This window comes from Hakea prostrata, chromosome 10 (assembly GCF_041222555.1).
Source record: "Hakea prostrata isolate BN-2017 chromosome 10, UWA_Hpros_2, whole genome shotgun sequence".
NCBI lineage: Eukaryota > Viridiplantae > Streptophyta > Magnoliopsida > Proteales > Proteaceae > Hakea > Hakea prostrata.
This window is the reverse complement of record NC_142609.1, coordinates 4,889,099-4,961,187: the sequence shown is the minus strand read 5'-3', so window position 1 is coordinate 4,961,187 and position 72,089 is coordinate 4,889,099. Positions and strand designations below refer to the sequence as shown.

Sequence of the window (72,089 nt, the reverse complement as noted above, 5' to 3'; positions counted from 1 at the left end):
CCTTTCTTACCGATTATTATCCGTCCAATAAAATTATCCGATTAAGTTTCTTATTTAGATTTATTTTCTTATTTTTATAAATTTTTTACCAGTGATATGTGACTATTTTTCTAGATTTTCTACTAAAATAGCAACAAAAGTTGTTAAATTCTTAAATTTCAAACCTAGCCCTCACAAATAAAATAGTAAAGATGTGAACAAGTAGTTGAAAACTTATATTCGATATGTATTCATGCCCATTTAGAAGAATCTACTTAAAAAAATAACTATCCGATAGTCATCCAAATTCAATGAATCCATCCGAAAGCCGATATGATATTATCCGAGTCTATCCGAATATAATAGGATGCAGATATGGTATTTCCAATATCCGATCCAAATCCGGTCTGTTTACACCCCTAAATAAGAGGGACTAGGCAGCAAACGTGATGAGCCACATCATCTAACTCTTCTTCGTAGAGTTTGCGGTGGTTCTCGGTGAAGGTGGGCTGTTTTTGGTGACGTGTAGATAGAAGATGGGTGAAGGGATTCTCCCTTCACCCACCTAAAGATTGGGTGTGGAAGGATTTAAATGGGGGTAGATTGGTCATTATATCATATGAGGGCAATATGGACATTTCACTCCTAATTTAATAGAATCTCTGATGGAAATGATGAGCGTGCAACTTGTAATTTTGAGAGTGCATAATCTGTAATTTAGGGCACTAAAGAGTGCAACTTAAAGTTTAAGCCTCACTAAAATATACAATCTGTGATTTACTCAAAGATTAATTTGTAAAGGAATTTATTGTCATGGAACAAATTTATGCAAAGGTGTTGTTTTCCATCTACTGTGGAGTTCTCTCAAGGGTTGAGAGGAGTGGGTTTAGACTATTTGACTTGTATCACTATATATTGCTTGTCCTGGGGTTTGATTTTTGCCTTCATTTTTAGTTGTGTAATTTATTTTCAAAATGGACACGATCTACAGGATTCGACTTATTTAGATTGTTTCCCACTTCAGCCAAAGCTTGGTATTATTTTGGAATATTCAACAATTTCACATGCTGTCCAAACTTGTTGAAAGTTGAAACTAGAGAAAACTCCTTGGCTGGTCAAAATTGGTCAAATTTGACATGTGCTACCATGGCGTGCAAAATATATTGAAACTGAGTTGAAATTGGTTGAAACTTGGTATGAACTAGTATTGACTCTAGTGTTTATCATCATTGTTTCTTGCAACATATAGTTTCAACTGAGATTTAGAACCATAATCCCACCCCAAAATTCATGGATCCCTAATTCTCACCTTCTTGTGCCACCCTTCCCTCCCTCACCACCCAAAAATTGCAACATAAATGTTGTGAGTATTAAAATTTCATCCTTGAATGGCTTAATAACTACCATTTAGCGCTTATATTGGTTAAAAATTTGGTGGAAATGTTATCTACATGTCTTTATTGGTTCATATTAGGAATGCATTCGTGCATCTTTAATAATTTTAATTTGCTACTTCCATTAGTCTTGAATTTTATTGACGTGTTGCTCACATCATTGTCTATACATGAAATTTTGAGACTTCAATTCTATCAACTGCTATCTTTATGTGTTACTATTACGCTACTTTGAGGAAGTTCAAAAAACACTTAAGGCGATTTGAGCATAAATTCGGCAAGGAGGGTTGAAAAGCCAAGGGGGAGAACCCATACGTGGTTGACTATAAAATTGAGAGCAATTGCTTATTAAGGAGGACCAAGAGCCATGCAAGAAAGGATTCCTAATATATTAGTGCAGGACAACTTTTGTCTTCCATAATATATCTGCTGCAAGGAATGATACTTGACATTCCCAATAATTTGCCTTTAATTAAAGGATTTCCGTAATGCTCTCAATGTTATGTCTTCTGCCTACTTTAATTTTCAATGTTAATGTATTTTTTTAACGTATCAGAGGGAAAAGATTAATGTCTTGATCCTTTTCAGACTGCTAAATAATTGATAGACAATTTATTACCCATTTAATTGTAAGAACAACTTAGGTTTTGGGCAGTAAATAAGTGAGGATTGGTTGTTCTTGCTCTTCATCCTCTATTTTATCCATATGATTTTTTTTCTAATTTACCAGACCAAGACAAAGTTTTGCCACCCTCCTCCCCCAAAAAATTATGTATTGGCTTCATTTTCATTCAGAATGAACTAGAAGAAAAAAAATGCATGCAGCTAAAGAAGTTATCTTATCCACTTCAGTAATTCAATTCAAATACTAGGTATGGTTTTGTCCAAGTAAAATTTTGCAGTTCCTTTCTTTTGTAGCTTGTTTTCTATCCGGGTGATTTCTTGTTGATTTGAATTGAATAGACATGAAAGTAAGTTAGTAAAGTTACTTGTTGCAGAAGTTTCAAGTAAACTGAGAAAAGATTCCCAGATTGTCTCCAACAACCTAGTTGGAATTCATTCTCATGCTGAAAAACTGATGGGCTTACTTGACATTACTTCTAAAGAGATAAAATTTGTGGGAATCCAGGGATTAGGTGGGATTAGTAAGACAACTATCGCCAAGGTTGTCTACAATCAATCTCGCATCACTTTGAACGATGTAGCTTTCTTGCAAATGTTCGAAAGACTTCTCAATATTATAGGCGACTTGTCAATTTGCAAAATCAACTTGTCTCTGATATATTGAAAGGAGCAAGACTCAACACCACTAATGTAGATAAGGGAATTATGTGATCCGACAAAGATTTTGCAGGAAGAAAGTTCTTATTGTTCTTGATGATGCAGATGAAAATTTTCAATTAGATGCATTAATCAGGGAGTGCAATTGGTTTGGTTTTGGAAGTCGGATTATAATCACAACTAGAATTGGTTATATCCTAGCCAACCATGAGGTGGATGAGATAAATGAGCCCATGAAATGGATGCAAATCAATCTCATCAACTGTTTTCCAGGCATGCCTTAAAAAAGGACCAACCTCCTGAGGACTAATAGAGCTCTCAAAAGACATTGTGAAGAATACCTGAGGGATCCCTTTGGCTCTTGAGGTTATTGGCTCATCTTTGTTTGGTATGACAGACTTTGCATGGCTGGGTTCACTGAAGATGTTGCAAAATGATATTCTTCATGACGAAGTTCAGTTGAAGTTGAAAATAAGTTTTGACTGCTTAAAGGATTTGGAGAAGAGATATTTCTTGACATTGCTTGATTTCTCACTAAAATGGATAAAAATATTGCATGTTTCATATGGCAACACTGTAACTTTTACGCTGAAATAGGAGTTGAGGTTCTTAGCCAAAAGTCTTTAGTAAAAATTGGTGGAATAAATGAACTAAAGATGCATGATCTGCTAAGAGATCTTGGAAAGGAAATCATTCATCAAGAAAACCTTAAGATGCCAGGACGGTGTAGCAGGTTGTGGTCTCACAAGGAAGTCTTGGATGTATTGGATAAACATGCGGTAGGTTTTTTTCATTTCTCAATAAATGTTCAGTATGGTTCACTTTGTGCCTTCATTCCTTCGTGATATTTTAAACATCTATCCATATACTTCTACAGAACACACTTGCTATTAAGAGATGAAGTTTGGTAGATCTAATATGTGGGATGCATTTTTTGACATTTCTTAGGTTTGATGTATAAATACTTATTTTTTCTAAATATGAATGTCATGGAGTGGTGAACTCGTTCCCGCACAGGAGTGGTAGATGTGATTGGATCCATGATCCTGCATTCATTTTGTTGGAGAAGCCTTAGCAGTATGAGCATATAACTGAAATGTTTTTTTTTTTTAAGTAATTAATAGAAATTACCTCAAACCTTTGTTTTTTAATTTTAAATTCAATGGAACTTTGACTGTTTTACACCTTTAGATGCAATTTTGGTGTCTATAACATGGAAATTTATCCAGTCTATTTCCTTGTTTGAAATGGACCATCAATTTTCTTATAGATGTATGACATGTGTCCCAACACTACATCAAATGGTTGAAGTCCATTTATAAGTCACATCAATCAACTGATGATGTGACTTACAAATGGACTTCAACCATGTGATGTGCTGTTGGGACACATGTCACACATCTACAAGTCAGAAATGGATGTGATATATATTGGTCCTATATAAAATGCTCATTTTCTTCTTCTCCTCTATTTGAAAAGGAATCCTAGCAAAATACTGGTCTAGAAGTTGCAAAATTCTTCCTTTTGAGATCTTCCTTTTGAGAGTGAGTGGATTTGGGAAATAACTTTTGCGGGCTATTCTTTTTGTGATACTGTAGAGAGACTGGCCCCCTGTGCTGTCTTAATCAACTTTAGATGGAGCAAAATGTCAGGAAATAGACCTCCAACTCTCATTCTCTTCATTGTTGCAAATACCGCAGTTGGATGACTTGGAAAATCTAATTTTGCTTGGGTCACCGAAATCTCGGCCGTTAATAAGAGATTAATGAAATGCAACAGTTACAACCTTTATACATATTGCTTGTACCCGACATTTGCAAATTTCCATCTTTGCGAATTTCATCAGAGTTGCAAAGGATTTTTAGCAATTGGCAAACAATCAGCAGTGAGCAAGTGACTGATACAATAAACAGTCAACAAATCTGGTGATCGGATTTCAGTCATGGAAAAAATGAGTTAGTTACGACAATTGGACCATATTTCAAATTTGAAATGATAGTTATGGTGTTTGAATCTCAAATTTGAAATAGAGGTTAGATGTTATAGTGGTATAGAGAGGAGGTTATGTGGGTTGTGTCTAATTAAATTCAAATTTGAAAGTTAATTATGGTGGTAATTAACTATTGATATGCCTAGCTATTTAAGAAAATTTGGAGGGAACAACAGCAACAACAAAACATACATCACATCACATGTTAATAATTTCACATTTATCAATTCCTTTCCAAATATAGATTTATCTTTTTACTTTTGTTTGAGTTTTAGTCTTCTCTTCAAAAAATCTATTGGTTTCAATATTTTCTCTAAACACTTTCCAAGGTTCAATTTTCTCATTAAAATGATCTTAAAAGTTTTTGCTAATCTTGTTAAAGATTGCTCATAAGTCTTCGATACGTTGAGGCGTGAAGATGGACTCTACATTCACATGGAGGTTTGTTTCCTTGAAGTATAAGTCCATCTTAGCTACCGCCATTGTGTGATGTGCGTGGACGTGCCAGAGTCCCAATGATTCAAAAAAACAAGTAGTTTTCATCTGACCTCCATGTGAATGCAAAGTCTATTTCCACGCCTCTGCATATTAGAGAAAATAATGGGCAAAGGATGAGATCAGGAAGATCATGCCCATCCAGAAACAGACCAGAGCAGGTCAAAGAACACGTTTTAAGGCCTTTGTTGTTGTTCATGATAATAATGGCCATGTGTGTTTGGGTGTGAAAGTGCAGTAAGGAAGTTGCGACTGCTATCCGTGGAGCTATCATTCTGGCGAAGCTGTCTGTGATCCCAGTTAGAAGGGGTTACTGGGGTAATAAGATTGGAAAGCCACACATCTAATGTAGCACTTTCCTCATTTTTCTCATGCTATGTCAATAATCAACTCAAATAAGTTTTAGTTTTCCAATTACAGCTTCTATTCTTTCTCACTGAGTTCTATAGATATATTTCATGGGCAATTTTCAGTTGACTGAACTGGATCATAGGTTTACCTTTTTAATCTGTTGGGTTGATTTTCTTTTGTTGCCGTTCTTTTATCAAATTATCCCTTGTACTGTTTTGTTTTCCAGAACTTCTCTATGGGATCTTTTGTCCTGTTGGTTCTTTGTATTCTTGAATTGAGTCTGATTTCCGCCCATATATGGCTGCTTTAATTCTTATGTGTGTTGTTTAAAAAATTGAGTAATCCTGAGTCCAGCTATTTCAAATGTATTTTGACTTTGACAAGTATTTCTGATCTAGGAAGTAACCACTATATGGATACTTTTGAGCTGTACTTTTACTCAAAACTCCTCTACTATAGTGTAGTAATGTTATATACCTAGTCTTGCTTATTAGTTGTCTTTAAATCACATTGGTAGCACATTGGGCTGCGACCTTTGGAGGCTTTGGTTTTGTTTGATCCATGTCATAGTTAACTCCTTAGACTAGTAATTTGCGATGCCCTAACGCTCGTCTTCTCTCCTTTTCATAAAAAGAAAATTGAAGAGGAGTAAAAAGGTTCTAAGTCTAGATCCTCAATTTGCTAGGAATTGAAATTTTCCAACCCACGTGGTTAGATTCATGATATGCATCCATTTGAAAACAAAATCCTCTTGAGTAGGGAATTTCCAACCCTCATGATTAAGTGCATGGCACATGCTCATCTAAAAACAAGATCCTCTTTTTTAGGAAAATTCATAAATGTAGGAACGAATCTTTTCTTTCCCTCTCTCAAAAGAGGATTTTGTTTTTAAATTGAACATATGTCATGCATCTAATTATGTGAATTGAAAATTTTCTTCTCTATGTAGGTGGAGAATCCAGACTCAAAAGTTTCAATAACATCACCCTTATTTTTTTGCCATATTAGTAATTGGGTTTGTTAGCATTTCTTCTTTATAGAATTAATAGTACATATTTGCTGCATCTGGTGTCAGCAAGCCATCCATGTGGCGGTTATTATCCGCCAATGTGGCATGTGGTAAATGGTTCCTCCAATGGCAATGTTGGAAACAACCCCTAAAGAAAGTCCAAAAGAAAAGAATAAATAAGTTGTTGCTTATGCTTGTGATTGAATCTAATCTGATGTTAGCTTTTCATGTGATCAATCCTACGCGTTACCATCTTTACTTCCTTCCGTCTGGAAAACCTTGTTAGTTATATTCTTGGATTGAAAAACTGGAATGTTTATGCATTATGATTCGATGTGTTTTCTGTGTGCAGGCTACCTTCTATTGTCTTCTAAAGACCTATGGGTTCCTAACACCTGATTTCTGGAGGTAGACCTGCTTTACAAAATCTCCTTTCCAAGAGTACACAGATTTGTTGGCAAAGCCAACCACAAAGGCAATTGTTTTTTACCAGACCAAGGCAGACGAGTAGATTTTCGTTTGTTGGGCTTAGCAAGATACTTTTTGATGCATCACAAAAGATCCTTTATGGACGGGATTTTATTCATCTTCCCCATCCCTTCCCTTCATCTTTTCTTTTACCACCAAGAAAATTCTACTTGATTTAAATCTAAATTACAAGTAATATGGATTTTGTTTTCTGCTGACCATCTTGTTTCTTGAGATTGTTAGTCTTGAATAATCATTTTAGTTTTCATGCTTTTTAAATTTGTTAAGTTTTCTGACAGTGATGGAATTTTTGGTTCTTGGAGTTTTTCACCAAAGGAAATGAAAGTGGAAGGTATCAGATTAGCGCTAATCTCTGTTACGCTATCTGGTTGATGTTGGCTCGTTTTGGAATACCTAAATCAAGTGTTGAAATTTGGCTAAACTTTTAACTTGCATACACTTTGGCTCTTGAACTTCCATATAAGTGGGTTTCTTCATCTGGCATGAATTATTGATTAATGTACAGTCAAATGAAGTTAGAAAGTGTATCTTTTTTTTTTTTTTGGTAAGCATTTAGAAACTATCTTCATAGAAGAAAATTTTGTAAAATCAAATACAGACTCTGTGAGAGAGACAAGGAAGTGGAGCATTAGAAGTTTAAATCCAGAGTGTTTTGAGTCATTCCTAGTGATTTTCACTTGCATCAATGGCATCTGCTTTAGATTCTCAATTCTTATCCTCGCAGTTGAAATTCTTTATTACCTATGATATTGTAAGGATTTCCTGAATTCATCAGAATGGTTTTCATGTAATTCTGCCAACTGTGCCTTTGGCTGCAATCCACCCAAAAGAAAGGAAAAAAAAAGTGGAGTTAGAGGGCCAACGGAAGCTCTTTGATTGTGTTCTCTTTCACATTCTTTCATCAAACATGTAGGAGTTATAAAAAAAAAAAAGGGGTTTTAAATTAAAAAATTTTATTAAAAAATTTTTTTTTTTTTTTTTGGTTAATTTTTGGGCCCCCTCCTCGAATCATTGGGGGTCCATCTCTAATTCCCCCAACCCCCCTCCCCTCCTCCATTTTGTTCATGTCTTAGAGGTGGATCTCTTCTTATATATGTTAAGAAGAGATGTGAGAGGAGCACAAACATCTACCATCCTAACTCAACTCAAGAATGGGAACGGAAGTTTCTAATATTTAATCCAAGGTCATGTCACTAGATCTCTATTCTGAAAATGAAATGTAATCCTCACATTTTTATGATACATTGCTAAATGGGTGTAAACTATGCTCACTTTAAAAGGTTCAATCATCTGGTGAGTTCAATCTAATTGGTAGACATTGAGGTGATTCAACCCTATCGCTTTCCCCAATGGTCATACAGCCAAGGAACAGTGTATGGAAAAAAGTACCCAAAAAAAGCCATAGTCCAAAAACACAGGTGTGGAAGGCTACAAAACATTCATCAATTGGGGTTTTGAGCCTGAACCGTAACAATGACACATCTCTTTCATAGCCACAACTTAGAATGTTTCAGGTCAACAGGCATTTCATTTTCTTAACTTTGGAATCATAAAAGACAATTATTAGTCAAACAAGACCCAATTTCCCTATTATATGCCTTTGTTTCAATATCATCTCCTCACTAACCTAACAATCACAAAAGAGAGGAAATGGGTATCTTTTTGTTTTGTATGATGTCAAAGTTGGATAACGAGAAGTCACCATTAAGTGAAGCGCCGCCTCCTCAGGAGGCGGCGGTGGAGAGAGTCAAGTCATTCAACAGTTTGGTCGATTGGGACATTGATTGTGGTTTTAGCTATGATCACAATTGCCGGCGTTATTGCAAGAACCTTTGCTCAAATCTGTGGAGGGCGTCATTTTAGAGGAGGTGGAGAAGATGACAGTGAAGGGTGGGTGGAGAAAAGGTGTAAGAGTTGCATTGATAGTGGGGTTCGACCTCCACCATCACTGGAAAACACAAAGCCACCGGTTGCTGAAGATGCAAAGAAGTGACATGAAATTACACAGGCACGTAGTTTATGTTGTAGAAAGAATTTCCCCCCCCCCCCAAGGATAGGTTCTAGTTCGTGTGTTGATATGAAACTCTCCCATCATTTCTAGTTCATAATCAAGTATTAGTTCTTGGGCTTCTCTGCGCAACTGTCTCTTCTTCACTATGAAAACTGAATGAACTTAGAGGTTCTCCTTCAGTGTTTACTGGTTTTCATTTTTGCTTGAATTTCACCAAGTCCTTCTTTGATATGAACTAGGAAGTCTCAAATTTTGATGGTTTGCTAGGTATAATCCAGATTTAGGGAGGGCTTCAAGGGATAAGAGGCTTTTGTTCGAGTAACTATCCAGTATTGGTGGTATTTTTTTGTAGTGATAGATTACCAAAACTAGGCCTTAGGTGCAAGAGCAGAGCAAATCCATTTTTCTTGGTCTTTCAACAATTTTGTTTTGTTTTGTTATTGAACAACTTATTCTTCCTGCATATGTAAATCTAAATTGTATACTCATATTGATGACAAACACAAGCAAAACAGTAGAAAACATATTCTTCAATTGAACTATAATAAGGAATTGCAATCGCTTACTAATTTCCACAAATTTTGAGAACAATGATCATCTGTTGGTAATGCTTTCTAGAATTGATTTTCGAATAAGCTCATAAAAATGTTTTGCACTTTGATATAGTGAGATAAAAATCAAATAATTAGATTCTTGGTGTTGCGCCCAAATTTGACCCCTTTGCATGGACAATGTTCAATCGATGGCTCAACCTGTTCACAATAGAAAGAGTGTATATGGGCCAGCTTTAAGATTGATCAACCACCTCCGAAGTTTAAGTTAAATTGAGGATCGACAGTACCCCAAGATCATGGGGTTAGAAAACTAGAAAGATAATGAAAATAAAAAGCTCAAGGAGTAAAAGGTGCATTATAGATAATGCTAATGGGAGGCATCTATAGTGCAAACTGACACTTTGTGGTGGTTGGATTGTCCAAAGTGTCCCAAATCTCCTTTGGGAATGACAGGTGGCATCTAGGATGTTTTCATTCTAAAGGGTGTGGTCTTGGCACTGATCAAACAATTAATGCTGATGTTGACAAGACTTTATATGCTCCCCAGACAAACCAGCTGAAATGATGCTCAATGCACGTTGGGATTAGGTTAGCGTATCTTATAACAAATATCCAGTGTATGACCTTCAGGTGGGTGAGGACAAAATGCACAACTAATCCCAGGATAGGAGGTCGTGTCGTCAATCCTGTCCAAGCTCCCGCTATGTTGATAAATACATCCCAAGATGTCCATGTTAGAACCTCCAACTAATGGAGCTCCCTAGCCTAGGCACCTTGTCACAACACCTCAACTTTTGAAAGGAGGAGTTGGTGAGCCAAATTCGACATCCATGGACTTGGCTCAAAGCTTGGTCTACACAAGGTCCTAGATTTCACAAAAAATTGCTTAACATGGATTTTTTTCCAATCCCACTACTCCTGTAGAAGTGCAGAAAGAAAGATCGTGGAAATAGATCAATTGTATTACAAGGATTACAAACAAGATCAAGAGTCGAACAAGTTAAATCATTAGAGTAAAGCAAAGTTGAGAAAGTGAGGAAGTTAGGGGTTTATCGAATGCTGACTGTTGTAGATATTATTAAATTAAAAGATTTAAAAGATGAAATTTTGTTACCCTTTCCTTGTAAGTCCAATTGACCAGAAGAAAAAAAAGTAGTGTTCTTTTTTGTTTCATGATTTTAGAGAGAGAGAGAGATGGCGGAGGTTTTGCAACTAATTGCTAAAGAAAGTAAGATTTTTTTTCAGAATTTCAAAATAGGAGGGATTTTCGTAGGCGTTTTAAATTTGTAAATTTAAACATCCAAAACTAATAAAATCAAGTTCATACCGTTGATTGTGAGTAATTTAATACTACAGTGTCACCCAGTTAAAAAAAGTCGTGCTTTAAATTGTAAATTTAAAAATTAACATCTTAAAATATAAAATAAAAATCTATAATTACAAGTAAACCGGTCTTTCTTTTCTTAATTCTTTTTTTTTTTTTGTAAAAGTTTCTTTTCTTAATTCACACCATTGGATTTATCGAAAGTCGGTCCTCGCCGAATGTTCGAGGAAATTTCCTCTGCCATGTGGTCCATGGATAGGGGAAAGTCGGTCCGTTGACTTTGTCCGATAATTTTCTTTAAATTCGGCAGCTTCGCAAGTTTGTACAGTGGCTAGTTAGATCTGCAATCGAAGCAAAGAAATACTCGTGTTTGGACTTTGGAGGTGGAGACGTCTTGATGGCAGAAACTTCTAAGCCCTCAACTGGTTCGACTTATGAGGTGTTCCTGAGCTTCAGAGGCCCAGACACTCGCAACACTTTTACCGGGCATCTCTATAATGCGTTGGAGGGTGCTGGAATTTACACTTTCATCGACAATGAACGACTACACACTGGGGAGCAGATCGGGCAAGAGCTACTATCTGCGATCGAGGAATCGAGAATATCGATCCCCATCTTCTCCAAGACTTATGCATCAAGTAAATGGTGCCTGATTGAGCTGGTCAAGATGGTTGAATGCAGGAAAAACATGAATCAAACTATCCTTCCCATCTTCTTACGATGTTGATCCCTCGACCGTCGGCAACCAAACTGGGAGCTATGCGAAGGCTTTTCGGGAACACAGCGAAAATTTTCATCAGACGACCGTAGATCGGTGGAGAGAGGCATTGCGAGAGGTTGGGAAAATAAAGGGATGGGATTTGAAGAACGTAGCTAACGGGTAAGTTCAGCTATCCCATTTCCTGTATTTATCATTATTATTATTTAAGCTTAGACCTCAGAACTGGTACTGCTTGGTCAAATTTTCAGTGTTTTACTAGTTAACTAAAATGTTGAACATTAAATTAGAAGGGAGAAAAAGGAAAAAGAAAAACTGAGGATCTAATAAAATGAGCGAAAAATGATATAAAATTAGGAGTGTCAATGAAATCTTGTTGGCCCAAAACAGCCCAAAGCTGCCCAACTTTTTCAACCCGAAGGGTGGGCTGGCATTACAAATAATCAGCCTTGATTGGGACCGGTCGGGTATAGCCCTTAGGCCAGCCCAGTCCAGCCCAACCAAATTCTATGTTGGTTTACTTCAATTAAAATTATATTTAAATTAGTTTAAATAAATGAATATTCCACTAACCCTAAAAATCTAAATATATTCCATGAATTCCACGTGACACATCAACAATATTGTATGTTCATTTTTTTTTCTGCCTTTTTCTATTACATTTTCTCAAGGTGTTAGCAACAATTCATCTTCAGTGCTTTTGATAACTTTAAATGTGTGACATAGCTTTTGATATTTTGGGTTGATCTGAAATTTTTTGAAATGAACCTGGTCATGGATTGTTTCTGCAAGTTTCATGTTATTAAGTATTATTTTGGCTCAGAAAAAGTTTTCTTTTGCAATATAAGTAGAGGTGGTTGCTAATTTAGACTAACCATGCCTTTGTTTGTAAGTAATGGGTTTATTTACAATGTATAATGATTAATCATATTCAAACCCATTGTTTATAAATAAGAGAATTAGTTAGTGGGTTAAATTATTTAATTAACACTTCGCATAAGAAGTGATAAAAATTAGGGTAAATCAAGGCGACCCTATCAAGGTTAATCAGGGCCAACCTGACCCTATCTGATCCTATCAGGATAAATCAAGGCAATCTAGGCTTAGAGAAATCCTGACAGGGTTGGATTAGGGTTGGGGATTTTCAAATCCTAATAGGGTTGGGTAAGGCTTGGGTTTCAATTGTAGTCTCCATGTTAGGGTTAGGTTTCATGGTTGGCCAAACTGAATCCAACCCGTTGACACCCCTACATGAAATGGCAAATGGATGGTGTTTTAAACTTGTAGTTTCCAAAAAGAAGGGAAACTTAAAAGAAAAATAATAACAAGAAAGGGGCATTATTCACCTATGAATGAAGGAAAGTTTTTTATTTGAACAACATGCTATGTTCATGGAATTATGGAAAAGAGGATGAGAAAACAATATCATTGTATCAAGGGATAATTACTATTGTCGCCCTATATTATAGCTTTATAGCTTTATTACTAAAAGAACCTTACTCTTTATGATTTACTGTTGCCCCCCTTAGTTCGTTCTAACAGTGTTAAGCGACCGTTAAGGTTGAATGTTTAATATCTATTTTGTCCTTTTATAATTTAGAAGGCCAAAGATAATATTATCCTCATTTAAAAAAAAATTATATGAAATAATTGTACACGTGCATTTTTATCATTTTGGATTGAAAAAAAAACACCTTATTGGTAGTAGGAACTTCTTAAAATTGTTAATGTCAAATTGGACAATAAATAAATAATAATCTATTGAAAGTAGAAACTTCTTAAAATTGATAACATTAAATTGGAAAGTAAATAACAAAATTAAAAATAACACCAAAAAAATTGGAATTACCATTTTTTTTTATTACCAAATTGAAGTACATATATAAATTTGAAAATGAATTTCCTTTTCCTTTTCTTTCTATTTTTTTGACTAGAAAGAAGATTGTTTAATTAGGTTTAAGTTTTCCCTAATTACTAAGGATATTAATGTAATTTAATATAAAATGTAAAAGTAATATATAACCTTAGGGTTAAATTGGGATTTTTTTTTAAATAAATAAAGGATGCCATGTCATCATTTGACTAACGGAGTTCAACATTAGGGGGCAATAGTAATTACTGGCAAAGTTGAAGGTTGAATTAGTAATTTAAAAAAATATAGGGGATAAAGTAGTGATTAAGCTATAGTACAATGGGGCAATAGTAATTATCCCTTGTATCAAACATCAAATTTAAATGACTTAACTATGAAAATTATTTTAATTCGACCTTAGGAGTCATCCATGAATGTTTAGAGTATTTGATTTTTCATTCTTAACAGTGTATTGACTCCAAATACCCTTAGAAGGCTTTTTTTTTTAGGTCACATTATTTGATATTTGGATATTCCTTTGGATATGTAATTACTTCTTATTTTTAGTTTCTTCGGTGTTCATTCTAACAAAATTCTTTAGCATGTCAAAAATCTAGGGTTCTAAACCCAAGAGTTGCTCACAGGATGTGGAGTACTTTACACCTAATATCAAATGAGGTATATAAGAAAAGCATAACATTCCCAATAATAGCATTGTATGCATCATCATAATTGAATTTGGATTAGAAGGACACAAAATGAAGAGTACCATGAATGAAACAACAATTGCTACAAGCCTAAGCAATAATAATATGGTTTCTTTCCACACTTCTATTGCTTCCTTCTTAGTATGGAATAAATTTTGATCAAAATGCCTGCATTTTTTGAAATTGAGATGAAACTGGGCAGATTTCGTTCGGTACAATGTTTCGATTGAAACTATTCAACTAATTTCAATCTATTTCTTTTATAAAATTCACTGCTTTCGGTTTAAACTTGCAAAATATTGCAAGTTTCGACCATTTCCTCCTCTATTTCCTAGCTAGGTTTTGACACTTGAACTTGTTTTTCCTTGATTTTTGTTGATTTTTGTCTCATTTTCACATAATTTCAACATCTCCTTTAGTTTCAAACACCTTTTTTGTTCATCTTTTGCTTTTAAATCTCCTAAACCACAAGAGTTATTCATGGGCCCAAGCCAAACTACAAAGGAAACTCCCGTGTCTATCGGCAATAGAATGTGAAGCATGAGCCGTACCCAACAATTCTAAACTTTTTTTTTGGTTTACGCCTTAAATGATTTTGTATTGCTTTGAAATGAATATATGTTTAGTCTAGGACTATGATTTAATGATTGTATTGTTGAACCTTTTATTTATTTATTATTATTATTATTGCTATTTTTTTTTTATTTGATGATTTTAAAATTATCTTCTAAATTTTTATTTTGCAAAAATTCTCTGTATACATGATGTATGGACTTGAACTTAATATATGTGAGACACCATCGCTTGATCTAGTTGGTTGTTGTATTTTGTTGACTTGTTGTATGTGTAACCATTTTATTAAACAATTCATTATGCTGAGTGGTAAAAAATTCGAGGGAAACTCAAGTTTCGACAAGGTGAAAATGGGAAACTTAGGTGGAAACTTGGAAAATTTCGAGGAAACTGAGGACTTTTCTGTACAAGTTTCGACAGGTTTTAGAGAGTATTTTGGGGTGGGATCCTGTATTTAAGCTAATTAAAGTATAAAGTATACATTTGTTGTATTTTGATAAAAAAAAATCAATGTAGATATGTCATTTAATGTACCTAACATCAATGTAGAGTTGTCCAAAAAGTACATTATAAACTTAACTACTTATGCGCATAACATTCAATATATAATTTTTAACTTCAAAATAGTTGACAATAAAAGGAAAATACAATTTAGTGTTAAGAGGAGTGCCAAGAGTGGATTCATCTTGTGAGCTGAGTAATACTATGCCTGTAACATCCTCTCCTCCAACCAACAAACATAGACATCCCATGACATTTTATGCCTATGGTTGTCAAGTTAATCGACAACTATAACTTTATGAGTCTAATCATCAATATGCTTAAGATAACCAACCTGAGGGAATACGCACTTTGGATAGGGAAGTCCTGATGGAGGGGGTATTTGTCGTGGTATTTGGGGAAACATGAAATAAACAAAAAAATTGAAAATTTGGGAAAGCTACAAAATTTACAGGAAAATCCCAAGTTTCCACAAAATTTTTCCCAGGTTTCCACGAATTTCTCAAGTTTCCACGAAATTTTCCATGTTTCCACGAAAATTTTCAAGTTTCCACAAAATTTCCTAAGTTTCCCATGAAATTTCCCAAGTTTCCCATGAAATTTGGGAATTTTTTTCCTCATGAACCAGCTAGTCCAACTGGGTTGAACCAAGTTTCGACAGGTTTTGAGGTTTCAACAAGTTTCGACGAAATTTCGACAGTTTCGATCAAAATTGAGGACTTTTTTCGGTCCTCATGAGTTTCGTTTTGCATTTTCCAAAATGGGAAATTTCCAAGTTTTGATGGAATTTTGTTTTATGGATGACTCTATGCTTGTATGGACTATAATTTGTACATGTCAAAACCAATCACTTTTTTAGTATAATTGAATGATAACTTTTCAGTGGTTTTTTTTGCAATACTAGTTTCATTGTGTTTATTATGCTTTATATAGGTAGGAGGCAATAAATCAGATGAAATGGAGGCCATATAAGCGCTGAAACCTAGGGTTAAAATTTAAAAAAGAAGTACCAAGCTTCGACTGAAATTTTGATTGAAACTTGGAGATTTGGGTTTTTGGCCAAGTTGAAACCGACCTCTAAACCGAAACCTCAATCCATGCTTCTTAGTTCTTAGTACTACAAAGTCGGATTGATTCCCCTTCCTTCCCCACTATCTTCACTTGTAAAACCTCATCAAGCAAACTCCAATGTTTATCTTTTAGAAAAAAACAGAAAAAGAAAAGATCCAACCCAAAAGCTTTTGACTCCATCTATCTAATATTGCTGAGTTCCAGATGGTGAGGTATCGATGTAAATGGATCAAATAGTGGCAATACCATATCCACCATATCCACATCCGTTATATATGGAGGGATTCGGATGATGTCTTACCGCTTTTTGAACAGACTCAGTCAGATTGGGATGGTATTTTTTATACTAATTCTCCAAAATGGGTATGAATGCATATTGAAATACTAGCTTTTGACTACCGGTGACTACCATTTTATTAGTGAAGGTTAGGTTTTAAATTTGAGAATTTAGCAACTTTGTTTTCTTCTGCTCTTCTTAGTCTCTGATTTCTTACACTTTTCACTATTGATCTTCCTTTGTATTTATTTTGATAGAAAATCTAGAAAAAAAATTCACATAGCTTAAGTTTAAAAAAATTATATAAATAAGAAAACAAATCCAACAAATTAACTTAATTGGATAATTAGTTGGTGGAAAAAGGGTTTTGTCATATCCATATCCTATTGGTAATTGGAAAGATATGGATGCCCCTAGACTTATACGAATGTAGATTCCAAAGCGGATTATCCATTCACAACCTTATGCTGAGGTGGGAGGTAGAAATGGCAGGTTAGCTTCTTGATTTTTTATTTTGAAAATTTTGGGTTCATCTAATTCAATTCCACTTCATAGACTCTATAACTCGAGTGACATCTCTATGGAGGCTATAGTCTTGAACTTGTAAAGCAGCTTCTTCTAGTTCATCCGCAAGTCCAAGTAAGCACCACCCCCTTACCCTTCGTCAAGCTAACTTGTTCACTAAGGCTCTCTTTAGACCTAGTTTTTAGTCTATCAGTTGCAAGCTGGGCATGAGAGACTTGTATGGTCCAGCTTGGGGGGGACTGTTGAGAGTTGGGCAGAGTTAGTGCTTGAGCTCCAAGGCTATTGCCTTGGCGTGCAAGCCTTGGAGCACATGCTACAGTAGTTTCTATTTTGGGGTGTTAAATTAGTTGCTAATTTTGGTTTAGGAGTCTTGGTGCACAAGGTTTAGGAGCATAATTTCTATTTTTTTGTTAGTTTTTATTTCTGAACTCTCCTCTTCTATACTTCCTTTTTTGGACAGATTTTTAGGAGTTAAAAAGATGAGAAGATTCTATCCATAAGTTGTACTTTTTATTTTCTTTTTCAAAGGACAAGTTTCTTGTCTCTCAAGTTATATTATGACACTCAAAATCTATAAATAGAGACAAGCCTGCGATTCTAGGAGTTTTGCTTATAATCATAGGCATGGTGGGAGATTTCACGAGATATCTCATTTTTTTACATAGGCGAGACGAGATGGAGGTCGATAGCAGAGAGTTGGGATATCTTGCTATATCTCGCCATATCTCGCCTTGGATCTCGTTGGAACTCTCAATTTTTGCTTTTTTTTTTTGTGGATTTCGGCTGGATTTTCACTTGCAACTACTCTTAGCACATCTACAACATCGAAGGAAGATCAATCATTCTCTGCTTATCTTATGAACTTATGATTTAATGACTTATATAGAACTTCTACTGGTTGTATATTTTATTATTCTATTCTTGAAAATTGAGATTGTGATACTCATATTGATGGAATTTAGATTGTGATACTCATATTGCCATCCAACAGTCACCTTCTTGGCCTTGCATTGTCAATGATTCCCATATCCTAAATGACGCTTCCTCTCTTCCTTCATCATTAATGCCTCATAATACCCCCCCCCCCTTTTGATTCCCCCTTTGAGTCACTCCCCCAGGATAGAACCATTTGGCTAACGTCCTCCTCAGGTTCCTTCACTACATTCTCAACGTAAAACCTCACCTGCACCCATTCCTAGCTTATTCCTTGGTTGCCCTTGGTTTGGTTCAAAGGTCACATTCCCTGTCACTCCCTTACTCTTTGGAGACCCCTTAACTTTTGTTTTCCTACCCGTCTTTTTTCATTCACCAACATATCCCTGCCACCTGCAATTGCATTGTCTGTTGGAATGGCTTGGAAGACTTGGGCCATCTTTTTTCATTGCCCCTTTTCCCGTTCTCTTTGGGGAGAGCATTGTTCTCAATTTGACCCCACTTTAGATGTTCTTTTGGGTTCTTGGACTTGGATCCTGAGACCCTTCTCTAGCTTCTCTATTTGTGACCTTGCTGGTAAGTTGTTTATGGTGCCACCATTCATCATCCATGGTAGGAGCGAAACCTCAAGAGATGGACGTCCAATTTTAGATCTTTGGACTTGAGTTTGAAAGCTATTTATTTTGATGACCTATAGGCTTCAATCACCCGTCTCCCTCCTAATGATACACCAAGGAACTGGCGCATTGTTGTTACTTGGGGTTTAGGTTGGACCTTTTGGACTTCCTCTTGAAGGCTGAACCCCCCCCCCCCCACACCCCTTCTCTTCCCCCCGATGTACTTCTCTCTTCACCTCCGGGATTTTTGGTGATGATAATTTATACATCCCCTCCCAACCCCCACCCCAATCTCCCCCCAACCAAAAAAGAAAAAAAAAAAAAAAACCATTTCACATTCCAAATAATCAATCTGCGAAGCTAAAATGTTTATTGCAAGTAAGAATTCCTAATATGAAGGTGCAAGAAACATTTTCCTTTATATGCTGCTGCAAGTAGATGAATCTAGACATTCCTGACAATTTACTAGATATAGATTTCCAATTCCACTGTCAAAGTTATAAGATTTTTGCCTACAATTTTAGAAAACCATTCACTTGTAAGAACATGTGTTTAGGGCCATATTAAAGTGAGATCTCACTTTTTGTCTTCAACCCCCCCCCCCCCTTTTCTTTTTCTAAATGAACCCACCCTAATTTACTTACCTGATATGTTTTTTATTTTGAGCAAATTACATATAGACCCCTTATGTTTGCAATCATTTACATCTACTACCCCTAAAAAAATCAATTACAAATGCCCCTTTACTGTTTCACTGGAGTTGCCCATTTATGGCTTTCAATTTTTAACAATAGGGGGCATCTGTTGATTTATTTCAGGGGTTGTAGATGTAATTGATTACAAACACAGAGGGTCTATATATAATTTGCCCTTCTTATTTAATTAGTAAGCGAAATTTTTTGGCACCTGCGTATTTGCTAATTTTTGAGAATGAATAGGGAAACACAAAGTTGTATAATTTCTCTCATCTACTTAAAGTTAAAATTATTGATATTGATCTTGTCCAAGTTTGTTTATGTGGTTCTCCTTTTTTATTATTTTTTGGATTCTCTAGATTACTTCTTGATTTGAATTGGACAGGCATGAAGTGGTATTCGTGCAGTTAATTATTAAAAGTGAACATGTGTTTAGGGCTATATAAAAGTGAGATCTCGCTTTTTCATTGCCCCCCCCCACGGTTTTTGAATAAATATCTTCACCCTCCCTCATTTATTTATTTGATATGTTTCTTATTTAATTAGTAAGCCAAATTTTTTGGCACCCAGCATATTTGTTAATCCCGTTCAGAATGAATAGGTGAACACAAACTGTATAATTTAAATTCTCTCATCTGCTTCAGTTCAAATTATTGATATATTGTCTTGTCCAAATATGTTTCTGTGGTGTCCCATTTTTGTTATTTTTTGTCCTCTCTAGATTAATTCTTGATTTCAATTGGCAGGCATGAAGCGACATTAGTGCAGGATGTTGTGAAAGAAGTTTGTAGTAAATCAAGAAAAGACTCCCAAATTGTTTCCGACAACCTGATTGGAATCCAATCTCATGTCAGAAAGATGGTGAAGTTGTTAAACATCTCAGCGTAAAAGACAGAAAGATTGTGGGAATCCGTGGGCTAGGTGGGATTGGTAAGACAACCATCGCCGAGGTTGTATACAATCAAATCTCACATCACTTTGATGGATGTAGTTTTCTTGCAAATATTCGGGGGACGAATGTTGTTGATTTGCAAAATCAACTTGTCTCTAATATCTTGAAAGGAGTGAGCCCCAACATCACCAATATAAAAGACGGAATTAATTTGATAAGACAGAGATTTTATAGGAAGAAAGTTCTTATTGTTCTTGATGATGTGGATAAAAAAGATCAATTAGATGCATTAATGAAGAAGCGTGATTGGTTCGGTGAGGGAAGTAGAATTATAATCACTACACGAGATGGGCATGTCTGGGCTAATCAAGTAGTGGATGAAATATATGAGCCCAAGGAAATGGATGAAAATCAATCTCTTCAACTATTCTCCAAGCATGCCTTCAAAGTGGATCAACCTCCGGACGAATATCGGGATCTCACAATAGCCATTGTAAAGAATATTAGAGGGCTTCCCTTGGCTCTTGAGGTTATAGGTTCATCTTTATTTAATGAAGATAAACCAATATGGCAAGAAAGATTGAAGATGTTGCAAGATGGCGTTGTTAATGATGAAATTCTTGAAAAGTTGAAAATAAGTTTTGATGGCTTGACGGATACACAAAAAGAGATGTTTCTTGACATTGCATGCTTTTTCAGTGAAATGGATAAAAATATAGCATGCTTCATCTGGCAACAATATAATTTTTACCCTGAAAGTGGAATTCGTATTCTTTGCCAGAAGTCTTTGGTAAAGATTGGTCTAAATAATGAATTAAAGATGCATGATTTGCTTAGAGATCTGGGGAAAGAAATCATCCGGCGAGAAAACCAAAGGGCTCCAGGAAAGCGCAGTAGGTTGTGGTCTCACAAGGAAGCCTTGGATGTATTGGATAATGAATGGGTAGGTTCTTAGTAAGTGGTCAGTAAATTTCATTTTATGCTTCCAATCATTGATGATGCATTTAAGCTTAAGCAAATCATATATTTATTTTTCTTATTGTAAATATAAATGCCATTGTGGTTGGCGGCTGCTCTTGGTAGAAATTGTTGGGTCCAAAGTTATCTAGGCTCCAGTACTTGTTTAAACGGAAGGGGTCTTCTATATGTTGGCTCACCAGATCTAATATTCAACAAGTGGTCTTTAAATTTAAAGCACATTTATTCTCCAAAACATGGTGTACATTAGCAAGTTTTAAGTAATAAATTTAAAATTACTTCTACTTACCTGGAGTTGTTGTTTTCAGGGAACAAATGAAGTTGAAGGACTGTGTATTGACTTTGGAGGCAGTTCAAGTCGCCAACGCTGTTTGACGAGAGAAGGATTTGCCAAACTGACTAAACTCAGATTACTCCAAGTTGATTATGCACAATTTGATCCAAACTTCGATCTTCCTTTTTCAGAACTGAGATGGTTTAGATGGAAAGGATGCCCTCTGCGATTTGAACTACGGAACTTTAATCCAGTGAAGCTTGTTGTTCTTGATCTGTCAGATAGTCTTGTTACTAATGAATGGAAGGGTTGGAACTACATCAAGGTCTCAAGAGGAACTTTTTGTCTCTTTTGATTGATTTAATATATCATAAATTACATGGTTTTAAATTATTTTTTTTGGGGCTGATAATTCATCATCTCTTTCCTTCATCCAGGTGGCAGAAAAATCTGAAGGTTTTGAATCTGGCAGGGTGTCAACATTTATTACGGACTCCTGAACTAGAAAATCCTCGTTTGGAGGTCTTGATTCTTGAAAGCTGTAGAGGTTTAGTTGAGATTGACGGATCCATCAGTTATCTTGAGAAGCTAGTCACACTGAATCTAAGGGGATGCAACAAACTAAGGGAACTCCCACCTGGCATATTGGGATTGAATTCTCTCAAAAACCTCAACTTACACTTATGTGAAGGTCTTGTTGGTTTACCTGATTACATAGGTCTTCTTGAAAACCTAGAGACTTTGGATGCCAGCTATTGTTACATGCCGAAAAAAAGGGAAAGAGAGGATGGAATGGTTCAGTGGCCATCTTCTCTGAAAACCCTGATGCTAGGTGGAAACAATTTTCGTAGCCTTCAAGTTTCTGGACTTTCGTCACTTCAAACACTCAACTTGCAGTTCTGTGGTGGACTAGAATCACTCCAGGTACTTCCTTCTAGTCTGAAATATCTTAACCTTCTGAGATGCAGCTCTCTGAAATCACTCCCAACACTTTCAAACATGACAAAATTAGAGGTGCTGTACCTTGATGATTGTGAAAATCTGGTGGAGTTGCTGGATTTGTCCAGCTTGAGAAATCTAGAGAAATTAAGTCTTGATAATTGCAAGAGCTTAGAAAAGATTGTAGGCCTTGATGGGTTGGATTCTCTACAACTCTTGACAATGAAGAACTGTGCATCATTAACAAATATTGGGAAAGTACGTCTACCAAAGCAGGAAGAATTAAGATTCATGGGGTGCTCAAAGCTAAGGAAATTACACATCGAAGGCTGCGTTAGACTGGAAGAAATAAGATTCATGGGGTGCTCAAAGCTAAGGGAATTACACATCGAAGGCTGCGAGACGTTATTTGAGATTGAGAGTTTTGAGGGATTGAATTCCTTAAGGTGGTTGCAAATAGTGGCGTGCCCATCATTAACACAAATAGCCGAGCTGTCCAACCTGGAAGAACTCAGGGAATTGGAAATCTTGGACTGCAAATCCATGGAAAGATTACCGGATATCTCCAAACTGAGTAACTTGAAGCATCTTTCTACTGCTAGATGCGTAATTCTAAAAGAGATTCAAGGGCTTGATAAAGTGAAATCATTAGAGACGTTGGATCTAAGTTGGTGCGATTTAATGGAAGAAGGGTTAGTTGCACTTTCTGGTTCTTCTTTTTTTTTTTTGTCTTTATTTATTTGCTCTCTAAACCAGTTGCTTCTTCTCGGTTTCAATTCGACAGGACTAAGTTACCTGAAAGGTTTTCCGATTGTCGTCAGCAAGAGTGGTTCGCCTTCTTTTTTTTTCTTTTTCTCTCTCCTTTTTTTTTTTTGGTGACAATTTGCTCTCTAAGCCACGTATTTCTTTTTTATTTGAATTTGACAGCTATGAAAAGCAATTGGAATGGGCAGAGATAGTTACCGCAAGGGTTTCCTCTTTAGAAAGGACCGAGCAATTGGTAAGAATACAATCTCATGTGGATAAAATCTTGAAATTGACGAATGTTACATCTAGAGATGTAAAGATCGTGGGAATCTCGGGGCAGAACAAGATTGAGAACGCAGCTATTGTCGAGTTGGTCTATGACAAAATTGCACATCGCTTTAGAGAATGTGTTTTTCTTAGAACTGTTCAAGGTACCTCTCGATTCAGAGTTTTCTATAGCGAAGGTCAACCTTTAGAGGATATGTTGAAAAGGAGGAGAAGAGTGGTCTATGGAAAGCTAATACTGGATTTGATCTGTGAAACACTTCGTGGGAATGCTTTTGTTGTCGTTGATGATGTGGGTGATACCTTGGAATTAGATACATTACTGAGGTTACGTGAACAAGGTGGCTGGCGAAGCAGAATTATGGTTACAACAAAATATCGGTCCACGTTAGAACATCCTGGTGTGGATGTAAAATATCATTGCGATGAACTGAATGGAAGTGACCCAACCCACGGAGGGATACCTTGATCAATCAAGAGACATCGCAAGGCATATTGGAGGTCTTAAAGCTCTAGGTTTTTTTTTTCTTTTTTTTAATCTAGTCAGAGATACCAAGCCCCACGGAAGATGTTGCAATATGGTTTTCCTCCTGATAAACTCTGGGAACTACAGAATTCTCTTTTTTGGTGAAGGATTAAAAAATGTGTGGATATAGATATTGCATGTTTATAATAAAAATTGTGGTTCTTTGCCAAAGTCCTCGGTAAAGATTGGTGAAATTAATAAACTAAAGGTGCATTTTCTGCCTTAAGATCTGGGAAAAGAAATCATCATCATCAAGAAGCCTTGAGTTTGCCATGAGAGTGTAGTAAACTGTTCTCAGTTCTGGGTAATATTGTATAACAACATTACGGGTTCATTCCCAGCACCTCCAATATACTTTTCAATTCCAAAGAAAAGATTTGGGCAGAGTTTATGCTTCTAATTATCAATGGTGCCTTGAAACTCATGCCTCGTATAAATCTGTTGGGAGTGTAAATTTTGTTTTGAGTCAATTTTTTCAACATGAGGGTAGATTAGGGTTGATAAGTGCAAACCCTGGATCAAGACTAGGTTATGGTTGAGGTCTAGGTTTTACCCAACCTAGTCCTATCCAACTGTAACTTTTCTGATTTAATTAATGATTTATGGTGAACTGAGGTGGCTAATGCATCTTCTTGGGTACATTTAGCTTCCATATTTGATAATGTTGATTAGATTTTTGAAATTATTTATGAACTAATGTTTAAGTTTAGAGCAACTTACATACATCCCCTATGGGTTTTCAACTTACATCTGAATAGATATCAATTACAAATGCACCCCTACATAAGGATTGAAGGTAAATGATGATTTGGTTTACCAAAAAGAAAAAAAAAAGAGGCAAATGATGATTTCATCACCAGACAAATATGTGAAATACCAATTTTATTATTCTTTATTGAAGTATTTTTTAGAATATCGATTTTACCCTTGTCTTTTATTATTCTTACGTCTCTCAACTCTTGTTCCTTTGCTTAGACAGCAATGGCTTCAACATAATAAGTATGTGGTGGTGGTGGTGGTGAGGCAAGTGCTGCATAAGTTGAGAGAGAAGAGAAAATACAATAAGTGAAGCGGAAGAAGTATTTGAATAGAAGGGGTAGGATTGGCATTTCATATATTTGTCTAAATTATGATTTAATTTCAATCTTTAACAGTAGGAGTGCCTTTGTAATTCAACTTTTTAAAGAATAATAACAAATAGAGTAAATTACAGATTGCATACTTTAGTGAGGCTAAAATTCTAGGTTGCACGCTTTAGTACCATAAATTACAAATTGCACACTCTCAAAATTACAAGTTCCACACTCATCACTTTCCATCCAAGATTTTGTTAGGTTAGGAATGAAATGTTCACATTGCTCTCACCCATCTTCTACCTACACCTCACCGGACCACCACTGTTAAAAACCACACCAACCCTCCCCCTACCGGTGACCACTGCCCTCACCTCCCTACCTCCCACAGAATGGCAGCTTCCATGCCAAAATGGATGGTGGCTTTCCTTTACCACCGTTCAAGAAAACATAGCTAATCTTGGCTTGAATCCTTGTTTCCCAATGACCTTAATTATTTGGTGTTTCTTCTTTATTTCATTCTCTCTTTTTCTGTTTTGTTTCTTCACGAGTTCTATTGTTAGTAATGCTCATGCGTTTCTCTGTTCTAGATTTCTTTTTTTTTTCTTTTTCTTTTTTTCTTCATTTCTTTATTCACCTGAACTGCTCCATCATATTGGTACTAGGTAGAAATTTTGATTGAGCGATTTGGTTTTGTTTCTTAGGTTAAATTTGGCCGGAATCCTATCGGAAAAGGTCGGAATATAGATTGATAATAGTCAATTATTCCTAAAAACAAAAGAGGGAGAAAACCCAATTGTGGTTTCGGCTTAGGTTTCAGTTTGCTTTTCTGTTCATCGTTGAGATTTGGTTCAAGGAGAAACCCTAGGAGGAGATCAATAACTATAGAGATTTGCTTCCTGTGTTGAGATGCATAGAGAGGTGTAGGGAATTAGAGGGATAAGGCAGCAAACCCATGTCATCGTTTTATGTTTTAACCACTCGTGACGAGCCACGTCATCAAACTCTTCTTCGTAGAGTTTGTGGTGGTTTCCGTTGAAGGTGGGCTATTTTTGGCGAGGTGTAGATAGAATCCCTTCACCCACCTAAGGGTTGGGTGTGGAAGGATTTAAACAGGGGTAGATTGGTCATTATATCATATGAGGGCAATATGGACATTTCACTCCTAACTTAATAGAATCTCGGATGAAAAGTAATGAACGTGCAACTTGTAATTTTGAGAGTATGCTATCAGTAATTTAAGGCACTAAAGCGTGAAACTTAGCGTTTAAACCTCACTAAAGCATGTAATATGTAATTTATTCAAAGATTAATCTGTAAAGGAATTTCTTGTCCTGTTAAGATTTGTGCAAAGGTGTTGTTTTCCATCTATTGTATCGGAAGGAAACACCTTGTGGAATTCTCTCAAGCGTTGAGAGGAGTAGATGTAGACTATTTGAGTTGAATCACTATATATTGCTTGTGTCTTGGGGTTGATTTTTGCCTTAATTTTTAATTGTGTGATTTATTTTCAAAATGGATGCGATCTACAAGATTCGACTTATTTAGATTGTTTCCTAGTTCAGCCAAAGCCTAGTATTATATTTGGAAAATTCAACAATTTCATATGTTGTCCAAACTTGTTGGAAGTTGAAACTAGTGAAAACTCCTTGGCTGGTCAAAATTGGTCAAAACTGATATGTGCTACCATAGTGTCCAAAATATATTGAAACCGAGTTGAAATTGGTTGAAACTTGGTATGAATTAGTATCGACTCTAGTTTTCATCATTGTTTCTTGCAACGTACAGTTTCAATTGAGATTTAGAACCATAGTCCCACCCCCAAAATTCACCACTCCCTAACTCTCACCTTCTTGTCCCACCCTTCCCTCCTTCACCACCCAAAAATAGCAACATAAATGTTGTGAGTATTGAAATTCATCCTTGAATGGCTTATTAACTACCATTTAGTGTTTATATTGGTCCAAAATTTGGTGGAAATGTTATCCACATGTTTTTATTGGCTCATACTAGGAATGCATTCGTGCATCTTTAATAATTTCAATTTGCTACTTCCATTAGTCTTCAATTTTATCAACATGTTGCTCATATCATTGTCTAGATACATGGAACTTTGAGGCTTAAACTCTATCAACTACTATATCTATGTGTTATTACGCTATTTTGAGGAAGTTCAGAAAACACTTTAGGCGAGTTGAACATGAATTCCGCAAGAAGTGTTGAAAAGTCAAGGGGGAGAACCCATACGCAGTTGACTATAATTTTGAGAATAATTGCTTATTAAGGAGGACCAAGAGCCATGCAGGAAAGTAATTATAATATATTAGTGTGGGACAGATTTTGTCTTCCATAATATATCTACTGCAAGGAATGATACTTGATATTCCCAATAATTTGCCTTTAAATAGGATTTCCTATACCACTATCAATGTTATTTCCTCAGCCTGCATTAATTTTCAATGTGAATGTGCTTTTTTAATGTATCAGAGGGAATATATTAATGTTCTGATCCTTTTCAGACTGCTAAAAATTTAATTGCCAATTTATTACCCATGTACTTGGAAGGGATGTGCAAAACTAAGGAACCTTCTATATGGCATATGGGGGTTGACTTCTCTCAAAAACCTCGACTTACATCAATGCGAAGTTCTAGACAAGTTACCTGATTCCATTGGGCTTCTCAATAACCTAGTTCCAGTTCTTGTTTCTTCAGAGGGATGGGGGAATTCTTGATGCTTTAGGGTGGCTATCCTCTTTGGAAATCTTGAGACTAGGTGGAAACAATTTTTGTAGCCTACCAGCGACAGCTTCTAGCCTTTCCTCACTCTGAGTACTTGATCTTAGGTTCTGCTATAGACTGAAATGGCTCCCAGAACTACTTCCCTCTAGTTTGAACCATTTTAATCTTCTGAGATGCAGATCCTTAAAGTCGCTCCCAAGGCTTTCAAACTTGACAAACTTAGAAACACTTTGCCTTGATGATTGTGAATATATGGCGGAGTTGCCAAATTTGTCAGGCTTGAAAAACTTACAGAAATTAAGTCTTGAAAACTGTCAGAGCTTAGCAAAGATTGAAGGCCTTGAATGCTTGGATTCCCTACAACTGTTGACGATTAATTACTGTGGATCATTAAGAAATATTAGGATGTGCTGCTTGAAAAAACTAAGAGAATTATGGTTTGCAGGCTGGTCAAAGCTAAGGGTGTTGGAAATAGAAGGTTGTGAAAAGTTACTCAAGGTTGACAGCTGGGTGGGATTGAATTTGCTTGAGCAGTTGACAATAAAGGGGTGCTCATCATTATTGCAAATACCGCGGCTGGATGACTTGGAAAACCTGAGAATGTTAGAATTCATGGACTGAAGATCCATTGAAAGATTACCCTTTTTATTACTCGGATTACTTGAACCATCTATCCACTGCAGCATGCATCAATCTTAAGGAGATTCAAGGGTTTCCAAGCACCTTTGGAGACAATTGATTTCAGTAATTGCAAATCTATGGAAAGATTTCCATATTTCAGCATGTATACGCGTAGTAGACTGAAGCATCTATCCTTTGCTGGGTGCGTCATTCTGAAGGAGTTTCCAAACCTCATTGGATTTGAATCCTTGGAGTCATGGGATTTTAGTAACTGTGGATTCATTGAAAGATTCTCGGACCTCTCCAGCTTGAGAAACTTGAAGAGTCTATCCACTTCCGGGCGCATCAGCAGAAAGGAGATTCAAGGCCTTGATTAATTAGAATGCTTCGAGGGGTTGATCTTAATTATTGAGTGGCTGATAAATTTGAAGCATCTGAAAACTGGCCTGCCATCAATGCAGTGGTGATTTAAGGCCTTCACAGGATACTAGATTACCCATTCATCCACGTCAATAGGATCATGTCAGGTCAGGGCATGACCTGGGTGAACTATTTAGTATTAAATTTTGGGCAGGATGAATTGTTATGTTTTTACTCAAATTCTTGTTCCCAAATTGGAAAATGGACCTGTATTGAAATATTTTGGTGGGGGACCCAAATGTCCTATATTTGTGGAGATCTGTGGTGGAAGTGGAGGGCTTGGGGGGCGGCGATACGGTAAGGTACGACCCAATGGGTCGACCCCGTTTACCCTGCTGGAGTCTATATATATGTATCTTATGTTCGCCACTACATTATTGAGAGATTTGAGATTTTCGATCCTTTTCTTCTTCTTCTTCGCTTGTGGACGTAGCATAGCACATCAGTGTGTGAACCACGTTAAATCTGTATGTTTTCGTTTTTGTTTATTTTTCAATTCGCTATTTGTGGTAGTGTTTATTCTAACATGAACTGATGTCCTGAGGGATCATTGTCTACAAGGTTTCCATAGGGATTTTGGAGATGAAGAGAACATGAGCAGCTAATAACAAATTAGGTTGTGCATAATACCAAGTTGAATGCATGAATAATACCAAATTGAATTTATGTTCTTTGACTGCTTTGAAAATATATATGTCATACTGATCTCCCAACCATTCAATTACTAAAAACACCAACAGGTAGGCAACACAGTGAGATTGAGATCGTACATAGCATGTATTCCAAATTATTAACAAGGGAAAGGTATGTGGGCTGGACATGATGAAATAGAGCTCCAGATAGAGTTCACATTTGTTCCAATGGCTGCTTTACTGAACTTCATGGAATGCAAGAATTAAAACCTTTAAATACATATTGTTTGTACCCTATATTTGCAAATTTCCATCTTTGCGAATTTCAGTACAGTTAACCGTTAAAAGTCAATAAAGGATTGGTGACGAGCGACTGTGATAAACAAGTTGCACGAGATTTTTAGCAATTGGCAAATAATAAGCAGTGAGCAAGTGACTGATACAATAAACAGTCAACAAATCTGGTGGTCGGATTTCAGTCATGGAAAAATGAGTTAGTTACGACAATTGGACAATATTTCAAATTAAAAATTTCTCTTCAAAAAATCTATTGGTTTCAATATTTTCTCTTAACACTTTCAAGTTTCAATTTTCTCATTAAAATGATCTCACAAGTTCTTGCTAATCTTGTTAAAGATTGCTAATAAGTCTTTGATACGTTGAGGCGTGGAGATGGACTCTACATTCACATGGAGGTTTGTTTCCTCGAAATATTAGTCCACTCTTCCGCCCCCCCCCCTGTTTGGTGTGGGTGGGGGGGCCCGAGTCCCAATGATTTAAAAAAATAGCAAATTTTCGTCTGACCTCCATGTGAATGCAAAGACTATCTCTAGCCCTCGGCGTATTAAAGGAAATAATGGCCAAGGATGAGGTTATGAAGATCATGCCCGTCCATAAACAGACCAGAGCAAGTCAAAGAACACGTTTTAAGGCCTTTGTTCTCCCTTGTCCTATTTTTGTTTTCCAGAACTTTTCTGTGGGATCTTTTGTCCTGTTGGTTATTTGTATTCTTGAATTAAGTCTCATTTCAGGAACATCTCTTTGGGGATATATGAGTTTCATATGGTTTTTTACCCATACATGCTTGCTTTAATTCTTATGTGTTTTACTTGTTTCAAAAATTTGAGTAATCCTGAGTCCAGCTATTTCAAATGTATTTTGACTTCTACAAGTATTTCTGATCTGGGAAGTAACCACTAAATAGATACTTTTGAGTTGTACTTTAACTCAAACTCCTCTACTATAGTGCAGTCGTGTAATATACCTAGTCTTGCTTATTGGTTGTCCTTAAATCACATTGGTAACACATTGGACTGCGAACTTGGAGGCTTTGGTTTTGTTTGATCCATATCAAAGTTAACTCCTTATACTAGTAACTTGTGATGCCCTAACCCTCTCCTTCTCTGCTTTTCATAAAAAGAAATTGAAGAGGAGTAAAAGGTTCTAAGTTTGGATCCTCAACCCATATGGAGTTGGAATTTTTCAACCCACATGGTTGAATTAATGACATGCGTCCATCTGAAAACAAAATCCTCTTGAGTAGGGAATTTTCCAACCCTAGGTGCATGACACACGTCCATCTAAAAACAAGATCTTTTTTTTTAGGAAAATAAAAATCTAGGAATCCAAATCTTCTCTTTCCCTCTCGCAAAAGAGGATTTTGTTTTTAAATTGAACATATGTCATGCATCCAGCCATGTGGATTGAAAAATTTCCTCTCCATGTAAATGAAGAATTATGCTCAAAAGTTGCAAAAACATCACCCTTATTTTTTTGCCATATCAGTAAATGGGTTTGCTAGCATTTTAGTTGTTTGATAAACAACTTCTTTATAGAATTAGTAGTACATATTTGTTGCATTCGATGTCAGCAAGCATCCATGTGGCGGTTATTATCCGCCAAGGTGGCATGTGGTAAATGGTTCCTCTAGTGGCAATGTTGGAAAGCGAGAGATTCTTCAAGAGAAAAGAATAAATAAGTTGTTTCTTATGTTTACTTGTGATTGAATCTAATCTGGTGTTAGCTTTTCATGTGATCAATCATATGCGATGCCATCTTTAGTTCCTTCCATCTGGAAAACCTTGTTAGTAATATTGTTGGATGGAATAAACTGATTCTTGATTTGAAAACAAGAATACTATGTTCCGCTAGAAAAGCTAGAATGTATATGCATTATAATTCAATGTGTTTTCTGTGCGCAAGCTACCTTCGATTGTCTTCTAAAGACCTCTGGGTTCCTAACACCTGATTTCTAGAGGGAGACAAGCTTTACAATGTCTCCTTTCCAGGAGTACATAGATTTGTTGGCAAAGCCGACAACAAAGGCAATCGTTTTTTACCAGACCAAGGCGGACGAGTAGATTTTAGGTTTTTGGACTCAGCAAGACACTTTTTTGATGCATCACTAAAGATCCTTTATGGACGAGATTTTGTTCATCTTCCCCATCCCTTCTCTCCGTCTTTAGAAAATTCTTGATGATATAAATCTAAATTACAAGTAATATGGATTTTGTTTTCTGCTGAGCATCTTGTTTCTTGACATTGTTACTCTTGAATAATCATTTTAAGTTTTCATGTTTTTAAAGTTTGTTCAGTTTTCTAACAGTTACGGAAGTTTTGGTACTTGGGGTTTTCACCAAATGATAGTGGAAGGTATCGTATCAGCGCTGATCTCTGGTTTTTGAACGCCTTTAATTTGGAAACATCAGACGCAGTGTTGCTGATGTTGGCTTCTTTTGAAATCAAGTGTTGAAATCCGGTGCTAAACTTTTAACTTCCAAACACTTTGGCTCTTTGAACTTCCATATAGTTGGGTTTCTTCATGTGGCATGAATTATTGGTTTAAGGAAGCGGAGAATTAGAAGTTCAAATCCGAGTGTTTTGAGTCAATCTCCTGTGCTTTTCACTTCCATCAAAGGCATCTGCTGTCTATTCTCAATTCTTATCTTTGCGGTAGAAATTCTTTATTACCTATAATATTTGTAAGGATTTCCTAAATTCATCATAATGGTTTTAATGTAATTCTGCCAACTGTACCTTTGGCTGCAATCCACCCAAAAGTAATGGTAAGAGGTGAAGTGGAGTCATAGGGGGAGCAGAAGCTCTTTGATTGTGTTCTTTTTACATTCTTTCATCATACATTTAAGAGTATTTTATCTCATTACATTAATAAGAGAAACAATAATAGGTCTTATGATACTATTAGAAGAGAATATCATGTAATAAATTCTAGAATTTAAAAAATAGTATATTTTATTTATATTTTGAATAACTAAGCTGAGTGACAATAATTTTATATATTTCTCAGAGGAGTCCGAATCTTCTACCTTGACTGGTGGAAATCGTAGCTCCCCCAGTTCCCCATACTTCTCTATTACATATTAGGAGCATGATTCATTAGGGGCCCATCCATCTTTGATTCCCCCAACAGCCCCTTCATTTTTTTTGTATCTCAAAGGTGGATCTCTTCTTATATATATTAAGAAGAGATGTGAGAGGAGCACAAACCTATGTCTATCATCTTAACTCAATTCAAAGAATGGGAGCAAAAAGTTTCCAATATTTAATCCAAGGTCATGTCACTAGAATTCTGTTTCAAAAAAGAAACGTAATCCTCACATTCATACGATACATTGCTTAATGGGTGTGAACTAGGCTCACTTTAAAAGGTTCAATCATTCAGTGAGTTCAATTTGATTGGTAGACTTTGAGGTGATTCAATCCAATTGCTTTCCCCAATGGTCATACAGCCAAGGAACAGTGTTTGGAAAAAGTACCAAAAAAAGCCCATAATCGAAGAACATAGGTGTGGAAGGCTACAAACATTTCTTTTTCTTAATTAACTTTGGAATCATAAAAGAAGACAATTATTAATCAAAGAAGACCAAATTTCCCTATTATATGCCTTTGTTTCAATGTCATCTCCTCACTTACCAAACAATCACAAAAGAGAGGAAATGGGTACTTTTTGTTTTGTATGATGTCAAAGTTGGATAATGAGAAGTCACCATTAAGTGAAGTATCGCCTGAGGAGGCAGCGGTGGTGAGAGAGTCAAGTCATTCGACAATTTTGTCAATTGGGACATTGATTGTGGTTTTAGTTATGATCGCAATTACCGGCATTAATGTTGCAAGAATCTTTGCTCGAATTTGTGGAGGGCGTCATTTTAAAGGTGGTGGAGAAGATGACAGTGAAGGGTGGGTGGAGAAAAGGTGTAAGAATTTCGCTGATAGTGGGGTTTGGCCTCCACCATCACCAGAAAACACAGAGCCACTGGTCATTGAAGAAGCAAAGAAGTGAGATGAAATTACACAGGCACGTAGTTTATGTTGTAGAAAGAAATTTTTTTTTCCTAAAAGATAGGTTCTAGCTCGTGTGCTGATATGAAACTCTCCCATCATTTCCAGTTTAGAATCAAGTATTAGTTCTTGGGGGTTCTCTGTGCAACTATCTCTTTTTCACTGTGAAAACTGAATGAACTTAGAGATTCTCCTTCAATGTTTACTGGTTTTCACTTTTGCTTGAATTTCACCAAGTCCTTCTTTAATGTGAACTAGGAAGTCTCAAATTTTGTCATTAACAATTTTGATGATTTGCTAGGAATAATCCAATATCTAGGGAGGGCTTCAAGGGATAATAGGCTTTCGTTCAAGTAACTATTCAGTATTGGTGGTATCTTTTTTGTGTAGTGATAGATTACCAAAACTAGGCTTTAGGAGCAAGAGTAGAGCAAATCCATTTTTCTTGGTCTTTCAATAAATTTGTTTTGTTTTGTTTTGTTATTGAACACCTTATTTTTCCTGCATATCTAAATCTATATTGTATACTCATATTGACGACAAACACAAGCAAAACAGCAGAAAACCTATTCTTCAATTGAACTATAATAAGGAATTGCAGTCGCGGTCTTTGCATCTTTCATTGGATTTTTCATTTCTAATTTTCACAAATTTTAAGAACAAAGATCATCTGTTGGTAATGATGATTTCTAGAATTGATTAATGAGTAAGCTCATAAAAATGTTTTGCACTTTGATATAGTGAGACAAAATCAAATAAAATAGATACTTGGTGTTGCGCTCAAATTTGACCCCTTTGCATGGACAGTGTTCAATCGATGACTCAACTTGTTCACAAGAGAAAGAGTGTGCATGCGCCAACTTTAGACTGACCAACCACCTTGGAAGTTTAAGTTAGAATGAGGATTGACACTACCCCAAGATCATGGGGTTAGAAAGCTAGAAAGATGATGAAAAGATAAAACTCAAGGAGTAAAGGTGCATTACTAGATACGATACTAAATGGGAGGTATCTATAGTGCAAACTGGTGCTTTGTGGTGGTTGGATTGTCCAAAGTGTCCCAAATCTCCTCTGGGGACAACAGGTGTCATGTAGGATGTTTTCATTCCAAAGGGCGTGGGCTTGGCATTGATCAAACAATCAATGCTGATGTTGATAAAACTTTATACGCTCCCCAGACAAACCAGCTAGAACGACGCTCCATGCATGTTGGGATCAGGTCAACATATCTTATAACAAATATGCAGTGTCAGCCCTTCAGGTGGGTGAGGACAAACGCATAACTAACCCTGGGATGGGAGGTCATGTCCTCAATCTTGTCCAAGCTCCCGTTATGTTGATAGGAACATCCCAAGATGTCCATGTTGAGAACCTCTTACTAATGGAGCTCCCCGGCCTAGGCACCTCGTCACACACCTCAACTCTTGAAAGGAGTTAGTGAGCCAAATTCGATATCCATGGACTTGGCTTAGACCTTGGTCTACCCAAGGAGACCAAGGTCCTAGATTTCACAAAATTTTGCTTAACATAGACTCTTTCTTGATCCCACTACTCTTGTAGAAGTGAAGAAATAAATATTAATTGTGGAAATAGATCAATTGTATTACAAGGATAACAAACAACATCAAGAGTTGAACGGGTTAAATCATTAAAAATTAAAAAAAAAAAAATTTGAGAAAGTGATGAAGTTAAGGTTTCTTGAGTGCTGGCTCTTGTAGATATTATTAAACTAAAAGATTTAAAAGACGAAAATTTTATGCTTTCCTTTTAAGTCCGATTGACTAGAAAAAAGTAAAGTTCTTTTTGTTTCATGATTTTTGTGAGAGAGACAAACGGAGATGGCGGAGGTTTTGCTGCTAATTGCTAAAGAAAGTTAGATTTTTTGTTTCAGAATTTCAAAATCAGAGGAATTTTTGTAAGTATTTTAAATTGTGAATTTAAAAATTAACATTCTAGAGTTAACAAAATCAAGCTCCAACGGTTAATTGTGATTAATTTGTAATTTTGGAGTAAGTAGTTTGTAATTTTTAGAGGTACTAGAGTTTCACTTTCCCGGTTTCACCCCGTTAAACTGGGTAAAGTGTAAAAAACTCGTGTTTTAATTGTAAATATTAAAATTAACATCCTAAAATGTAAAATAAAAATATATAATTACAATTTACAAGTACACACGTCTTTCTTTTCTTAATTTACACCGCCTAAAACGTAAAATAAAAATATATAATTACAAGTACACACGTCTTTCTTTTCTTAATTCACAACGTTGGTTTTATTGAAGGAAAGTTCTGGATATCAGGAAAGTCAGTCCATTGACCTTTCATTCTATAAACTTAGCAGCTTTGCAAGATTGTACAGAGGCAACTATATCTGCAATCGAAGCAAAGAAGTAGTCGTGTTTGGAAGAGACGTCTTGATGGCAGGAACTTCTAAATCTTCAACTGGTTCGACTTATCATGTGTTCCTGAGCTTCAGAGGCAAAGACACTCGAAACACTATTACCGGGCATCTCTTCAAGGCGTTGGATGATGCTGGAATTTACACTTTCATGGACAATGAACGACTAGGCACTGGGGAACAAATCGGGCCAGAGCTACTATCTGCGATTGAGGAATCGAGAATATCGATCCCCATCTTCTCCAAGAATTATGCATCAAGTAAATGGTGCCTCAATGAGCTGGTCAAGATGGTTGAATGCAGGGAAAAGATGAATCAAATTATCCTTCCCATCTTCTATGATGTTGATCCCTCGATCGTCTGCAAACAAACTGGGAGCTATGCGGAGGCTTTTCGGGAACACAGCGAAAGGTTTCATCCGACGACCGTAGATCGGTGGAGAGAGGCATTGCGAGAGGTTGGGAAATTAAAGGGATGGAATTTGAAGAACGGGTAAGTTCAGCTATCCCATTTCCTGTATTTATTATTATTATTACTTGTGCTTTTTTTCTGCCTTTTCTCTATGACATTTTCTCAAGGTATTAACAACAATCCGGTCTTCATTGCTTTTGATAACTTTAGATGTATGATATAGCTTTTGATATTTTGGGTTGATTTGAAAATTTTTGAAATGAACCTGGTCATCGATGGTTTCTGCAAGTTTCATGTTATTAAGTATTATTTTGGCTCAGAAAAAGTTTTCTTTTGCAATATAAGTAGAGTTGGTTGCTAATTTAGGCTAACATTGCCTCTGTTTGTAAGTAATGGGTTCATTTACAATGTGTAATGGTTAATCATATTCAATCCCATTGCTTATAAATAAGAGAATTAGTTAGTGGGCTAAATTATTTAATTAACACTTCACATAAGAAGTGATAAAAATTAGGGTTAGGATCAGGGTAGATTAAGGTGACCCTTTCAAGGTTAATCAGGGCCAACCCGACCCTATTTAATCCTATTAGGATAGATCAAGGCAGTCCATGCTTAGAGAAACCCTAACAGGGTTGGATTAGGGTTGGGGATTTTCAAACCCTAATAGTGTTGGGTAAGGCTTGGTATCTCAAGAGTGCGCTTGGTAAAGCGCTTTTTTGTCAACCAAATCATTGAATGGATTCGGTTGCCTTTCTTGATACATATTGTGTAGGATCTACATCTAATCATTGGTCTAGTACTGCTTATTGTACCTTTCTCAATGGAAATCTTGTGACTTGGAGGAGTAAAAAGCAATCTATTGTTGCCCAATCTAGTCCTGAAGTAGAGTATAGGGTTATGCCCACACAACTACCAAATTAATGTGGCTTTGTTCCTTACTAGAGATGGGATTTCTAATCTTCACCCTTATGAGGACGTTCTGTGATAACCAAGCTGCTACTTATATTGCCAACAACTTAGTGTTCTATGAGAGGACGAAGCATACAAAGGTGGACTGTCAGTTTGTTTTCAATGCAACTAAGAAAATAATTATTGAGACTTCCTTTGTGGGTTCTACTTAGCTAGCTAACTTGTTCACTAAGGCTCTCTTTAGACCTAATTTTCAGTCTATCAGATGCAAGCTGGGCATGGGAGACTTGTATGGTCTAGCTTGAGGGGGAGTGTTGAGAGTTGGGCAGAGTTAGTGCTCAAGCTCCAAGGCATAGGGGTGTTAGTTACTGCCTTGGTGTGCAAGCCTTGGAGCACATGCTACGGTAATTTCTATTTTGGGGTGTTACATTAGTTGCTAATTTTGGTTAGGAGTCATGGTGCACAAGGTTTAGGAGAGTTAGATTGCATAATTTCTATTTTTTTGTTAGTTTTTATTTTCATAACTTTCATTTATTGTACTTCCTTTTTTGGACAAATTTTTAGGAGTTAGAAAGAGAAGATTCTGCCCATAAGTTGTACTTCTTATTTCCTTTTTCAGAGGACAAGTTTCTTGTCTCTCAAGTTATATTATGACACTCAAAATCTATAAATAGAGACAAGCCTCGATTTTAGCAGGAGTTTTGCTCATAAACACAGGCTCTTGCTGCTGGTTCTTCTCCCATCTTCTTCTTCTCCTTCTTACTTGTTCTCTTCATTGATTCGGCTACTACTTAGGTTTTCAAGAGCTAGATTTCTAACAAGGAGGATGTAAAGCCATCCAAAAGTCACCTTCCTGGCCTTGCATTGTCTACGATTCCCATATCCCAAATTTGCTTCCTCTCTTCCTTCATCATTAATGCCTCCTAATCCCCCCCCCCCCTTTTGATTCCCCCTTTGAATCACTTCCCTAAGATAGAACCATTTGGTTATCGTCCTCCTCCGGTTCCTTCACTACATCCTCAACCTCGAACCTCATTTGCACCCATTCCTAGCTTATTCCTTGGTTGCCCTTGGTTTGGTTCAAAGGTCACATTCCCTGTCACTCTCTTATTCTTTGGAGATCCCTTAACCTCTGCTTTCCTATCCATCTTTTCTCATTCACCAACATATCCCTCCCACCTGCAACTACATTTTTGGTTGGAATTGCTCGGAAGACTTCGGCCATCTTTTTTCACCTACCGCTTTTCCCGTTCTCTTTGGGGAGAGAATCGTTCTCAATTTGACCCCACTTTAGACGTTTTTTTGGGTTCTTGGACTTGGATCCTGAGATCCTTCTCTAGCTCCTCTATTTGTGACCTTGCTGGTAAATTGGTTTATGGTGCCACTATTCATCATCTATGGTAGGAGCGACATCTCAAGAGATGGATGTCCAATTTTAGATCTTTGGACTTGAGTTGGAAAGCTATCTCTTTTGATTGCCTATAGGCTTCCATCACTCCATCTCCCTCCCAATGATACCCCAAGGAGTTGGCTCATTATTGTTACTTGGGAGGTTGTACTTTTCGGACTTCCTCTTGAAGGTTGACCCCCACCCCCACCCCACCCCACCCCCGTTGTACTGCTGTCTTCACCTCCAGGGTTTTGGTGATGATAATTTATTCATCCCCTTCCAACCCCCACCCCCCATCCCACCAAAAAAAAAACTTTTCACATTCCAAATAATGAACTTGTGAAGCTAAAATGTTTATTGCAAGTAAGAATTCCTAATATGAAGTTGTAGGAAACATTTTCCTTTATATCTTCTTGCAAGTAGATGAATCTAGACATTCCTGACAATTTACTAGATATAGATTTCCAATTCCATTGTCAAAGTTATAAGGTTTTTGCCTACAATTTTAGAAAACCATTCACTTATAAGATCATGTGTTTAGGGCCATATAAAGTGAAATCTCGCTTTTTGTCTTCATCCCCCCGCCCCTTTCTTTTTCTAAAAGAACCCACCCTAATTTACTTACATGATATGTTTCTTATTTGAGCAAATTACATATAGTGTCACACCCCACCTTGCCAGATCCCGTCATAACTGAATACCTGTGGGGGTGATACATCGCAAGACCTAGGTTCAGTGACAACTCCATACAACACACGATATAGTATCATTAAAAAGGACAAGAATAATCAAGTTCAAGTATTAAAATCCAAAATCTGAAATACCGATTACAATCATCTAAGGTTTAAAATCCAAAAGACATAAATATCAGAGTTTAATAGGAAAGAGAATAGTTTGTTCGCAGCGGAAAGTCTCTAAGGAAGACTCTAATGGAAGGCGACTCCATAAGAACAATCCTGACACGAGCACGATGCATCATGTGCATCCACATCTTCTCCAATCATGCTCTCATGGAAATCTCTCGCCAATGGATCCTCCATGGGAGTGGGGTCCACGTAAACTAAAGAGAAGTCTAAAAATATACACAAATAAAGGAGTGAGTTCATAGAACTCAATGAGGTTAACTAACATTTATGTCATGCATTCATCTATCATTTCCACATCATAAACATAAGATAATCATGTGATTAATAATATAACTAAAATGATGTATGATTATGATATGATGTTCCTAACTCTTTCATGTAGTCTCTATGGTAGACACGCTTTAAGTATAAACATCAATCTCCTTTAGGCGGTTTCAATCACTCTCCCTCAACAAGAGACGTTTATTGGGTTTTCCGAGGTTGTTGAGTAAAGTCCTATCAAACCGTGGTTGGGTATATGTTACCACTCTCTCACATCACTATTTGGTATGAGACTTGGAGCATATCAAGGATAAACCTAAGACCAATGCAAGGTCATACGGTCTAGAACTACATATGGTCTGGATATCTCCCCTCATGCCTAGTGTCCTTTTGGTTCAATACATTCCCACCTATTAATGGAATCCTCAATGGGAGACATCTATTGGACCCCATTCCTTAACCCAGTGGTCATGCACATATAATAAACATGATACTTTCCATGTCCTCTCACGGATTGGTTACCGGTTCTGAGCGCCCAGGAGCCATTATCTATTATATGCAATCCTACCTCTCTATGATGATAGTGAGCCTGTTCGACATTCAAAGCCCAGCCACTAGCATCACGAGTTAACCGGCTTCAATATCCCTATCGAAAGGATAGTTGTACTCATAGGGATTCCTAGCCCAACACTTCTAGACACCTATTATTTATGCAATTTAGTCTAGATACAATCACATGATGTCACTAGGATAATGGGTGAACCCACAACCTCAGTTGATAAAATAAGTTAAGAAGAATAATTCCATTCAACATCATTCATCACATTCATTCTCATATCGTTTACATATCATTAATATAAAGTTTCAAATAAAGGATAATACCTAACATCAAACTTACCTTCTGTTCGCGCAAAGCCACACACAAGCATATTATGATAGATAATTTAGAGCAATTCATATCACTAATGGAATTCAAAATAACAACACTTAATAATACATAACATGGTTTGTCATTCCTCACCTTCAATCCAATTCCTTTTCAATTTCACAATTCGGCTCACAAGAGTCGGCGATTAAACGCACAAAAATTTCTAATCACACAAAAAGATTAATAGACACAAATTAGAAATCAAATGGGTTTCAAAAGAGTTCCCAAAATCACCCAACAAAACCCAATTTGACAATTAGGTTCAAACCCGCCATTCTAAACCTAGTTTCGAAGAAAATTCAATATTTCCCTACCGATTCAAAGTTGAGTCAAAAGAAACTTTGGGATGTCTAATTGGCACCAATAGGGTCCTAAGGGTACCTTCAATTTGATCTAATTCATTCTAAATCAAAAAGGCCCAAATTTGGCTCTCTAAATTGTCCGCGGGCGTCTCAGAGAGTCAAAACGCAAAATCGTCCGCAACGATTCATACAAAACACTTCTAAACTAAAGAAAAACATAAATATAACTAAATAAAAGTATTCAATAAACCTAACATGCATCAACTACCCAAATCTATCATTTATTGTGAAGAACACCTCATAAAACTAAGCTTAAAGAAGAGAGTTTAAGGATTCTCACATTTTCTGACGATTTCACTATGATTTGGGTGCCGGCACGCTTCCAAATGGTTGAATCCCTTTCTTCCCTTGGTTTCTCCTCCTCCTTTAGCCTGCCTCGCATTAGCATTATAAAATGCGAGTATGAGAGAAAGATAACATAAAATAGGGTTTTAAATAGTAAAAACCCGATTCTGCCCCAAATTGGGTAGGGGGCAGTCGACCAGCCGTTCAACCGACCCAATCGACCGTTAAAATTATTGATATTGATCTTGTCCAAGTTTATTTCTGTGGTTCTCCTTTTTTATTATTTTTTGGGCTCTATAGATTACTTATTGATTTGAATTGGACAGGCATGAAGTGGCGGTCGTGTAGTTAGTTATTAAATGTGAACATGTGTTTAGGGCTACATAAAAGTGAGATCTCGCTTTTTCATGTCCCCCCTCCCCCCCGGTGGTTTTTGAATTGAATTTCTTCACCCTCCCTTATTTACTTATTTGATATGTTTCTTATTTATTTAGTAAGCCAAAAATTTTGGCACCCTCCATATTTACTAATCCCGTTTATAATGAATAGGGAAACACAAAGCTGTATAATTTAAATTCTCTCATTTGCTTCAGTTCAAATTATTGATGTATGATCTTGTCCAAATATGTTTCTGTGGTGTCCCATTTTTGTTATATGTTGGCCTCTCTAGATTACTTCTTGATTTCAATTGGCAGGCATGAAGCGACATTAGTGCAAGAAGTTGTGAAAAAAGTTTGTAGTAAATCAAGAGAATACTCCCAAATTGTTTCTGACAACCTGATTGGAATCCAATCTCATGTAAAAAAAATGTTGAAGTTGTTAAACATTACATCAGAAGAAAGAAAGATTGTGGGAATCCGAGGGCTAGGTGGGATTGGTAAGACAACCATCGCAAAGGTTGTTTACAATACAATCTCGCATCACTTTGATGGATGTAGCTTTCTTGCAAGTGTTCGGGAGAGGGGACTTGTTGATTTGCAAAATCAACTTGTCTCTAATATCCTGAAAGGAGCGAGCTCCAACATCTCTGATATAAATGAAGGACTTAACATGATAAGAGAGAGATTTTGGAGGAAGAAAGTTCTTATTGTTCTTGATGATGCGGATAAAATTTTTCAATTAGATGCCTTAATCAAGAAGCGTGATTTGTTCGGTTTGGGAAGTAGAATTATAATCACTACACGAGATGAGCATATATTGGCTAATCATGTAGTGGATGAAATATATGAGCCCAATGAAATGGATGCAAATCAATCTCTTCAACTATTCTCCAGGCATGCCTTCAAAGAAGACCAACCTCCATATGAGTGTCTAGATCTCTCAATAGACATTGTGAAGAATATTGGAGGGCTTCCTTTGGCTCTTGAGGTTATAGGTGCATCTTTATTCGGTACAAGTGAATCATTTTGGCAAGAAACATTGAAGATGTTGCAAGATGGCATTCTTGATGATGAAATTCTGGAAAAGTTGAAAATAAGTTATGATGGCTTAAAGAATACAGAGAAAGAGATATTTCTTGACATTGCATGCTTTTTCAATGAAATGGATAAAAATATTGCATGCTTCATCTGGCAACAATGTAATTTTTTCCCTGAAAGAGGAATTCATGTTCTTTGCCAGAAGTCTTTGGTAAAGATTGGTGTAAATAATGAATTAAAGATGCACGATCTGCTTAGAGATCTGGGGAAGGAAATCATTCGTGAAGAAAATCGAAAGGTTCCAGGAGGGCACAGTAGGTTGTGGTCTCACAAGGAAGCCTTGGATTTATTGGATAAACATTCGGTAGGTTCTCAGTAAATGGTCATTACACTTCATTTTTTGCTTCCAAATATTAATAATGCATTTAAGCTTAAGCAAATCATATATTTCTTTTTCTTATTGTAAATATAAATGCCAGTGTGGCTGGCGGCTGCACATGGTAGAAATTGTTGGGTCTATTGGCTCCTTGTTTCAATGGAAGGGGTGTTCTATATGTTGGCTCACCAGATCTAATGTTTGACAAGTGGTCTCTAAATTTAAAGCAAATTTATTCTCCAAAACATGGTATACATGAGCAAGTTGAAGTAATAAATTTATAATTACTTCTACTTACTTGGAGTTGTTGTTTTCAGGGGACAGATAAAGTTGAAGGACTGTGTATTGACTTTGGAGGCCGTTTAAGTAGCCGACGCATTTTGATGAGTGAAGGATTCACTAAACTCACTAAACTCAGATTACTCCAGATTGACTATGCACAATTTGCTCCAAACTTTGATCTTCCTTTTTCAGAATTGATATGGTTTAGATGGAAAGGATGCCCTCAGCAATTCACATTACGGAATTTTCATCCAGTGAACCTTGTTGTTCTTGATCTATCAGATAGTCTTTTTACAAATTGTTGGGAGGGTTGGAACTACATCAAGGTCTCAGAAGGAACTTTTTCTCTCTTTTGGTTGATTTGATTTATCATGAACTGGTTCTAAAATGCTTTCTCCAATAATTCATCTCTTTCCTTCACGAAGGTGGCCAAAAATCTGAAAGTTTTGAATCTGACAAGGTGTCAACATTTATTACAGACTCCTGAACTAGGAAATCCTCGTTTGGAGGTCTTGATTCTTGAAAGCTGTAGAGGTTTAGTTGAGATCGACGGATCCATCAGTTATCTTGAGAGGCTAGTCACACTGAATCTAAGGGGATGCAACAAACTAAGGGAACTCCCACATAGCATATTGGGATTGACTTCTCTTAAAAACCTCAACTTACACTTATGTGAAGCTCTTGATGGTTTACCTGATTACGTAGGTCTTCTCGGAAACCTAGAGACTCTGGATGCCAGCTTTTGTTATATACCAAAAAAAGGGAAAAGAGAGGATGGGATGGTTCAGTGGCCACCCTCTCTGAAAACCCTGATGCTAGGTGGAAACAATTTTCGTACCCTTAAAGTTTCTGCACTTTCCTCACTTCAAACACTCGATTTACGGTTTTGCAGCGAACTGGAATCACTCCAGATACTGCCTTCTAGTCTGAAATATCTTAACCTTTTGACATGCAGCTCTCTGAAATCACTACCGACGCTTTCAAACATGACAAAATTAGAGGTGTTGTGCCTTGATGATTGTGAAAATTTGGTGGAGCTGCCAAATTTGTCCAGCTTGAGATATCTAGAGAAACTAAGTCTTGATAATTGTAAGAGCTTAGTAGAGATTGTAGGCCTTGATGGGTTGGATTCTCTACAACTGTTGACAATGAAGAACTGTGAATCATTAACAAATGTTGGGAAAGTACGTCTACCAAAGCTGGAAGAATTAAGATTTGTGGGGTGCTCAAAGCTAAGCGAATTAGACATTGAAGGCTGCAAAACGTTATATGAGATTGAGAGTTTTGGAGGATTGCATTCCCTGATCCGGTTGGAAATAGCGGCGTGCACATCATTAACACAAATAGCCGAGCTGTCCAACCTAAAAAAACTCAGGGAATTGGAAATCTTTGACTGCAAATCCATGGAAAGATTACCGGATATCTCCAAACTGGGAAACTTGAAGCATCTTTCTACTGCCGGGTGCATTATTCTAAAAGAGATTCCAGGCGTTGATAAATTGAAATCATTAGATACGTTGGATCTAAGTTTTTGCGATTCCATGGAAGGGTCAGTAGTATTTTCTGGTTCTTCTCTTTTTGGCTATTTATTTATTTTGGTTATTTTATTTGCTCTCTAAATCAGTTGCTTCTTCTCGGTTTCAATTCTACAGGGCAAAGTTACCTGTGGGTTGTGAAAGGTTTTCCAATTCTCGTGAGCAAGAGTGGTTCGCCTTCTTAAGAAGGTTAGTCTTCTTCTTCTCTCTCTCTCTCTTTTTGTCAATTTGCTCTCTAAGTCACGTATTTCTTCTTGATTTGAATTCGACAGGTATGAAGCGAAATTAGCAGATATAGTTATAGGAAGTGTTTCCATTTTTTCAAGGAATGAGCAACTTGTAGGAATACAATCTCATGTGGAGAAAATGATGAGCTTGATGGATGTTGAATCTAGAGATGTAAAGATCATGGGAATCTCAGGGAGGGACGGGATTGGTAAGACAACTATTGTCGAGTTGGTCTATGATACAATTGCACATCACTTTGGAGAATGTGTTTTTCTTACAAATCTTCTACATACCTCTCGATTGCGATTTGTCTATATCAAAGGCCAACTTTTCCAGGATATGTTGACTACAAAGCAATCTGTGGTCCATGGAAAGCAAATGCTGGATTTGATCTGTGAAAGACTTCATCATGTGAAGGCTCTTGTTGTTCTTGATAATGTGGGTGATACCTCGCAATTAGATGCATTAATGAAGTTGCGTGAACGATGTGGCTTGGGAAGCAGAATTATAGTTACAACAAGAGATCGGTCCATGTTAGAGTGTCACGAGGTGGATGTGATATATGAACCTGATGAACTGGATGCAGATCAGTCTCTTCAACTATTTTCCTGGCACGCCTTTGGAAGCAACCATCCTCCGGACGGATACCTTGATCAATCAAGAGACATCATAAGACATATTGGAGGGATTCCTTATGCTCTTAAAGTGATAGGTTGTTTTTTATCTAGTCAGAGATATGCAGTATGGATGGCTATACGGAAGATGTTGCAATATGGTTTTCTTCTTGATAAACTCCAGGAACAACGGAATTCTCTTAGAAGTATATCCGAATTGAAGCGGAGAAGGATTTGAAGATAAAAACGTTTCCAGATATGGCATGCTTTCATTGAAATGGATAGAGATATTGCATGTTGGTTCTTTGCAAAAGTCCTCGGTAAGGGTTGGTGAAAATAATGATAAACTAAAGATGCATTTTCTGCCTGAAGATCTGGGAAAATAAATCATCATCAAGAAGCCTTGAGTTTGCCATAAGATTGTAGTACTGTTCTTAGTTCTTGATATATTGTATAACAACATCACGGGTTCATTTCCAGCACCTCTAATATGCTTTTCAATTCCAAAGAAAAGATTTGGGCAGAATTTATGCTTCTAATTATCAATGGTGCCTTCAAACTCATGTCCAGTATAAATCTGTTGGGAGTGTAAATTTTGTTTTGATGACTCGAAGTTACTTTGACTTACTCTAAACCCAAATATAGATTGATTTTTTTGGCATGAGGGCAGATTAGGGTTGATAAATGCAAACCCTAGATCAAGACTAGGTTATGGTTGAGGTCTAAGTCTAACGCAATCTCTCATGCCAGATTAGGGTTGATAAATGCAAACCCTAGATCAAGACTAGGTTATGGTTGAGGTCTAAGTCTAATGCAATCTAATCCTATCTGTTACTTTTTTGACTTAATTAATGATTTATGGTGAATTAAGGTGGCTGATGCATCTCCTTGAGCATGTTTAGCTTCAATATGTTGATTAGGTTTTGAAATTGTTTATGAACTACAGACGTTTAAATTTAGAGCAACTTCAATACAGCCCCTAAGGGTTTTCAATCAATTAACTGTTAAAGGTCAATAATGGGTTGGAGACGAGCGACCAACATCAATGATAAACAAGTTGCACGAGATTTAATTTTAGCAATTCGCAAAAGAAAATCAACAAATCTGGTGATCGGATTTCAGTCATGGAAAATGAGTTAGTTACAACAATTGGACCGTATTTCAAATTTGAAATGATAGTTATGGTATTTGAATCTCAAATTTGAAATAGAGGTTACTAAATGTTATAGTGGTATTGATGCGTCTCAGTTAAACTTCTGGATTGGATTGACTGAGCCTCCTCTCGTATTCGGGACGATGAGTCCTGCAAGAAAGGTTAGACATCGTCCAGCAAGAAAGGTTAGATGCGGGCCGGCTCGTGTACCAGGCGGCTAAGAAGAATTCTTATGTAAAAGCAACACAAGATAATGTTCAGAATGTATTCGATCCTTATCGGAGGGGTATGTTCCTCTTTTTATACTATAAGCAGTGGCGGAGCCACGTTGGGACCAGAGGGAGCCATGGCCCCCAGATTTTTTTAAATTGTAAATATCCTTGTTTTTTTCCTTATTTCTCTATCTTTGAATGTGAAATACTATTATTTGGCCCCCTCCAAAAATTAAAAATAAAAATTTAAGATAAAGATGATGGGTACAAATGTCATTCATAATCTTCATCTAATGGTTATCATTTAATCCCTAGTTTTAAGGAATAAAAGGTTAAATTCTAATTAAAAACTAACTCACGATCCATGAATTTCTCCTTATATATTATCTCCTATTTTCATTTCTATTTATTCTCTAATGAATCTCCTGTTTTATTCCTATTTTTTTTTTTCTTTTTTTTCCTCACACGTCTCACAAAATATTGAAATAGTTAGCAAATTTTGAAAGTTTCCTAAATTTTCTCCACATCAGGTATTCACTCTCTTTTTCTCAAATTATTCCTTTCTCTCTCTCTCTCACTCACGAATTTTCTATTAATTTACCTAATTTTTAATGTAGACTTCACATTAAAATATAATAATATATTATGAGATGGGACCTACAGTGGGTCCCACATTGGCCCACATACATTCAGCCCCCCAATGTTCAATCCTGGCTCCGCCCCTGACTGTAAGTATTACCTTTTACGTACTTGGTAAGTTTACCTGACGGAGGCTATTGTTTCTCCTAAGATTATGCCTCCATGTTGTTGGTCCTGCTCAATCAGTGATTGAGTTGACCTTCCCCATTGAGAACGGTTGCTATATTAGTCCAACATATGTTACGCCTTGGTCGGGATGGTCAGCATATGTCCCGACTAACTAGCATGTGAAACCCCATCCGCGTAAGACCCGGTCAGGTAGGAATCTTCCGTATTAGGTATAAAGAGGAGGTTATGTTAGTTGCACCTACTTAAATTCAAATTTGAAAGTTAATTATGGTGGTAATTAACTACCTATATGCCTATTTAAGAAGATTTGGAGGAACAACAACAAAACATACGACACATAACATATCAATAATTTCAAATTTATTAATTCCTTTACAAATATAGATTTATCTTTTTATTTTTGTTTGAGTTTTAGTCTTCTCTTCAAAAAATCTATTGGCTTTTTTATTTTCTCTAAACACTTTTAATTTTCTCATTAAAATGATCTTACAAGTTTTTGCGAATCTTGTTAAAGACTGCTAATAAGTCTTCGATACATTGAGGCATCGAGATGGACTTCACATTCACATGGAGGTTTGTTTCCTCGAAATATTAGTCCATCTTCAGCTACAGCCATTGTGTGATGTGTATGGACGTGCCAGAGTCCCAATGATTCAAGAAAACAACCAGTTTTCATCTGACCTTCATGTGAATGCAAAGCTGAGAAACTTGAAGAGGTCTTTTAGGGAAATACCGACACCAAAAGATCTTTTGGAAAAGAAAAAAAGAAAAAGGCTGAAACCAAGTGGTGTTGTTTTTTTTTTTTTTTTTTTTTTTTTTTGGATGAGGTTCATCTGGGCCAGCTTACGCTCACCACGATTACATCCTCAAGGGAGATTTTATATATATATATATAATTAATGCCGCCGAACGGGTGCGAACCCAAGACCTTCCCTAGGGAAGTTGGGAAACAGGCTCCCCAAGAATTGCTACATGTGAAACAGGCACTTTAGTAGGTAATAACTATCATAATTTTCCTTTAAATTTGAATTTAATTAGAAACAACTAACAAAACATCTTTCTAAAACCATCAGAACTTCAAGTCCAGATCTGCAACCCGTCGGAGGAGCACTCTGTGCTTCCCGACCGCTTTACCACCACAAATTACAAGGGACCAGGGGATAGGTGATGGGTTTTTTTTTTTTTTTAACCTGTGGGGCCCACCAATTTTGTGGTGTCAAAACGATCGAGGAGCACAGAGTGCTTCCCTGACGGGGTAATGATCCGAATTCCAAAACTTCACATTGAACCACCATATATAACCGCTACTACCTTTCCAGATTTGATATTCAAATACAAGTGTCATTATGGTCCCATTGTCATATCCAACTCTTTTCCCATGACCGAAATTGGGTCACTAATTAAACTCACTAATCGTTTACTATAGTGGTCATTATTGTAAATAAAAATCTATAATTACAAGTACGCCCGTCATTTATTGTAGTTTGGATTTCTTCGAAGTCGGTCTTCGCCGAATGCAGGAAAGTTCCTCTGCCGTGGTCTATGGATAAGGGGTAAGTCGGTCCATTGACTTTTGTCGGATAATTTTCTTTAAACTTAGCAGCTTTGCAAGATTGTTCAGTGGTTACTAAATCTGCAATCGAACCAAGGAAAAATACTCGCGTTTGGAGGAGACGTCTCGATGGCAGGAACTTCTAAGCCCTCAACTGGTTCGACTTATGAGGTGTTCCTGAGTTTCAGAGGCCCAGACACTCGCAACACTTTTACCGGCCATCTCTACAAGGCGTTGGATGATGCTGGAATTTACACTTTCATCGACAATGAACGACTACACACTGGGGAACAGATCGGCCCAGAGCTACTATCTGCGATCGAGGAATCGAGAATATCGATCCCCATCTTCTCCAAGAATTATGCATCAAGTAAATGGTGCCTGATTGAGCTGGCCAAGATGGTTGAATGCAGGAAAATTATCCTTCCGATCTTCTACGATGTTGATCCCTCGACCGTCGGCAACCAAACTGGGAGCTATGCGGAGGCTTTTCGGGAACACAGCGAAAAGTTTGATCAGACGACCGTAGATCGGTGGAGAGAGGCGTTGCGAGAGGTTGGGAAATTAAAGGGATGGGATTTGAAGAACGTGGCTAATGGGTAAGTTCAGCTAAAACCCTTTTCCTTTCTTTATTATTTGAGCTTAGACCTCAGAACTGGGTACTCCTTGGTCAATTTTTACTGTTTACCAGTTCGCTCAAATGTTGAAGGGGGAAACAAAGAAAACTGACGATCAAATAATACGAGCGAAAAGTGATATAAAATTACGAGTGTCAATGAAACCCCGTTGGCCCAAAACAGTTCAAACCTGCCCTCAGCTCGGCTCGATTGTAGCATTACAAATTAATCGGCCTTGATTGGGACCAGTCGGGTATAGCCCTTCGGCCAGCCTAGTCTAGCCCAATGCGGTCCTATGTTGGTTTACTTTAATTAAAATTATATTTAAATTAGTTTAAATAATTGAATATCCTAGAAACCCTAAAAATCAAAATATATTCCCATGAATCTAACATTCACAAGTCAACAATACCTTATGTTCATCTATCTTTTTTTTGCTTGTTGGTGAGTTGGTTTATGGTGCCACCATTTGTCACCAATGATGGGAGCGAAACCTCAAGAGATGGACCTCTAACTCTAAAACTTTGGACTTGATTTGGAATGCCCACCCCCACCCTGCTCTTTCCCCCTTTACTTCTCTCTTCCCCTCCAGGGTTTTTGGTAATGATTATTTATTCATTCCCCAACCCCCAAAAAAAAATACCTTGTGAATAATCAATCTGCAAAGCTAAAATGTTTATTGCAGGTAAGGATTCCTAATAGTTCCAAGCAGATGATTCTAGCCGTTTTCGACAATTTACTAAATACAGATTTCCAATTCCGCTATCAAAGTCATAAGAATTTTGCTTACGATTTTAGAAAACCATTCACTTATAAGAACATGTGTTTAGGGCGATAGGCAAGGGAGATCTCGCTTTTTTATGTTTTCACCCCCCCCCTTTCTTGAATGACCCACCCTAATTTACTTACTTGATATGTTTCTTGCTTAATTAGTAAGCAAAATCTTTTTGCACCTTGATGTTTGCTAATTTCCATTTAGAATGAACAAGGAAACACAAAGTTGTATAATTTCTCTCATCTACCACAGTTCAAATTATTGATATTGGTCTTGTCTAAGTTTATTTTGTGGTTCCCCTTTTTTGTTATTTGCTAGCTCTCTAGATTAATTCTTGATTTGAATTGGACAGGCATCAAGCGACATTAGTGCGGTTAGTTGTTGAAGAAGTTTGTAGTAAATCAAGAAAAGACTCCCAGATTGTTCCTGACAACCTTATTGGAATCCAATTTCATGTCAACAAAATTGTGAAGTTGTTAAACATCACATTAGAAGATAGAAAGATTGTGGGAATCCGCGGGCTGGGTGGGATTGGTAAGACAACCATCGCCAAAGTTGTATACAATACAATCTCACATCACTTTAATGGATGTAGTTTTCTTGCAAATATTCGGGAAAGGGGAGTTGTTGATTTGCAAAATCAACTTGTCTCTAATATCTTGAAAGGAGCGAGGCCCAACATCACTGATATAAATGAAGGAATTCATGTGATAAGTCAGAGACTTTGTAGGAAAAAAGTTCTTATTGTTCTTGATGATGCGGATCAAAAAGATCAATTAGATGTATTAATGAAGAAGCGTGATTGGTTCGGTTTGGGAAGTAGAATTATAATCACTACACGAGATGGGCATGTCTGGGCTAATCAAGTAGTGGATGAAATATATGAGCCCGAGGAAATGGATGCAAATCAATCTCTTCAACTATTCTCCAGGCATGCCTTCAAAGTGGACCAACCTCCGGATGAGTATCGGGATCTCTCAATAGACATTGTAAAGAATATTGGAGGGCTTCCCTTGGCTCTTGAGGTTATAGGTTCATCTTTATTTAAAACAAGTGAATCATTATGGCAAGAAACATTGGAGATGTTGCAAGATGACATTATTGATGATGAAATTCTGAAAAAGTTGAAAATAAGTTTTGATGGCTTAGAGTATAGAGAGAAAGAGATGTTTCTTGACGTTGCATGTTTTTTCAATGAAATGGATAAAAATATTGCATGCTTCATCTGGCAACAATGTAATTTTTTCCCTGAAAGAGGAATTCGTATTCTTTGTCAGAAGTCTTTGGTAAAGATTGGTATAAAGAATGAATTAAAGATGCATGATCTACTTAGAGATCTGGGGAAGGAAATCATTCGTCAAGAAAACCGAAAAGGTTCCAGGAGGGCGCAGAGGTTGTGGTCTCACAAGGAAGCCTTGGATGTATTGGATCAACATTCGGTAGGTTCTCAGTAAATGGTCAGTACACTTCATTTTATGCTTCCAATCATTAATGATGTGTTTAAGATTAAGCTAATCACACATTTCTTTTTCTTATCCTAAATATAAATGCCATTGTGGTTGGCGGGTGCAATGGTAGAAATTGTTGGGCCAAGTTGTAAGGGATCCAATACTTGTTTCAATGGAAGGGGTCTTCTATAATGTTGGCTCACCAGATCTAATGTTTGACAAGTCATCTTTAAATTTAAAGCACAATAATTCTCCAAAACATGGTGTACATTAGCAAGTTAAGGTAATGAATTTAAAATTACTTCTACTTACTTGGAGTTGTTGGTTTCAGGGGACAAATAAAGTTGAAGGACTGTGTATTGACTTAGGAGGCAATTCAAGTAGCCGACGCTATTTGATGAGTGAAGGATTCGCTAAACTCACTAATCTCAGGTTACTCCAAGTTGATTATGCACAATTTGCTCCGAACTTCGATCTTCCCTTTTCAGAATTGATATGGTTTAGATGGAAAGGATGCCCTCTACAATTTGCGCTACGGAATTTTCATCCAGTGAACCTTGTTGTTCTTGATCTGTCGGATAGTCTTGTTACAAATTATTGGATGGGTTGGAACTACATCAAGGTCTCAAAAGGAATTCCCCCCCCCCCCCCCTCTCATTTGGTTGATTAAATATATCATAAAATGGTTTTAAATGTTGTTCTCTGATAATTCATCTCTTTCCTTTACGCAGGTTGCAAAAAATCTGAAAGTTCTGAATGTGGCAAGGTGTCAACATTTATTACGGATTCCAGAATTGGCAAATCCTCGTTTGGAGGTCTTGATTCTTGAAAGTTGTAGAAGTTTGGTTGAGATGGATGGATCAATAAGTAATTTTGAGAGGCTAGTCACACTGAATGCGAGAGGTTGCAACAAACTAAGGGAACTCCCACATGGCATGTTGGGATTGACTTCTCTCAAAAACCTTAACTTACACTTATGTGAAGGTCTTGTTGGTTTACCTGATTACATGGATCTTCTCGGAAACCTAGAGACTTTGGATGCCAGCTTTTGTTACATACCAAAAAAAAGGAAAAGAGAGGATGGAATGGTTCAGTGGCCATTGTCTCTGAAAACCCTGATGCTAGGTGGAAACAATTTTTGTAACCTTCAAGTTTCTGCACTTTCTTCACTTCAAACACTCGACTTACGGTTCTGCAGTGGATTGGAATCACTCCAGTTACTACCTTCTAGTCTGAGATATCTTAACCTTCTGAGATGCAGCTCTCTGAAATCACTCCAGACGCTTTCAAACACGACAAGATTAGAGGTTTTGTGCCTTGATGATTGTGAAAATCTGGTGGAGTTGCCAGATTTGTCCAGCATGAGAAATCTAGAGAAATTAAGTCTTGATAATTGTAAGAGATTAACAAAGATTGCAGGCCTTGATGGGTTGGATTCCTTACAACTCCGGGTACTTCCTTCTAGTCTGAAATATCTTAGCCTTCTGAGATGCAGCTCTTTGAAATCAGTCCAAACACTTTCAAACATGACGAAATTAGAGGTGTTGTGCCTTGGTGATTGTGAAAATCTTGTGAAGTTGCCAGATTTGTCCGGCATGAGAAATCTAGAGAAATTAAGCCTTGATAATTGTAAGAGCTTAAGAAAGATTGCAGGCCTTGATGGGTTGGATTCTCTACAACTGTTGACAATGAAGAACTGTGAATCATTAATAAATGTTGGGAAAGTACGTCTACCAAAGCTGGAAGAATTAAGATTCGTGGGGTGCTCAATGCTAAGAGAATTACTAATCGAAGGCTGTGAGACGTTATTTGAGATCGAGAGCTTTGAGGGATTGCATTCCTTATGTCGGTTGGAAATAGCGGCGTGCACATTATTAACACAAATAGCCGAGCTGTCCCACCTAGAAGAACTCAGGGAATTGGAAATCTTGGACTGCAAATCCATGGAAAGATTACCGAATATCTCCAAACTGAGAAATTTGAAGCATCTTTCTACTGCAGGATGCGTTATTCTAAAAGAGATTAAAGGCCTTGATAAATTGAAATCATTAGTGACAGTGGATCTAAGTCGGTGCGATTTCACGGAAGGGTCAGTAGTATTTTTTGGTTTCTTCACCCTTTTTCTTTATTTATTTATTTTAATTATTTTATTTGCTTCTAAATCAATGGCTTCTTCTCGGTTTCAATTCGACAGGGCAAAGTTACCTGTGGGTTATGAAAGGTTTTTCAATTCTCGTGAGCAAGAGTGGTTCACCTTCTTAAGAAGGTTAGTCTTTTTTTTTTTCTCTCTCTCTCTTTATGGTTGTTAATTTGCTCTCTAGGCCACCTATTTCTTCTTGATTTGAATTCGACAGGTATGAAAGGAGACTTGCAGACATAATTGCCAGAAGATTTCCCATTTCGAAAAAAGATGAGCTATTGGTAGGAATACAATCTCATGTAGAGGAAATGTTGAGCATGATGGATGTTGCATGTATAGATGTAAAGATCGTGGGGATCTCGGGGAGGAACGGGATTGGAAAGACAACTATTGTCACATTGGTCTATGAAACAATTGCACATCACTTTGGAGAATGCGTTTTTCTTACCTCTTATTTCGAATTCCTCGAGTTGCTCCGTGTAAGACATCACATGCCGAAAGTTCTAGTTGTTCTTGATGATGTAGCTGATATTTTGCAATTAGATGCATTAAAGAGGCTGCGTAAACTATGTGGCTTGGGAAGCAGAATTATAGTTGCAACAAGATATCGGTCCATGTTAGAGCATCATTACGTGGATGTAATATATGAGCTTGATGAACTGGATGTGGATCAGTCTCTTCGACTATTTTCTTGGCATGCCTTTGGAAGTGACCAACCTACAGACCAATACCTTGACCAATCAAGAGACATCATAAGGCATATTGGAGGGCTTCCTTTTGCTCTTAAAGTTATAGGTTGTTTTTTATGTGGTCAGAGATATGCAGTATGGCAGGCTACACGAAAGATGTTGCTGTATGGTTTTCTTCTTGATAGACTCCAGGAACAACGGAATTCTTTTAGAAGTGTATCCCAATTGAAGCGGATATAGATTTGAAGACAAAAACGTTTCCAGCTATGGCATGCTTTCATTGAAATGGATAGAGATATTGCGCGTTTAAAATAAAGATTTAGGTAGAATTTATGCTTATAATTATCAATGATGCCTTCAAACTCATGCATCTTATGAATATGTTGGGGTGTAAATTTTTGATGACTCGAAATCACTCTGATTATAAACCCAAATAGATTGATTTTTTCAACGCGCGTGAGGGTGGATTAGGGTTGATAAATGCAAACCCTAGATCAAGACTAGGTTATGGTTGTGGCCTAAGTCTATCCTATCCCAGCCTAACTTTAACTTTTCTGACTTATTAGCGATTTATAGTGAATGAGGTCGCTAATTCATTTTCTTTAGTACATGTAGCTTTAGCTTCCATCTTTGATATCTTGATTAGGTTTTGAAATTGTTTATGAACTATAGATGTTTAAATTTAGAGCAACTTACATATAGTCTCTTTGGGTTTACAATCAAATTACATCTGCCACCAATGAGAAGATATCAATTACCAATGCACTGCTACATAAGGATTGAAGGTAAATGATAATTCTTACCAAAAAAAAAAAAGGTAAATGATAATTTCATCACCATACAAATATGTGAAATACAAAATTTATCCTTCTTTATTCAAGTATTTTCTACAATCTTGACTTTGCCATCGTATCTTATCATTTTCTCTCCTCTCTACTGGTTTTCCTTTCTTCGACAACAGCAGCTTCAACAAAATAAGTATATGGTGGTGGTGAGGCTAGTGCTCCTAGAGCTAAGGAACAAGTTGAGAGAGGAGAGAAAATACAAAAAGGGATGAGGAAAAAATATTTGAATAAAAAAGGGTGAGATTGGTATTTCATATATTTGTCTAAATTATCATTCAATTTCAATCATTAGCAGTAGGGGTGCATTTGTAATTGATGATTTTTTTTTTTTTTATCAAAGATAATAACAAATATAATTGATTACAAACCTAGGAGTGCATAAGCTATCTGCTTTAGTTATGGATATACTTCTGACATTAATTTAAATGAAAAAAAAAAACCACTTCTGACACAGTGATTAACTTCCTATACAACGGTAACAAAACCAAAACGTGTGCATTAATTGAGCCTAGACTGTTAAAGTTTAGTTAGATTTCTTCATTAGCATTAAAGATCACAAAGAGAACTCCTTATGGTAAATATAAGGGTTTGGGAAAATTGCATATAGATCCCTTATGGTTGCTATCAATTACATTCACTATCCTTTGAAAAAAATTAATTACAAATGCCCCACTTAACTTAAAATCTAAAAATGGACAGTTCTGCTGAAACAGTAACGGGACATTTATAATTGATTTTTTTTTCCAGTGGTAATAGATGTAATTAATTACAAACATAGGGGTCTAAAGGTAATTTGCCATAAGAATTTTTATTTGCTGCAACAACTACAACTAGCAGCGAATTGTTGTGATTTTGCCATGTTTATAAAAAAAACAATAGGATGGTGTCAAATAAGATGTGGAGATTCTGTTGTAAATATGACTTTCGTTTTACATTCCCAAAGGTAATTGAGGTTGGCTTTACACTACGCACTTCGGATCGACTAAATCTTGACAACCTGGGAGCTAATCAAGGAGTTTTTACCCATCCCCTCATAATTCCTAGCCATTGGAAGCAATCCGTTATCTTCTCTTTTTAGTATCCAAGATAGATGAAATCCCTAAGGCTGCGTTTGTTTGCAAAGGTGGGGTGGGAAAAAAAAACATGTGAGTCCAATGTGTAGTGGGGTGAGGAAGAAGGAAATGAAATGAAAGAGTTTTGTGGAAAAGTAATAGGGGTGGGTCCCACTTTTTACTTTTCACAACTTTCCCACAAAGTCCCACCAAATATGTGAGGTTTTAAAATGGCATGGGGTGGGAAAGTTGGGCTACCACATCAGCAGACAAGTCTCTCACTTTCCCACCCCAAGCAACCAAACAATATACTATTTTGGGATTTAAAGGAAAAGTAAGAAATCTACACATTTTTCAAGATTTTTCCCACTCATTTTTTTCCACCCCATCTTTATTCCAACAAACAAACGCAGCCTAAAGAAAATATTAGCCAGCACAAGTTCTTGATTGCATCTAATAATTTAGCTGCATCAGCAGAATCCGGATCTTCTACCCCATCGAGGCATGGCCTCCTGACCACAAAAACCAGTGGGTCCCACTGGTGAAAAAAAAAACTTTTATTTTTATTTTTTTCAAAAAGTATTTTTCACCGTGGGCCCCACTGATGTTTGTGGTCAGGAAGCGTCGGGTTCGCTGATCCGGACTCAGCATCAACATTAGGGGGACAGGAACGAAGGTTGTAGAACAATCTGAATAGCATACTGAATTTGTAAATTTTATTGGTATTTGTATTAAAAAAAAAAATCTTGCAAATTTTTTAAAGTGAAACACCTGAAGGTTGATTCTACCGGACTCTAATCTCCTATTTTTCTTTAATGTAAAAACAAAATTTTATATTTACCTAAGTACCCTTCTATTTTCACTTACAATTTTTAGAAATTTTTTGTACACGTGGCTAGATCCTAATGGCTCGTAACTAACTGTAGTTGTTTTAGCAAATAAAAATTCTAAGAATTTCATCTATTCTACTGTGATTCAAATGTACAAATAACCTCAGGCGTGTCGTCATCATTGGGTCTAAATCTTCCATTTACATTGCTGAGTGGAGGAAGAAGATTGGAATCTTATGTATATATTTTTTTTGAATTTTTTTCATATTGAGGATTTTCATTGCTAGTTTGTTTGCTGGTTTGATTTCATTTAATGAGGAGATCTAATTAGACTCGGGTGGGCTAGCACCTCACCTCCATTGAATCTGTGGCAAAATCTTGAACGTGTGTGTTGAAAAATTTTCTCCGCACTTGGATAGGGCATCAGAATTAGAACGAAAAAGGGTAACAGCAGTTCAATATGAAGAGTATAATTCATTGTTTTTTCTTATCACAAGTTCAAATCAGGTTTCATTGAACGAAAAAGTCGGGTTAGAAAACCTGGATTTTCTCTTCACTGGCCTAATAAGATGATCAAAGAAAATTGAATTATTGGGCAGCGACTTTCAACAGAAGGACTTTTATTTGCGGCAGCTGCTGCTGCCAGTAGCTGACCGCCAGGATTTTGCCACAGATTTGAAAATCAATCGAACGGTGGAAATTAAAAGATAAAAGATCATCTTGTAAATATCATTTCTTGTTTTTACTTTTAATGGTTTAATAGTTTGTAAATTTACAAAAAGTACTCCTGGCTCTACGACTTTTAATCCCGCACCGATTTTCTGATTTGTTTAAGAGAAATCACAAATAAAAATCCTCTGAGGTGAGAAACTCTTCACTCAACTCAGGAACACCAATGGTACAGGCTTCACCACTTTTGTCAACGTTGTCGACCACATTTCTTAACTAGGAAGTACCAATTTCGTTTTGATCGAACTCCATGAGCATTTCATCTGGGAACTTCTCACTATCGCTGCTCATCTCTAAAGTTGTCGTTTGTCTCGGTCTCCCCCCATTGACACCCAAAATTTTCAAATACTAAGTGCCAAAATCATAATAAAAAAACCCAAGAAACTAGCTAAGTAAGAAATAAATAATCAAATGAAATGTGTAAGACCATGATCCATTCTGCAAGACAAATAAATTAAACAAAAGTAAAAAAGAAAAAGAGAATGCTGGAGATGTTGTGAATAAGGGTTACAATGTGAACGGTGGTTACTTTGAATGAAAATGTACCATTGGAAACGCTTCATATATAGTTTCTCCACCAGCCTTCCTACCACCAAGAAATTGCCCCGAAGCAGTTTTCTTCTGCTTTTCCCACTCCACTGTTCGCAAAAGCGAGATAAATTGCGATCTACCAAAGAATCAACGGATCTTTTAGTTTCTCCTTAAAAACGGCAGATGCGAACTAGATACAATGGATTATTCCTCTCCTACAGCCGTGCACTCAGCATTCAGTTTCTTCTTCTATCTTCTTCTGTCCTCTCTTCTCTGAAAATCGATTCGTGCGGGATTAAGGGTCGTAGAGGCAGAGAGTACTTTTTGTAAATTTACAAACTATTAAACCAGTAAAAGTAAAAATAAGAAATGGTATTTACAAGATGATCCCTTATCTTTTAATCGGATCATCCGAATTTAAATCCAAATCTGAACTAATGGAATTCAGATGCTCTTAAGCGGATACGAATATGAACTAAATTCGAATTTTCGACTATCCATTTACATCTCAATGTCCCATTTACATCTCAATGTCATGGATGTACATTTTGTTTCTGCACAGCAGTGGTAGATGTGATCGGGTCCATGTTATTAAGGATCCTGTACTCATTTTATTGGAGAAGTCTTAGAAATATGGGCATATAACTGAAACATATTTCAAAATAATAAATACAAATTGCCTCAAACATTTGTTGTCTAATATTAAATTCAGTGGAATTTTTATTGTTTTTACACCTCTAAATGCAATTTTGGTCTATATAACATGCCCATTGTCTTCTTCTCCTCCATTTGCAAAGGAATCCTGTCAAAATGTGGGTGTAGAAGTTGCAGAATTCTTCCTTTTGCAAGTGAGTTGATTTGGTTGATTTGGAAGGATGCCTTTTGCTGGGTATTATTTTTGTGATACTGTAGAGAAATTGGCCTTCTGTGCTGTCTTAGTCAACTTTAGATGGAGTAGAATCTCAAGAAATAGACCTCTGAACTTTCGGTCTCTTCACCAGAATTGGCATCTTAAACCAAGGTTTTAGCTATCCCCTATACATGTACCGACTCTCCAAGGAACAGGCATGTTGTCTCCTAGGGTCTTCCCTCTTCCTTCCTCCAGGCCTCTCCCTTTTGTCCTGGAGGCCTGCTTGTGTATTTGTTTATCTTCTTCCCCATTTTTGGGGGGCTCATATAGTCCTTTTTCCCTTCTGGTAATGCATTTATGTTTTTCACCAAAAATAAGAGGCTCATTTCGGGTTAAAATTTCACTAATATGGTTGGTTAGTTGCCTTAATGTTCACCAATGTTTGACAAGTGATAATCGAAGTACAACAGTTCAGAACACCATGGAATATTTGCAGGTTCTATTATTAGAAATTCTTGTACTGAAGAGTTCTTTATTTTGAGAACTGATAAAGTTGAAGGGCTGTGTATTGACTTTGGAGATAGCTCAAGTAGCCAACACTATTTGATGAGTGAAGGATTTACTGGAATGTCTAAACTCAGGTTGCTCCAAGTTGATTATGCACACTTTGCTCCAGACTTTGTGCCTTCTTTTTCAGAACTCATATGACTTAGATGGAAGGGGAGCCCTTTGGAATTTACGCTAGCAAAATTTCATCCAGTGAACCTCATTGTTCTTGATCTATCATGTAGTCTTTTTCAAGTAGATGGATAGGTTGGAAGTACGTAAAGGTCTTGAAGAAACTTCTTCATGTCTCTTATTTGTTTTCTGCAATCAATGTTAACTTCTTTGAAAAATATACATGATTCCTCTCTATTTTTGCATGCATGTGGCAAAAAGTCTTAAAGTTTTGAATCTGACAGGGTGTCAGTACCTTTTGCGAACCCCTGAACTAGCAAATCATCGTCTTGATTCTGGAAAACTGTATAGGTATGGTTGAGATTGACCAATCCATCAACCATCTTCAGAGGCTTGTCTTATTGAATCTTAAGGGATGTGCTAAACTAAGGAATCTTCCATATGGTATCTGGGGGTTGACTTCTCTCAAAAGCCTCAACTTGCATCAATGCGAAGGTTTAGACACGTTACCTGATTCCATAGGGTTTCTCAAAATCCTAGAGACTCTTGATTCCAGCTTTTGTTTTTTCAGGGATGGGAGAATTCCTGATGCTTTAGGGTGGCTATCCTTTTGGAAATCTTGAGACTAGGTGGAAACAATTTTTGTAGCCTACCAGCGACAATTTCTATCCTTCGTCACTTCAAACACTTGATCTAAGATTCTTGAAATGTCTCCCAGAACTTCCGTCTAGTCTGAAATATTTTAATCTTCTGAGATGCAGATCTTTAAAGTCACTCCCTAGGCTTTCAAACTTGACAAATTTAGAAGCACTTCGCCTTGATGATTGTGAAAATATGGTGGAGTTGCCAGATTTGTCAGGCCTGAAAATTTTAGAGAAATTAACTCTTGATAAACTGTCAGAGCTTAGCAAAGATTGAAGGTCTTCAATGCTTGGACTCCCTACAACTGTTGACAGTTAATTACTGTGGATCATTAAGAAATATTAGGATTTGCGGCTTGAAAAAACTAAGAGAATTAAGATATGCAGGCTGCTCAAAGCGAAGAGTATTGGAAATAGAAGGTTGTGAAATGTTATGCAAGATTGACAGCTATGTGGGATTGGATTCCCTTGAGCAGTTCACAATAAAGAGTTGCTCATCATTAATGCAAATCCCGCAACTGCATGACTTGGGAAAACTAAGAATGTTAGAAATCTTGGACTGCAGACCCATAAAGATTACCCTTTTTTTGTTTGAAAAACTTGAAGCATCTATCCACTGCGGGATGCATCAATCTGAAGGAGATTCAAGGCTTCACAGCACCTCTAGAGACAATGGATTTTAGTAATTGCAGATCTATAGAAAGATTTCCAGGCCACATGTGTATAAAAGTGAAGCATCTATCCTTTGCTGGTGCATCAATCTGAAGGAGATTCCAAACCTCATTGGATTGGAATCCTTGGAATCATGGGATATTAGTAACTGTGGGTTCATGGAAAGATTCTTGGACATCTCCAACTTTAGAAACTTGAGACATCTATCCACTTCCGGGCCCATCAGTACAAAGGAGATTCAAGGCCTTGATTAGTTGGAATGCTTCAAGGGTTGATCTTAATTATTGAGTGGCAGATAAATTTGAAGCATCTGAAAACTGGCCTGTGCATCAATCCAACGGTGTTTTTCAAAGGCCTTGTCAAGCGCAATATAGATGGGTCCTGGTTTTTGAGATCCTTCCTGGGTAACTCTATTTGCGATATGGTTGGAAAGTTGTTGTTTGGGTACTATGATCACTCACTTATGGTGGGAGAGGAATCTTAGGAGATGGATCCCCAACTCTAGATCATCCATTGATATGATTTGGAAAGCCATTTGCTTTGATGTCACAGCCCGGCTTCAGATGTACCCTCACCCCCCTGTCCAAGACACCCCAAGGAACAGGCTGATGGTTGTTACCTGGGGTCTTGGCTCCCCTCTTTTGTCGCCTAGTCAGTTGTAGCTTGTGTCTGGGTCCCTTCCGTGACCTTCTTTGCTTTTCCTTCTTCCCCTTTCCCTTGTATATTCTTTCTTCCCTTCAGGGTTCTTTGGTTATGAATTCTTCATTCACCCCCCCCCACCACCCACACCCTGCCCACACCAGAAAAAGGGGGCCGGGGGGGGGGGGGGGGGGGGGGGACGGCACAAATTGGAATTATTTATTCTGGAGTTTCAGTAAGTAGAATGAGTGAGCAGGTAGCTGTGAAGATATTGGAATATAGAGTCATTATCAGCAGCAGATTTCCATTCATTTATATAATTTCATAGGGAAATCTTATTTTCCACGGAGTGTAGCCAAGGATGCTGTAGTTCTATAAGAATACATTATTTTCATGCCAAAAACTGTTTTTGCTAGTTTATGGGATGTCAGTATTTATATGCCTAACTGAAACTGAGAAATGTTTGTTTGTCTAAGCTACATATGTCTTCACAGTCAATGTTCAGAAAGCTTCAATTGAGTCCACTTGTTACAAAATGTAATCAATAAGAGAATGATACATTGGAAAAAGAGGCCGCAAATCAAACCAATCCACAAGCCCTGCACCAAAGCAAAGTTATCAGTAGCATTATCTTTAGACATTTCATTGAATACAGCCCAGGATTTAAGCACAAGAAGTAAAGCAGAACCATAGATTATGAAGTCATGCCTTCATCCATTTGGATGACAGTTGTAGCTAGTTACTTAATTCGGTTGGCTCACCTTTGTGTGTAGGCCAACCTTAAACCCAAGGATAACAGATATTGGTGTGCCAACTATGTAAAAAGCTGCAAAATTGGTCAATGCAGCCCAGTGTTGCCAACCGCATCCTCTAGCCACCCCTGCAGAACCGAATCAGAAGCAACAAGATTAACCATATGATGTTACTCTTTGCTCATCATATTATGAAACCTATGATAAAAACTCAAGGTTATTAAAAGTTTTCTTGACTTTAACCTGACAAAATTCCTTGTGCTGAGTCTAGTAACATTGAAATTGCAAGTAAGGGGGTGATAGAAGCAAAATCATCCTTTAATAAGTAGCTATTACTGAAGAGGCTGGACCATAGGTTGTGAGCCACAATCAAGAGTAGGCTAATTGTTAGAGCAAGAACAATGGAGAGCTTTAACGTCACCATCATGGCTTTCTTTGCATGATTGATATTTCCAGCCCCAATCTCATTTGACACGCGGGTACTGTAACAAGAACAGACTCAATACTTTGATTGGGTTATGACAGAAGGAGTACAAACAACAAAACAGTATTTGCAAATCCCTACTCTCCACCAACTTTACCTCACAGCTGCACTCAGCCCAGAGGTTATCATATATGATACAGATTCTGTGATCACACTGCACAGATAACCCCCAAAACATGTTAACCCTTATAATTTCTAAAAAGTATACAACATTTAAGGATTCTTAATCTTACCACAATGCTATTAGTGCAGTGCTGGTTTGTGACTCCGGCATCAGCCCAGCAAGTAATACCAGAAGTTCAAACACTCCAAACTCCAAGCTGGAAGAATAATGAACAGAGAATAAAGGTAATAGTTATAATAAGTTTTAATTTATCAGGAACTCAGAATGCTCAATACTTCCTAAGGTGGTACACCCACAAAATTTTTTTTGACTGCTGGACTTTTCAGTGAATCAGTATTTCTATTTTCAAACCCGGATCTCTTTACCTGTATGTAAATCCGTTGTTGTGGTTCTGTGATTGCAGATGTTCTCTTTTTATCACCTTATGCCCCTCTCAGCAGTCTTAATGGCTGCATGGAGGGGCCATTATTGAAGCAAAAGGACATATGTCATCACGAAACTGTATGTGAAGTGTTCTATGTACAGGTAAGTGAACTAGACTCTGTTTTTTCTTTGTATTCCTCCCTAAATGAATCTCATTGGTGCAACAAATGACTTTCTGGTGCTACTTCAACATAGAAATTAATCTAGAAATAGATGGAATATTATGGTGGATGACTAGATATCACTTTACCACACCATCACTGCTGAAAAGATGGCCAGCCTTATGTTGGGAAGCAAATGATGAATGGACTCCATTGAAAGTCCTCCCAGCGTATGTTTGAGTTTTACTGAGTACTTCAAGTAGAAAGCCAACATGAGAACCGAGAGCCATAGTGATACGACTGCTGCTACTGGTCCTCCTTCGAAACCAAGAGGAGTGTGATGAACTAACAGATATGCTAGGCCAACATGGATGCCTAACGGAACCAGCGAACAAAGAATAAGTGGTTTAACAACACTCTGTGTCTGGAGAAATCTGAGGATGCATTGTAAAAAGCCATATGCAAACAGCCCTGGAATCAAGCACTTCAAATAGCTGCTGGCAACTTTTGCTACTTGAGGATCTTGATGAAGAAAAACTAGTATGGGTTCTGAGAAGAACCACGAAAGAGATGCAACAACAGAGAATGTGAAAGATATGATCATCGATGATTGCAAGTAAATTCCTAACATTCTGTGAATATTTGCTCCATATGCTTGACCACAAAGAGTCTCAAGTGCCCCACTCAAGCCTGTCTGGAAAATAATTATGAAACATTGGTTAGATCAAGGTGAAAACAATAGAAAGAACACAGTTAAGGAAGAAACATTGAAAATATTGTATAATGTTATGATCTATGATGGAAATAGCCAACCGTGAGTGCGAATCCTGTTACAGTTGCCCAAGAGTTGGCCAATGTGGATCCTGCGAGCTCCAGTGCTCCAAGGCGACCAGCAAACATCACCGACACCAATATGATGAGGTAATATGATAAGTTAGTAATGATCAGAGGCACAGAGATAGAAACCTGTTTCTTGGCTTCGTTTGTATCTAAGACCTTCCTCCATATTGTTTTTTCTCTCTGACTGTAGTTCTCTGATATTAAAGTAATGTTGCAGGGTTCAATTATATTAACAGCAGTAGATATTGGAGATATATGTGTCTCAAGTTCAACTGGAGTAATTTCTAACTCCATTATTGTTGTTGATATAGACATGTTTAGTTTGTCTTTCTCCTTACACAGTTTTGAAATTCTTCCCAACAAAATTTTCTGCAAAAGCCAAATAATTGCATCAGTTACACTGAACCATTCAAATCCAATTTTGGGTGTTTGAACAGAATTGATCCACTTATATTGTGGGTTTTATTATCATCTTGTTACTGTTGCAGTTATTCAATTAGGAAAATTATGCATAGATTTGCTTTATATTTAAGGAGTGTCACAAAATGATTTTTTTCCTATATATTTTAGGTGATTAGTTATTTTGGTCAATTACTACGAATTCAGAATTCCTAAGCACCATGGCTGGCTACTGAATGTGAGAATGAAGGGAAAATATAATTTATCAATCAGATAGCCCTGGGGATTGAATGTCTTTTGTGACACTGATTTAGTTTTTACTTTTTATTTTTGGGTTAGGTAATATTTATTAATTAGAAAAAGGAATAAAAAGATATGAACAATGAAAGAGGCTCTGGATCAACATCCAGGAGAATATGAAGGAGAAGGAAGACCCTCCTTCCAATGTGAATTGCTTGGATCATATGATCCAATTGAGGATCAACTGAACTAAAGAGAAAAACAGATATCTATTAGACATGGTGGGTTTTGAAATGTGAAATGAAAAGAAAAGCAAAGACACTTTATCTTTTAATCTACATTTCCTTGACAGGTTCCAGGGATTTATGCAGGACAACCCCCCCCCCCTCTCAATCAGAATGTTTTAACATTCTGAAATTTCATTGCAGATGAAACTAATTGAAGAAAGTCATGTATGATATGGAGTTATGGAAATAAGCACTTCTTAACATTGAAATTATTGCCTTTTGCATTGAGAAAAATGCTTTACATTTTATAGGTTATGATCTGAAGGCACAATCAAATGGTTGTGAAAAATCACATATTCAGTTAAAACTTCTAGTTTCAGCATTATATATTCAGCAAGTGAAAAATAAAGTGTGTTATGATGAAGAAAAAAAGATAGAAATCGAATTTTATGCCCTCAACATCCTCTAATTTCAACATTAATTGAAACAGAAACAAGAAAAGATAATTAGCAACACAACCAAAACAACTAATACCTGTTACTTTCTACAATGGTGTTGGTTGTTTGCTTTTTGTCTCCTTCAACATATCCTTCTCTTTAGATCTTTATATTTTTCCTTTCCTGGTTCGCTTGTGCTTTATATCAACTATAAGCTAGTACCTAGCCAGCAATGGGGACTATCCAAGTTTCAGCCATTTATCATGTTCTCAACTAAGAGGCTACTGTATCTCATAATTTTTTTCCTAGTGACCAAATTCTGTTAGTCTTTTGCAATCTTTGTGAATTATCTTATTCATAGTTACATCAATTGTTGTCAACTAACTCAGAATCCAAGAAGATAACATAAAAAAATAAAGGTGATGACCTCAGATTCCAAGAAGATCCAATGCTCAGAGTCACTTTAGTGAAAGTAGTATTACTAGACAGTGATGGGTATTATCCTATGAAATGATTAGTCATAAAATTAGTCCTCATTGAAAAATAAACATAAAGATATTATCCTAAAAATACAACATAAAAAAATTAATGATATTTATTTGTTTTTCTTTCAGCAAATTTTAGTTACAACAAGGTTCTTCTAATAAACCTACAGAAATTCTTAATCTTATAGTTTTTATGAGATTAACCAATTCTTCTTGTACACTTATTGATGTCATCCTTTATATGATGTACAAAAGTTAAGAGTCTGATGTAATGAAAAAAAAAATTTTATCATCATGACACTGGCAATGATGCCTCGCATCTCAATTGCCCTAACATTTTCAGTTTATAATAAAGTAGAAGTGTCTCTTACATTTCAAAAGGAACACCGTAGTTATTTGTATCTATATAGATAAGATGTTAAAACAATGATGAGTGCCTTTTGAATACGGTTCTAATCTAGGAGATGCATGCAATCTGCTGCTCTTCTTTTGTTTTGATCACATTGATTAACCAGATTAAAACTTAAAAAGCAAAACAAAATATATTGAAGTTTAAAATGCATTTGCTCTTTTTTTTCTAGTGAAAAATAACACTAGAAAACTACTTTAATATTTTTGTAATTTAGTATTATATTTCCTTCTTTCGATGGCTATGTCTATGTTTTTCAAGTTGTGCAATGTTTAAATTGTCCTAAAGGGAGAACCAATGCTAATCTTATTAAACTCCATCTACACTGGTATATATACAAGCAATAGTCTTAAAATTGATCATTTTAATTCATGGGATTTTCACATTTCTACCATGACAACATAGATATTTCCTAAGTAATCGGATAGGGCCATAATTCTTCAATGTAGTCATAATGGCACATGGGAGCACAATTTTTTTCTTTTTCAATATGACATTTTTAATGATCCAATTTACATTTAATTTTTATCTAAAACTTAAAGAAATTTGATTAGAAGTTAAGTGAAATTTGTCAAACAAATACAATACAAACGATCTAGAGTTAGTTGTGTAGTCATTTACCCCCCCTAAAAAAAAAAAGAAATCGTGGTAGGGAATTTCAAACAAATAGCCCCCAAACATGATGATGACTTTCATAACAACCAAATTCATGATTGTTAGCTCATTGTTACGTTTGAAAGTATTGAGGTGTTGGTTTATCCCTGCAAGTGTTGTTATTGTCAACAAGGCTAGTAGTAATGGTAGTGTTTTTGCCCTTCACTGTACTGTTGGTGGTGGTGGTTGTTATGCTATTTTGATTGTGGTTATTAGTAGTTGTTTTATACTAATTCTGTTATGTTACATTGTTACTAGAAAGAGGCCTGGCCCTGGAGGGGTATAGTTACACATTTAATGTTACCAGAAACAGGCCTAGAGGAGTATAGTTACACATTTTCACTAGCTTCCAGAGGAGCATATCCAGACTCATTCACTACAATTGTAGAGTGTAAAAAGCACTTCATTTTACTGTTGTTCTTGTTGCTGCTCAAAGACACTTCATCTTACTTGAGGTGAATATAACTCTCAAGTAAGATGGCTCAAGAAACTATCTGGGATTACCAACCTTTTTTGGGATATCTAAAGCATTGGTTTTCCAGGAGCTGCAAACTAACAATTGCTAAGTTGCAAAGATGGAAAGAAAAGACGTTGTCTCAGGCAGGTAAAGAAGTCTCATTTTAAGGTTCCAGTTGCTCTCCTGAAGAAGCAGAAGCAAGCTACATCTAAATTATTTTAGAGTGATGGCTCTGATATGGACAAAATGCAGTGGGTTGCATGAAGAAATGTCTGTAGAATCGAGGAAATGGGGGGTTTAGGCATTAAGGACCCTCAATTGCAAAACAAGGAACTGCTGGCAAAGATGACATAGAACCTATGGTCGAATGCAGAATCTCTCTGGGCATCCTATCTGAAGTAGATCTATTTCCTCAATGGAGACTTCCTATCGGCTAGGCTGGTTTTACTCCATCGATCATGGCTGTGGAGAAGCATCATTCTGGGCAGGAGTGTTTTATTGGAGGGTCTACTCTAGATGGTGGAAACAAGGGAAAACATTCAATTTTGGGGTTATAAATGGGTCCCTACTTCACCCACCTTCTCTTTCCAACACCCCTGTTGATCACTGCACTGGATCTCAGAGTTTCAGAATTTATTAATCAGACAACCAGAACCTAGAAAGTGCAGATTCTAGGGAACATTCGCATGTAGATGATGTAGCTAAGATTCTTATTTATTAAAGGGAATCTATTTCCCTTCTCAAATCATCTAGTTTTGGGTCCTAACAAAGGGGGCGTTTTCTTGGTTAAGTCCGTTTATCATATGCTCAATAATGCCTCAGCTAGAGAAAAAAATGAACCCCCTCAATTTCCACTTAAGATGTGAAAGAACTTATGGAAGGTAGAGGCACAACACAAGGACAAGAATCTTCTGTGGAGAGCTTGTTTTAATGGAATTGCTATAATGAACAATCTGCAAAGGAAGGATATTCTATTGGATCCAGTATGCTTAGTGTAGGTAATATTCTATATAATTTTCAATTCCATAATGGATAGGGGAAAGTTTGGATTCGCTTTCCTATATATAGAATATCTGCAGCGGAAGTAATCTGAATTGCACGTTCTCGTTCCTCCACCAAAGCTCCATCGGTGTGATTCCACAATCACTAGAAAATGGAACAAATTCCACAACCCAAATGCCGTGTGGAATGGATGGTCAGGAGATCTAAAGCATGGAACTCCTTTCCTGCGTTTCTAGGAGAGAGGGAGAGGGAGAGATGGGAGCCGCCTCTTTTCCTAGAAAACTTACGCACCAATAATCAATCACTATCTCGTACTAGTAATCTCAAGTGATGCGGTGGTTACAAATATATAACCTATATTTTGTAACCGCCCAACAAAAGTGATTTTCCACATTTGCCCTTGGGCATATAATTTATTAATAAAACAATTAATAACTCCCAATATCGCCCACTTGCACAAGGGCAAGTGTTAATCTTTCTGTCACAGTGCGTCCCAGACATACATGTATATCCTAGATATACACATTCAACCTCTCTATCATAGTGTGTCCCAGACACACATGTATATCCTAGATATACATATATTGATCTCTCTACTATATATCCCAGATACATAGACCACCTGTGTTCCAGACACAAACATCCACAAGTCATACTGGCAAAATGGGTTGTGCAACCGGTGATATACCTACATGCGTGAGCCCCAAACTATAAACCTTCCAGGTCAGAATGACACATCACTCAAAGAAGCACATCAAATAAGCATTAGTATACCACAGTGTCCTAGGTTTTTTCAAACTCACCAGACTAAAGGTATCTCGATCCCTCTGATAGATCACCTTCTTGTCCTTAAAATGTTCACTACTGTAACACATACAGTTGGCGCCAGCAAACATTTTTAGGGTGTAGTTGAATCAAACATTTCCTTTCGCCCCAGACCATCACTACACTTACGATTGACTCCTTTCCCGGTAATGCCCCTTTAGGTCAAATCAATCATGACCATAGGTAACACCCCAAAGTAGCCACATCAACCCTTCGTTTCATGATGTCGTCGAAAGTCACTAACAATACTAACAGACTATAAAGTCTATGACTCACACAATGAGAGGAGCAGGGATCCATCCTCTCATTTCCAATGATCGCTAAGCACACATAGCATGATATACGTGCTATGGTGGATATTCTATACACAATAGAACGTATGTCCATCTCAACACCATACAGGTCTTAGTCTAGTCGCAACCTCTTATGCCTAACTTGAGTTTCTTTATTGTCACCACCCTAGCGCCATATAAAGTACTCACACTGGCTCCTATAAGCAACATGAATAGTGGGAACATTCATGTCGATTCTCTTCACAATAGAGAAACTTATCTTGATTCCAAATCAAGGCAACATCATGATTATGAACTGACCTACATAAAGTCATTCATAATACGTCTCATCTCTAGCTCGCCTCCAAGGCGCCAGAGGCGAATGCTCGTGTGAGTGAGCCATTCTTTTGCCTATTAACATATTTTGTTTTATACTAGAAGAAACACAATTCCACAAAATGTGAAAAATAAATGCTGGAATAAATTCATATTACTCAATAATAAGAAAGTCTCAGTGAAAAAGTAAGTCACAATCTATGCAAGCCCAAGTAAGAGGGTGAGCTACCATCTGACTAGTAGATATGTGCTTAAGTACAACTTTCTTCCTTGATATAATGTCTCTAACAAAGTGATATCTCAACTGTATATGTTTGGTCTTCTCATGATATTTGGGGTCCTTGACATAGCTAAGAATTGTCGTACTATCACAGTAGACAAGGGTAGACTCTTTGGATGTCATCACAATTCCAATATGTCAAAGGAATCTCCTCAACCAAACAGCCTCTTGAACCGCAGCTGAGCATGCCACATACTCTGCTTCCATGGTCGAGAGGGATACACAAGTCTGCTTCTTGCTACACCACAAAATGACCCCACCATTCAGTAAGAAAGCATATTCAAAGGTTGATTTGCGCTCATCAATGTCTCCAGCCCAGTCGACTCTGGATCAAAATCCTGGAGAATATGAAGGACAAGGAAAACCCTCCTTCTAATCTGAATTGCTTGGATCCAATTCAGGATCAACTGATTCAAAGAGAAAAACAGAAATCTATTAGACATGGTGGGTTTTGAAATGTGAAATGAAAAGAAAAGCAAAGACACATTAT

At 36.9% G+C, this 72,089-nt stretch overlaps 3 protein-coding genes and 1 pseudogene across 3 annotated transcripts; 3 read left to right on the top strand and 1 right to left on the bottom strand.

The window, feature by feature from the left end:
* Positions 1-11,241: 11,241 nt before the first annotated feature.
* On the top strand, positions 11,242-23,146 carry LOC149001640 (disease resistance protein Roq1-like; annotated as a pseudogene).
* Positions 23,147-42,114: 18,968 nt separating this feature from the next.
* On the top strand, positions 42,115-46,269 carry LOC149001639 (uncharacterized). The gene is made up of 5 exons (XM_089137113.1): positions 42,115-43,360; positions 43,690-43,980; positions 44,080-45,203; positions 45,307-45,378; positions 45,462-46,269. The coding sequence occupies exons 1-5, from the start codon at positions 42,188-42,190 to the stop codon at positions 46,267-46,269; spliced, it is 3,468 nt and encodes a 1,155-aa protein (XP_088993239.1). The 5' UTR covers positions 42,115-42,187.
* Positions 46,270-49,772: 3,503 nt separating this feature from the next.
* On the top strand, positions 49,773-55,811 carry LOC149001638 (uncharacterized). The gene is made up of 6 exons (XM_089136226.1): positions 49,773-50,315; positions 51,461-52,547; positions 52,888-53,178; positions 53,288-54,645; positions 54,751-54,822; positions 54,911-55,811. The coding sequence occupies exons 1-6, from the start codon at positions 49,846-49,848 to the stop codon at positions 55,623-55,625; spliced, it is 3,993 nt and encodes a 1,330-aa protein (XP_088992352.1). The 5' UTR covers positions 49,773-49,845; the 3' UTR covers positions 55,626-55,811.
* Positions 55,812-63,346: 7,535 nt separating this feature from the next.
* LOC149001637 (protein DETOXIFICATION 18-like) lies at positions 63,347-65,948 on the bottom strand. The gene is made up of 7 exons (XM_089136227.1): positions 65,550-65,948; positions 64,886-65,430; positions 64,322-64,408; positions 64,186-64,242; positions 63,848-64,086; positions 63,614-63,732; positions 63,347-63,451 (listed from the first exon to the last, which is right to left on the bottom strand). Exons 1-7 carry the CDS (start codon positions 65,889-65,891, stop codon positions 63,347-63,349), a joined length of 1,494 nt encoding a protein of 497 aa, XP_088992353.1. The 5' UTR covers positions 65,892-65,948.
* Between the last annotated feature and the right edge of the window lie 6,141 nt (positions 65,949-72,089).

Excerpts from the sequence above, each read along its gene's own strand:
- LOC149001638 (XM_089136226.1), top strand. The coding sequence starts at position 49,846 with ATGGCAGGAACTTCTAAGCCCTCAACTGGTTCGACTTATGAGGTGTTC. Across the intron at positions 53,179-53,287 it reads TGGGTTGGAACTACATCAAG|GTTGCAAAAAATCTGAAAGT; the intron begins GTCTCAAAAGGA and ends TCCTTTACGCAG. Across the intron at positions 54,646-54,750 it reads CGGTGCGATTTCACGGAAGG|GGCAAAGTTACCTGTGGGTT; the intron begins GTCAGTAGTATT and ends TCAATTCGACAG.
- LOC149001639 (XM_089137113.1), top strand. The coding sequence starts at position 42,188 with ATGATCTTGTCCAAATATGTTTCTGTGGTGTCCCATTTTTGTTATATG. Across the intron at positions 45,204-45,306 it reads TTTTGCGATTCCATGGAAGG|GGCAAAGTTACCTGTGGGTT; the intron begins GTCAGTAGTATT and ends TCAATTCTACAG. Across the intron at positions 45,379-45,461 it reads TGGTTCGCCTTCTTAAGAAG|GTATGAAGCGAAATTAGCAG; the intron begins GTTAGTCTTCTT and ends TGAATTCGACAG.
- LOC149001637 (XM_089136227.1), bottom strand. The coding sequence starts at position 65,891 with ATGTCTATATCAACAACAATAATGGAGTTAGAAATTACTCCAGTTGAA. Across the intron at positions 65,431-65,549 it reads TAACAGGATTCGCACTCACG|ACAGGCTTGAGTGGGGCACT; the intron begins GTTGGCTATTTC and ends ATTATTTTCCAG. Across the intron at positions 63,452-63,613 it reads AGGTTGGCCTACACACAAAG|GGCTTGTGGATTGGTTTGAT; the intron begins GTGAGCCAACCG and ends GCTTTGGTGCAG.